The 60,948-nt window shown below is 48.6% G+C and overlaps 3 protein-coding genes across 9 annotated transcripts in view; 1 reads left to right on the top strand and 2 right to left on the bottom strand.

Annotated features, from left to right (window-relative positions):
• The window catches only part of Rsrp1 (arginine and serine rich protein 1), a 3,762-nt gene extending 3,246 nt beyond the window's left edge, over nt 1-516 (bottom strand). For 4 of the 6 annotated variants that reach the window (XR_004387031.1, XR_004387030.1, XR_004387029.1 and 1 more), the window contains exons 1-2: nt 344-502; nt 1-227 (exon numbers count right to left, since the gene is read on the bottom strand). The exon at nt 1-227 is cut by the window's left edge and continues 374 nt beyond it. Coding sequence is in view for 2 of the 6 variants with exons in the window: in XM_032896321.1 (XP_032752212.1) it covers nt 1-182 (182 nt within the window). In the remaining 4 variants the exon portion in view is untranslated. Of the gene's footprint in view, nt 235-343 lie in introns of all 6 variants that reach the window. The other 2 variants (XM_032896321.1, XM_032896315.1) reach the window with 2 other exon arrangements.
• An 8,653-nt stretch (nt 517-9,169) lies between these two features.
• On the top strand, nt 9,170-24,141 carry Tmem50a (transmembrane protein 50A). Its single transcript, XM_032896355.1, has 7 exons — nt 9,170-9,286; nt 10,952-11,056; nt 14,049-14,161; nt 16,908-16,975; nt 18,626-18,718; nt 21,069-21,129; nt 23,672-24,141. The coding sequence occupies exons 2-7, from the start codon at nt 10,964-10,966 to the stop codon at nt 23,715-23,717; spliced, it is 474 nt and encodes a 157-aa protein (XP_032752246.1). The 5' UTR covers nt 9,170-9,286; nt 10,952-10,963; the 3' UTR covers nt 23,718-24,141.
• Nucleotides 24,142-25,644: 1,503 nt separating this feature from the next.
• Rhce (Rh blood group CcEe antigens) lies at nt 25,645-59,419 on the bottom strand. 2 transcript variants are annotated; one of them, XM_032896343.1, is made up of 10 exons: nt 59,246-59,419; nt 49,218-49,404; nt 46,016-46,178; nt 40,617-40,779; nt 39,056-39,219; nt 36,284-36,421; nt 31,072-31,199; nt 29,138-29,217; nt 27,187-27,260; nt 25,645-25,858 (listed from the first exon to the last, which is right to left on the bottom strand). In XM_032896343.1, the coding sequence occupies exons 1-10, from the start codon at nt 59,388-59,390 to the stop codon at nt 25,832-25,834; spliced, it is 1,269 nt and encodes a 422-aa protein (XP_032752234.1). In that variant the 5' UTR covers nt 59,391-59,419; the 3' UTR covers nt 25,645-25,831. The 2 variants fall into 2 exon arrangements, with proteins under 2 accessions (XP_032752234.1, XP_032752240.1); XM_032896349.1 differs by having other exon boundaries at nt 46,016-46,166; nt 59,246-59,390.
• Between the last annotated feature and the right edge of the window lie 1,529 nt (nt 59,420-60,948).

The following is a 60,948-nucleotide window of genomic DNA, read 5'->3' on the forward strand; positions in this document are numbered from 1 at the left end:
CGCGAGGACGAGCGGCTGGAGCTGCGGGAGTGGGGTCTGGAGCTGCGGGACGAAGAGCGGCTGCGGGAGCGCGAAGACAGGCGGCTGGAGCGGCCCGAGCCCGAGGTGGACGGCGAGGCTTTCTCCTGAGGAGAGCCGGGCCACATGTCGTTCACGTACTTGGACACGGCGGCCGAAGACATGACTTCCTTCTCAGATCGGGGTTCCGTCCGCGAACGCAAAGACGTCTAGGGACTACAGCAAAAAGAAAGGTCAGTCGCAGAGGCGGATGTGCGCAGTGCCCGGTGCGCATGCGCGAAAAAAACAAGCGCAAGCCCAGGCCCGACCGCGCGGCCTCACTCACCTTAAACTGATGAAGCGCTCGCAAGGGCGAGAGAGGCCTAGCGAGCACCTTTCTCAGTGACCAGGACCCTAAGCGGGCGAGGTTCCCGTTCCAACCGACAAAAGAGCAGAGGAACCTTCCCTGACGAAGTCCGGATGCGAACTGAAGTCCGCAGCGACGTCACTCTCGAAAATACTAGAAGCTGGCGCGGAGCATGCGCACATGCATCAGCGCGAAGGGGCGGGTCTTCCTCTCGTCCAATCGCCACGCGATGTTGACTACTTCTTCTAAATACGCATGCGCATCGAGGCCATCACTCCACCAACAGCCACACCTCCCCCTTCCTCTTCCCTCCCTCCTCCCCTTCCCCGCCGCCACTTTATACATCCGGGTATTTTGAGCATTTGTTTACTTCAGGGTTTTTTTTATTTGTTTGTGGGGTCTTTGGCTGGTTTTGGATTTTGTTTTTTTGGGGGTTCTTTTTGAGACAGGAACTAGCTGTGTACGGCTGACAAGCCTCGGGCTTGCGGCAATCCCCATCTCTGCCTCTCAGATACGGGTATTCCGGTGCTACGCCACCACACCCAACTTTGTTTTTCTTTGTTGATTTTTTGGTTTGGTTTGGTTTGGCTTCCTTCACTTTCCTGTTTTCGATTTTGAAATTCGGGGAAAGGCGAGGTTGCAAACAATTTAGCGGTCTCAACAGCTGGATCAAGGACAGGGAGGACCAGTCTACCGCGGTGCTGTCGTCGCCAGGTCGTGTGTGTTGTTCCCTCCCCTCCCCCAGCCGCAGCCTGACTTCCCTTGGCTCCCCTGGGAAGGGTACCCCTGGACCCCGAAGATACAGTTCAATTTAGAAAGGCTGCTTTAACGTCCTTGTTTGAGCTAATAAAGGTAATTGGGGTCGAGACAGGAATTCCAAGGACCACGGTTGACCTTTGAGGAGTAACAATGACCATTGGACAGATGTGTATGTATGTATGAATGATTCGTGCAGGAGGCCACCAGTGTCAGATCACTTGCAAATAGAGTCACAGGCCGTTGTAGGCCGCCAAGTTTGGGGGTGCTGGGAACCCGCGTTCTCGGTAATGCCGCAAGTGCTCTTACTAGTAAGCCATTTCCCCAGTGGGATAGGTCTGTTCTAAGAAAAGTGTGATTAGCACAGGACGTTTAAACTTATTGCCAGATCAAATTCCAAACACTCTTTGGTGTAAAGCATATCAGACCTTGAAAACTGTGGGTAAGTGAACACTATTGAACGAAATGCCTGTTTCAATATGGGGAGTTGATGTTCTCTAGAAATAAGGCAGGGTTTACAGAAGCTCTGGAATTTGGAGGGAGATGAAAGAAATAAGACTCCTCCCCTTGTTCGTGTCTCTTTCCCACTTCCCCCAATATACATGGAAACTGAAGAAAAAAAACCTTACAGGAGCCACCAAGATCCCTCAGCAGTAAAAAAAAAAAAAAAAAATGTTTGTAGTACACAACTGGCAGCTTGAGCTCCGTGTCTCCCACCATGGAAGGAGAGAACTGATGGCCAAAAGTTGCCCTCTGACCTCCAGAAACCCTCAGACACATTCCATACATACACCAATAGTAAAAACTCTCAAACTCCAGGAGCCAGAGAAACCCATCAGCAGCAAAGAACACTGATCCCCAGTACCCACAGCACAGAAGCTCACACCCATCTGAAACCTGCAGTCCCAGAATGAGCCCTACTTAGCAACACATACACACGATGCAGACATGGGTGTAGGCAAAATGTAGCGAGACCCCAGATCTTAGCCCAACTGACTCCATAATGGAAGTGCCACTCAGGCCATAAAATTCAGCATGGAGACAGGGGTTCTACCTGCAAAAACACAACAAAGTCCACAAGGTCTGGGAAAGTTTGTAAATGTACCGACTGCTTTTTGGCTTCTGTAGTTCTGCTTCTGGCTAACTGTTCTTGTTAACTGAAGTATAGTGTGTGTGTGTGTGTGTGTGTGTGTGTGTGTGTGTGTGTGTGTGTGTGTGTGTGTCTAAAAGATGACCCTGAGAAAGGCTCAGGGCTACCCTGGGATCCCAAACACCCAGTATAGTTAATTGACAGCTAATAAAGATTTTCCTTTGACTTAAATTGTCTTCTCTGGTGGATACTCCATAACACAAAACACTCGTACCCGTAAATTAAACCCTTTACAGAGACTGTGGGTAGCAGTGGTGAGAGAGCAGCGTAAACCCCATGTGTCTCCATTTAAGGACCCCATGTCTCCATTTAAGGACAAGGCCCGGTATCAAAAAAGGCCATAAGGCACAAACTCCAGGAATAGACCTTAAGACCCAGAAACTAAGTCATAAAACACAGGCTCTAAGAACAGACCATAAAATCCAGAACAGATCATAAAACCCATCCCAAAGAACAGCCTGGGGATAATCACAAGAATGGGGAAATGTCTTATCTCAGGATGGGCCATCTGTGCTGGACAGCCCTATCTCATCTCATCCTATGGGTAAACATTCATGACACAGGAATGTAGATCACTGACTGCCTATGACACACACACACACACCAGCGCCAGCACCCATCAATGAAATTTTAGATTACCTAATCCTAGAGAGTGTCCTGGGATCCCTATATGAAGGTCTTCATGCCTTTGGGGGTCACCATTTTAGAGAAGGGCTGACCCCCACATGTTGGTTGTTTCTGCAGAATAAATGCTCTCTGTTTTTGCACAGAGTCTGGGGTCTTCCCTCAGCAATTTTCAGACCCTAACAGTGGGAGTATAATCCCAGTAGCTGAGTTCTTAAGCAATGTCTTTTACCTGTAATCCCAGCTGAGGCAGAAGCAGGAGGATTCTCTGGATGCTCCTTAGTAGGCTCCCAGCAGGGACTTTTGCTGACTGTTCTCAGGAAGCAGTGTGGGAAGACAGAAACCCAAGTTTCACCATTTACAAATGGGGAAGCAGCACTGTAGGGACAATTAGTGAGCCTGCTCACGATGCAGTCCTAGGCTTCTGTGTATGAGTGGAAGAGGCTGTGGGATCTTTGCAGACAATTCGTGATATCTGGCAAGTTGTATTCCTGAAAAAAAAAATGGTGGTGAGAACTCCTGAGGATGGTGGTATACACCCATAGTCCCAGAGTATAGGAGGTGGAAATAGAAGAATCAGAAGTTCAAGGACATAGCTCAAAGGCAGCCTGGGTGCCGTTAGACTACGTCTCAAACAAAGGAATTATTAGAAGAATTCTGGATGTCAACAGACTCTTGAAACAGTGGGAAACAGGACATAGAGAAGGCTTTGTGTTTCTGACATAATTGACTGGAGTTAAAGCTGCAGATGGTCCCATCCCCGGGGCGTCAGGAGGAGCCAGAGATGATGCGGACTGACTAGATCTATTGGGTGACCTCCACACAGGATACTTGACTTTACCATAGGAAAGAGCTTTTCTCAGAGGAGTCCATTGGAAGGGGAGGTGGAGCTTAAGAAAGGGAATTTAACATATTTACATAGGAGAGATGCTAGGTGCTCTGGAAAAGGATGCGACAGACCTAAGAGGAGCACCACACTGCCTTTACCAAGGACAAAATGGAGGTGGAGGGTCGGAGGTAATGCTAACCAGAGATGGCGCAGCAAGTTAAGAGCACTTGCTGCGGTTGGGAGACGTCTGTGTGTTCAAGGCCAGCCCGGTCTACAAAGTGAGTTTCAGGACAGTCAGGGCTACACAAAGAAACCCAGTCTTGAAAACATAAAATCACTTGTTGCTCTTCCAAACAACCCAAGCTCAGTTTCCAGCACCCATAGGGAGGCTCAGAACCATCGGTAACTCCAGTCTCAGGGGATCAGACACCTTCTGGCCTCTGAGGGCACTAAACACACATTTTTTCTTTATTCTTCTTTTTTTCCTCCTTGGGTTTTTCAGAACAGTTTCTCCGTGTAGTGCTGGTTGTCCTGCAGCTTGCTCTTTGGGCCAGGATAGTCTTGAACTCACAGACATCAGTCTGCCTCTGCCTCCTGAGTGCTGGGATTAGAGGCATGTGCCACCATGCCTGGGTCAGACACATTTCTAATTAGAAAAAGAGAGATCCAAGACCTCACACTGAAGCTGCTTTTTTTTTTTTTAAACAAAAATCTCAATCATTCAACTTTACCAATGAAGAACAGGAGCCCAGTGCTGGGGCGAAAGCCTTCTAGCTCAGAGAGGCAGAGAAAGCACCCAGCTAACCTTCCTCCTCTGTGGACGTCCCAGAAAGACTCCCCTCTCTCACCCAAAAAACTACTTTCGAACTCAATGTCCTTCCCATCTACTTGTGTGTGCAATCCTGTCTGTCACCCTTCCCTCTTACTCTCTAGTTTTTTTTTTTTTTTTTTAAGATTTATTATGTATACAGCATTCCGCCTGCATATATGCCTGCAGGCCAGAAAAGGGCATCAGATCTCATTACCGATGGTTGTGAGCCACCCTGTGGTTGCTGGGAATTGAACTCAGGACCTCTGGAAGAGCAGTCGGGGCTCTTAACCACTGAGCCATCTTCCAGCCCCTAGTTTTGTTTGTTTGTTTGTTTGTTTGTTTCTTAATATCCCATGTTCACTTTCTGTCAACTGGTGACTTGCTCTGCCTTTTGAACTAAAGTTGACTTTATTTAATTCTGTTACAAGAGCCAATCAGAAAAGTCTTGGATTAAAGGTATGTACTAAGGCTGGGCCACTCCAAACCTAAAAGCAAGTTGTTCCAGCATGTAGGGCAGTAAGAGAAACTTTAGTTCCAGGTTATGGAGGTTTGAAACCCTGGTGACCCTGAAAGGGACGGTAGGTGTTTCACATGACTCCTAGGAAACCAGGCCAGTCACTAGCCCACAGCCCTCCATAGATTTGTGATCATCAGTCATGTAAGGGCAATACCCCAAGCCCCTTCACAGGTAGAGGATGTGACCACAGCTCATGTAGGCTGAAGACAGATCTTCATTACAATGGGATACCTAAAGGCCTGGAGGCTTAGCCAATCACTTTTTCTTCCCAGACACTCCTCCCTGCAAAAGGTATTTCATCTCAGGCCCACCCTGAGAAGCGAGGTACGGTTTTATTCATCCACTTTCCACCATGACAATAAACATCTTGAAACCATGGACTGCCTCTTTTCACTGGAATTGACCTTCGCCTCCAGAGCCACCATCCAATCTGCAGAAGGCCTCCCTGGGCTCCCAGCAGAGCCACCACCAAACTCAAGCCCACCACCATCCAGCCAAAGACTCTTCCTAGCTAGACCTGGAGCTCCCCACTCCTTTTCCCCTCAGACTCCAGGCTAGCTCCATCCCTGCGGGGGGCCCCACTCCGTTCTCAGCTCTTCCCCAGTATCCCAGCATGCCTGGATACCCAAGAGTCTAAGAACTGACAGCCCAAGCCTCCTTGCAGGCCCTGGGACCCCTGGAGCCAGTTCTGCCTGTGTCCTGCTGCTCAGACTGCAGCTTCCTCACCTCCCAGAGCACTGTCTTGAAGCTTCCCACCCCTGACACCTGCCAGGTGAAAGCCGCCCAAGCCCTGTGGCGAAGCAGAGGTGCCGCCCCCGCTCCCCCACACACACCTATACCAGTAAATAACACAACCTCAGGGGTCACAGTGTGCTCAAATAACCAACAACCGAAACGCAGGCTGTTCTGAAAGGGGTTGTAGTCCAGGCTGATGTCACACTCAGATGAACACACTGGCCATCACAAGTGCATTCTGGGGGTTGGGGATTTAGCTCAGTGGTAGAGCGCTTGCCTAGCAAGCGCAAGGCCCTGGGTTCGGTCCCCAGCTCCGGAAAAAAAAAAAGAAAAGAAAAGAAAAAAAAAAAAAAAACAAGTGCATTCTGTCAGAAGCAGAGAGAGACACATTCCGGTCTTTCAGAACTTGTTGAATGATATAAAAGTCAAAAGCTTTGAGTTTCACTGGCAGCAATTTACCAACTGCCAACCACCCACTGACTGAGCAAGCTCTCCAGCCCTAAACACGGGCTCCTTTAGGCCAAGTTTCTCTTTTCTTCTTTAAAGGTTTATTCATTTACTTTATGTATGTGAGTACTTAGCAGAAGAGGGCATCAGATCCCAGTATAGATGGTTGTGAGCCACCAAGTGGTTGCTGGGAATTGAACTCAGGACCTCTGGAAGAGCAGTCAGTGCTCTTAACCGCTGAGCCATCTCCCTGCCCACTTCATGACAGTGTTAACTACTAATATTAACTCTCAGACGTGCAACACACGGAACACAGTAAATCTATGTATGTCTCTGTGTAGGTTAGAGAATGCCTCTCAAGAGGGTTAAAGAGGTCAGAGCTGAGTCTAAGGCCTTTGAGAGACGCTGAAGAAGAGACAAGCGGAAGGCTGATAGTGGGCAGAGAACACCTCTGTGGGAATAAGATAATAAGGCCCTGCTGGAGGCCTACTGAAGCTCAGAAGGCGGGCAGAGCTCCCAAGTCAAGATACAGGACTACTGTATTGAGGTCACTGGGGCTGTGGAGGTGAAGGGCAGGACATGGTCCAGATGGACAAACAGCCAGGTGGATGCATGGCAGAGCCACACAGACAGAAGGCAATTCTAATAGTCTTCCTCGGCAACATGGGGGAACAGGGGGACCTGAAACTAGTGTTTGTATATTAAAGAGGATTTTAACTTCTCGTTCCAAGAATGCCAATCAAACAGAGATGGGCAGTAAGTGACTATTTAGCCCAGAGTACTTTGGCCCTGGACCTGCCACATTCCAGCTTGCCAGTCAGGCTTGTGGGATGTTTGACCTAGGTACAGCTCTCCTTTTGGGTACTGCAGATCAAAGCTTCCTCCCTAGCCTCATGGAATAGCATGCACAGGGCCTGAACCCATTCAATTACACCGGTCTGCATAACAGAATGAGAAATGTTCCCCCGTCCTCTTGGACGTTTGGATATTTGGTTCCCAGATGGCGGCACAGCTTCAGAAGGCTTAGGCAGTGCAGCCTTGCTGAATGAAGTATGTGACTGGGGGTAGGGCATGGGATTACAAATCCTTGCCCCCCATTCCTCGTTCTGCGATTCTGCCTCATGCTTGGGATTGAAGAGGTAAGCCCCACGCTTCCTGCTCAAGGCACTGTGCCTGTCACTTGCTGTCACATCTCCAGCTCCACGATGGACTCTTCGCTCTAGAACTATAATCCAAATAACCTCCTCTAAGTTGCTTTGATGTTGGCATTTTATCATAAAAACAGCAAAGTGTAGCCAGTAAAGAATTAGAGACAGCTCGAAGAGGAAGAGGCCTCACCTGTTTGTCCATGCGCTTCACCGCCACCGCCCCGGTGGCTCCAGTAGTTCCGCATCTTAACTTAGGAGCCTCACCGGGCCCTGAGCTATGCCCAGCCAGGGCCAAGTAGCTCCAACAGATTGCCAGTGGGGTTTCATTATAGAACTTAGCTTCATAGAAGCTTTAGTAAGAGCAGGTTAAAAATGTTAATAGCCATTTAAAAGTTTTCATTAAGAAATCTGCCTTTAATCCTGGCACTTGAGAAGCAGAGGCAGGCAGATCTCTGAGTTCAAGACCAGCCTGGCCCACAGAACAAGTTCCAGGAAAACCAAGGCTACGCCATGTCTGGAAAACCAAAAACAGACAATAAAGATCTGTCTTTGAACCTGGAGATATGGCTCAGTGGTAGAATGTCTACTTAGCATGTTGATGTCCAGAATAGTAACGTCCTCAGCTGGGACATGGATAGAATTAAAGAAATAGATGCCCTCGTTTGACAGACACACACACACACACACACACACACACACACACACACACACACACACACACACACACGGTTGCAGGAGGGGAGGGTTTAGGTGTGAGACACTGCCTGACCTTGACTCTCCTGTGTGAGACATTAACCAGTCTTTAGCCAATCACAATAAACCTTTAATCTCTAGGTTTGTGACTATTTAAAACCAGGTCACGGAGGGGCCACGAAGGGGCTGGAAAGATGGCTCAGTGATTACGAGCATCAGCTGCTCTCTCCACCTACTCAGGTTCGGTTCTCAACACCCACAGGGTAGCTCTCAATGGCTGTAATTCCAGTTCCAGGCACCAGTTCTGGCCTCTAGCAGAACCGTGTGGTGGCGCACAGCTGTACGTGTAGGCAGAAGGCAGAATGCTCATCATATAAGAATTTTAAAAATTAAATAGGTTATAGGTCTAGGTCCAGGGCTGAGTAGTAGAGCCCTGAGTTTAGGCACAGCATGTGTGTGTGTGTGTGTGTGTGTGTGTGTGTGTGTGTGTGTGTGTTGTGTAGTTTAAAATACTAATCGGCTAATTCCCCCTCCCAACAAAAGTTACCTAGATTTAAAGCATCAAAGGACAACGCAGGGGGCTGGAGATATATTTATATTCCCTAGTGCCTAGTTCTGCAAGGCAGTGAGCCACCCACCCACCTTCTGTGACACAGGCTCCCGACTACTTGCCACCCACATGGACCCGAGATTACAGCGTGGCCAATCCCAGTCCAATTAAGATCACCATCGGGCTGGGAAAATGGCTCAGCAGATAAAGCAGGTACTTGCTGCTAAATCGAATAACCTGAATTTGATTCCTGGGACCCATATGGTGGAAAGAAAGAACGGACTCCTGGAGGTTGACCTGTCGGACCTCTACACAATGACACCAAAATAAATAAAAGTGTAACGACAAAACCAAATAAAAGGTGGATGTTGCTTCCTTCCTCGATTCCATCCCAGACAGGCTCAACTCTAGTGTTTCCCACAGTGACAAGAAGGGACTAGAAAAAGGAATCCGGGCGCCAGCAGACTTGTCGGGCGGTGGGCGTGGCCCATAAGCTGCACCCTCGGGATCCGCCCTTCGCTCTAGATCCGCATGCGCACTGACTCGGGGGGCCGGACCGGCACATCCACATCCGGGAGTCTGGTTGCCTGTGGCTGTTTTGTTTTCTTGCAGAACTGGAGTGAACAGAGGCTGCCAAACGCGCCGCGACATCGGACTTGGACGTGAGTGCGGACGGGAGGGCGAAGCAGCGGGCCGGGTTCGAACTCGCGGCGATGGCCGCGTCCCAGCTCCTGGACGCCGCTGCCGCGGCTGAGATCGCGCGACCTGCGGGGCCACTTCCTGTCTCGGGGACAATTCCCCAGAACTGCGGGCACGCTCATCCGACGGCGGAGCATCGGGGTCAGCCCACGCGTGACCGCGCCCTGTTCCTCCAGTCTGCAGGGCGGGTCTGCCTTTGAACACGTCAAGTAATTGTGCAGCGAAAAATGGACTCGGGTGGGGCCATTGGGTGAACCGACAATTACACATAGTGGGTTGCTTTTCTTTCCAATCAATAGATATAAACGAGTGAATCTTCAGACCCGAACTCATCATGAACGTATATCAGTTTTTCCCTTTAGCTTGTTTCGAGGCGGCTAAAACTGAAGTCGTCTTCCTTAGGGAGTCATGTGAGAGCTGGGGTGTTCGCTGTGAGCGACTTGTGTATAGTTCAGGTTTTCCCATTATCCGTGAAATGATGCGTGATGTTTCTCGGACTGGATCTGCACAGTTGAGCCTGAAGGAAGAGGGTTTTATGTGATTTAAGACAATTTCGGCTGGCCGTGGTAATTTGACAGCGCACTCTTTAAGTCCGAATTAATTTCAGGCCTGCACTTTGTGTGGGGGATGTTGAAACAGCATCCGTCGCAGAGTTAGAGATAGGAAATGAAATAAGATGGGTGCCCTTTACATAGTAATGACATCCGAAGGCAAGCCTGGAGAAGGGACAAATAACATAGAAGAAATGAAATCGAAAGAAAGCCCGTAGTTCAGCGGTTCTTTCCTTTATCTGGGCATGAAAAACATATTCAGGATAAAATGTGCAGATTCCTAGGGGACATATCTTTCATCCAAGTCTATGTCTTTAACTTAAAACCAACGTTTGTTACTCACTTAGCAAAATCAAACAGGAACCTTAACCCGGAGCTTAAGTTTTAGAAAGCAGTTGTGGTGGGCTAAGCATCGTGGCGCACACTTAAAGGACTGCTTAAATTAATAGTGGACTTGCAATGATAAAATGCGACATCTTTGAGGAGATGAGTACGTTTTTGTTAAAGTTAGGGTAATCACCTCCATGAATATGCTAAAACCATCCTAATTTTGTTTCCTTATTTTTATCATTTTTGTCTTTTAAAATTTCAATGAGTACTCTGTTGCTTATACATCCTCAGGCCAGAAGGGGGCATCAGATCCCCTTAAAGATAGTTGTGAACCACCAGGGGGTTGCTGAGAATTGAACTATAGGACCTCTGGAAGAACAGCCATCTTAACTTAACATCTTAACTGCTGAGCCATCTCTATAGCCCCTTGTTTTGTCTTTTAAGACAGACTGGCCTGGAACTCACCCTGTAGCTCTGGCTGGCAGTCCTCCTGCCTCAGCCTGCCAAATGCTAGGATTGCCGGCAGGAGCCACCACACCAGTCCCAGCTAAAATCACTTCTTAAATTAAGAGTACGTAGGCTCCACCCCCCAGTCCTTCCCTGCCCACCAAGGCAGCGTCAGATATTCTGAAGTAAGTTTGTAACCTGTATTAGATTGTTATCCAGCTGTTATTTTGTGGAAACTCAGCTGGCTTTGAAGCACCGTCAACCAAAGGGCCTTATTTAACTGCCTTGGTTCTGCTTTAGTGACCTGAAAAGATGTCTGGATTTCTAGAAGGTTCCAGGTGCTCGGAGTGCATGGACTGGGGGGAGAAGCGGAACACAATTGCCTCCATCGCCGCTGGCGTTCTCGTAAGTCCCTGTGGTACCATCGCCCTCCGTATGTTGATGTGTGGCCGTATAGACGTTTGAGGTTGTGTGTGATGCTTTCCAGTGTGTCCTTTTAAAAAAAAATAATTGATCAGCAAACCTGTTTTACTCCGTAATGTTTTACTTGTGAGGTTGGTGAGTAGTGAGGTACTGGGGCCAGGTCTGATTCACGCCTTTGATCCCAGCACTCTAGACGCAGAGGCAGGTGGATCTCTGTGAGTTTGAGGCCAGCCTGGTCTACACAGTGAATTCCAGGACAACCAGAGCAAAAAAAAAAAAAGGAAAAAGCAAGAAAGAGTTAAAGAGACAATCAGGTTTAAACCAGTTAAGATAGATATTCCCCCGACCCTGTCTCAGGTTAAAAGTTCATATTCCCTTAATCTTGTAGAGAGTAGTATTGGGAAGCTCACAAAAAAGTTTTTTTGGAAAGGAAAAAAAAAGAAAAAGTCATGGTGGCTTAAACTCAGGTTTAAACCAGTCAAGTAGCTAGGGAATTCCTTTCTCACCATCCTCCTGCCTTCTACTTCCCAAGTGCTGGGGTTGTTGGGGATTTAGCTCAATGGTAGAGCGCTTGCCTAGCAAGCACAAGGCCCTGGGTTCGGTCCCCAGCTCCAAAAAAAAAGAAAAAGAAAGAAAAAAAAAAGAATAAGACCCAAGTGCTGGAGTCCTTGAGCTGCAAAATAACGTGCTCAGAGGGGATTCGAAGGTAAAGCAATTTACACCCCACATTCCTCATGCTGTCCGACCTTATGACTTAAGATCTCACTTACTGCCTATTCTCTTGTCTTTGTTTTATTTTTTATTTTATTTTATGTGCTTTGGTGTGAGGGTGTCAGGTCCCTTGGAATTGGAGTTACAGGCAGTTGGGAGCTGTCATGTGGGTGCTTAGAATTGAACCTGGGTCCTTTGGTAACCACTGAGCCATCTTGCCAGCCCCTGCTGCCTGTTCTAGAGAGAAATACGTTTACTGGACACTGAACTCAGGATCTCACACAGAGTAGATAAGTTCTCTGTCACTGAACTCTAGCCTGGAAGGAAGAAACTTTAAGCAAATGAATGACTAGAAACCCAAGTTTAAATATCTTTTCTGTACCTCATCTTTAAATATTACTGTTATTTTTTAAATAATTTACTTAGTGTGTCTGTGTGAGGGTCTCAAATCCCCAGTAATGAGCTGCATGTGGTTGCTGGGAATTGAACTCAGGACCCCTGGAAGAGCAGTCAGTGCTCTTAACCACTGAGCCATCTCTCCAGCCCCGATTTTCATCATATTTTATAAAAATTATCATTCTTTTTCAAAAGACACAACAAAATTTAATACCACTTTAGAAACTTGTGTTTTGGAAAGCTTTACATTTTGGTCTTTGAAGAAATATCTTAAATGTAAGGCTCACAACCATCTGTGATGGGATTTGGTGCCCTCTCCTGGTGTGTCTGAAGACAGCAACAGTGTATTCCTCATAAATAAAATTTTTAAAAAACCTTGAACACACTAAACAGAGGAAAAATCCAGGCCACTATGTATTCTAGCCTATCAAAGCATCATTAGTGAACGTACAGATCTGCCTTTACCTGGTAAAGACAATTCGATGGCTTAGAATACCTGGCTCCTTGCAGGGAGGGTGGGAAAGGGGGTTCCTTTCATATCCTGTAAGCTATTGGTCGGGATTTGGTTAATGGCTCCTTGTGTGTGATACTGGGGATGGAATTGAGTGCCTGTGCACACAGGCAATACTCAGCCACCAGGCTACATCTGCTCTCCGTAAGTAATGCCAACCTGTAGATTCCTCTTCAGGTGAGGGAAGTTTTTTACATAGAATTTTAATATTTCTTTTTTTTTTTTTTCTTTTTCTTTTTTTCAGAGCTGGGGACTAAACCCAGGGCCTTGTGTTTGCTAGGCAAGCACTCTACCACTGAGCTAAATCCCCAACCCCGAATTTCAATATTTCTATTTTATCCATTTTCCTTTAATAAATAACCAGAAGAAAATTTGGTTAGTTAATATATAATTTCATGTTCAAATTAAAAATCAGATATCAGAAGGGCCGGAGAGATGACTCAGCGGGTAAGAGCACTGGCTGCTCTTCCAGAGGACTCAGGTTCAATTCCCAGCATCCACATGACAGCTCACACCTATCTGTAACCCTAGTTCCAGGAGATCTGACACCTTCACACTAATGCACATAAAATAAAATTCAGTAAATTAAAAAAAAAAGAAATCATATCCAAAACCATCAAATGGCCATACTGTAACCATCAAAAGGAATAAATATTGCAGACGTGTTGTTTCATGACTCCGAGATGTAGTTAAGATTCTTCCGGTGGTAACTGCTCTTCCCTTGACCCATGCTACCACACCCCACATTAGCTGTCCAGAGCCCCATGGGAGAACTGCAGCAGGCAGCGGGGCGTTCCTTCCCTCTGTCAGCTAGGATTTGAGGTTGACCTTGAACTCAGTGCAGTCCCACTTGAGCTGTCTGGGCACAGTGGTTGACAGGTATGAACAATGCCTCCAGATTCCACTTTCCCCTTCTCCATGAAGTGTCAGAACTTTGGATTGTAAAGTCTACACTAGTGGGAACAGGCTTAGGGTACCTACTACATACTTTTTTTAAACATTCATTTATTTTTTTTATGTGCATGGATGTTTTACTTGCCCGTACAATTGTACACCACGTACATGTGAGTGACCACGGAGGAAGGTGTTGGATCCTGTAGGGGTTACAGGCAGCTGTGAGCCACCATGTGGTTGCTGGGAATTGAACTCAGGACCTCTGGAAGAGCAGTCAGTGCTCTGAACCGCTGAGCCATCTCTCCAGCCCTGGGTACCTAATATTTAATCGGCTGGTGAACCACCCACAAATCGCAAGCGTAAAGCTTTGAAGGGGTTCCTTGGTTCAAACACCCTGTAGTCACACGTGCTGTTGCTGTTGGGTCTCACGGACATCACCTCATTCTGTCTGTCTGTTTTCAGTTTTTCACAGGATGGTGGATCATCATAGACGCGGCTGTAATGTACCCCAATATGGAGCAATTCAACCACTCATACCATGCCTGTGGCGTCATAGCAACCATAGCCTTCCTCATGTAAGTGATAGCGGTCGCCCCCCCTGCCTAGAGTGTCACAAACTAAAAGGATCCTAGACCCAATTTAAAATTCTGGTAGGTAAGAAGGACCCCTGGGTATGGTGACACTCTTGGAACCTATAATCCCAGTACTTGGAACAGAGACAGCACTTGGAAGATTGTCTGCAAGCTTCAGGCCAGCCTACGCTACTTGTGAAGTCCGATGCCAGCCAAGGGATTTGGTCTCAAGAAATTATACAAAGGGTCTGGAGAGATGGCTCAGTGGTTAAGAGTGTATTGCTCTGGCAGAAGACCTGGGTTTGGTTCCCAACATCCTCATGGTGGCTCATAGCCTCCTGTAACTGCGGCTCCAGGGGAATCTTATGGCCACTCTACAGACACCAGAACTCGTGTACACATGCAGGTAAAACACCACATGCATATAAATAAGTCCAAAAGAGAGAAACAAGACAAAAATCCCAGCTGTTGTGTAGGCTGAGACAGGAGGATTGCTGTGAATTCAAGGCCAGCAAGGACACTGTCATGAGGAGAGCTGACGGATAGTTCTGTTTTTCTCTTTCCCTCTCTTCTGCCCTTTCCCATAGCATCTCCCTGCTCTCCTCAGCTCCACTTGCTTTCTTCTGTCCTAGCAAAGTTGAAAGTTCCCCATGAGTCCGGGATGCCATGTGCACTTTCCTGTAGGTTTTTAACCACCCGAGGTACTTACTAAGCTCACAGCCCAGCCTCTGCTCTCAGTATGAGAATCAGTGGTGGCTAAAACAGGAGCAGTCCGGAGGTGAATCAGGTGCACGGTAACTCAGCGAGATTCCCTTACAGTGTGTTAAATGACTGCAAGCACAGAAGTGGGAAAACAAGATGGGGGGGGGGAGTGGGGAGCAGGGAGGGGGGCAGGAGCTGGAGGGTTAGGAACAGGGTGGGGGCCAGGCAGGACCCAGGGAGAGGGAAGGGAGGACTCAGAAGGGGTTAGGATGTCAGAGAGGGGGTCAAGAGCCAGAGGGGGGATCAGGAGCTGTAGGGGGGGCTAGGAGTTGGGGGGAGCTGGGGGGAGGGAGTCAGGAATCAGGAGCCAGGGGAGGTTAAGACAGCAGAAGTGGAGTCAGGAGCTAGGGGATGGGGAGCCAGGAGTTGGGAGGGGAAGGAACCTGAGAGAGAGGGGAAGACAGTCACTCCGGAGCCTGAGGGGGATCAGGAACGGAGTGGGGGGTAGGGGGAGTGTCAGGAGCCAGAGGTGGTTGTAAGGAGTCAGAGGGGGTCAGGAGTTAGAGGGAGAGGTAGAGACAATCACTGGAGTCAGAGGGGGTGTTATCAGGAGCCTGAGAGGGAGGCGGAGACAGACATCTGGAGGAGGGGGGGGCATCAGGAGCCAGAGGGGTCAAGAGTTTTGTCAGGAGCCTGGTGGGGAGGGGGAGATAGTGATGGAGAGCAAAGACGGGCTCACCAAAGCTGTGGCTGTGGCTCTGACGTTTTCCTTTTGGTTTTGGCCTTCTAGCTGTGCAATGATAATTCTGTCACTGTTCTTGGCATTCCTATCTGAAGTCCTCCCCCTTTGATAAGTTGTCATGTAACTTTGTCCCCTTGAGCCACGGGCCAGATCACCTCAGGTTCATCCTCCATTGCAGGGGCTCTTCTGCCTTGCTCCTCTGTGGGGGAGGAGGTGCCACGCACAGGCACGTGAGGCCGGTGTTCTGCAGGGCTCTCCACAGCGTTTCCGGTGCCTGAGGGCCGCAGACCCACCTTGGGCTCTTTAGCTTTTACTCTTTGGCTTCAACTCACGTTTTCGTCATTGTGCTAGATGCTGTCACAGTGAAACCTAGCAAGCCTCTTAAGCTAAAAAAGAAACTTCTTTAAAACGAAGAAGTATGCATGTATGTATTTATTCATTTATCGTTTTCTTCAAGGTGGGTTTCTCTGTGTAGCCTTGGATGTCCCAGAACTCCCTCTGTAGACCAGGCTGGCCTCGAACTCATGGAGATCCATCTGCCTCAGCCTCCCAAGTGCTAGGACTAAAGGTGTGCAGCACCACAGCCCAGCCTTTAAGATTAATTTTTAAAAACTAGGTGTGTGGATGTGCGTATGTAAGCGTAGGTTCCCTTGGAGGCCCAGGAGCTCCAGTACAGACAGTTGGTTGGTTAGGGTCAGAACTGGCTCCTCTGTGTATGCGATTAGTGCTCTTAACCCCTAATCTGTCTCTCTAGCCCTATATTTAGCTTTTCTAAAGATTTATTTATTTATTATATGTGAGTACACTGTAGCTGTCTTCAGACACACCAGAAGAGGGCATCGGATCCCATTACAGATGGCTGTGAACCACCATGTGGTTGCTGGGATTTGAACTCAGGACCTCTGGAAGAGCAGTCAGTGCTCTTAACCACTGAGCCATCTCTCCAGCCCCTATATTTAGCTTTTCAATAAGCATTCAAATCACCTGAAAAACTTGTTAGAACTAGGCTTTGGAGCTCCATGCTGGACATTCTACTCCAGTAGGTTTAGGGTAAGTCCAAGAGTTTCCTAACAACTTGCCAGGCGATGCCATTTCTCCTGTTGGCATGACAACTTCCATCCCGGGGCCTGTCTCACTCGAAGGGACTTCCTTAGGTGACTTGTCATGTGGACCCATGGCTCAAGGCTCTCGAGGCCTCACCTTGAATTTAGGCAACCATAGCTTCTTGAGTTTAATGATCTGATGCTGTTGACAGCTTCTCTTTGAGGGCAAGCCCCTGATTTCTTGCTTTCCTTCCTCCTGCAGGATTAATGCAGTATCGAATGGACAAGTACGAGGTGACAGCTACAGCGAAGGCTGTCTGGGCCAGACAGGTAAATAGGCGTCGACATCTTACTACAGAGCTTTCTTCCCCAAACCGAGACTACTTCGCATCCAGCTTTTTGGGTTCCTGCGTGGGACAGGGAGATGCTGGTTTCCAAGGCATACGTCACAGCAGGCTGTGAGCACAAAACCCACGAGGCGTGAGTGTCTGACCTCAGCAACAGTGGGTAGTCTTAAAGTGTCTGCAGGCTGCCACAGAGAGCAGGAGCTGACAGTGTGCAAAGCAGAGCCCCATGACATGAGGCTACTCTAGACATGACTGTCGGTTCTGACAGGTATATTTGGTTGTATTCATATTTTTTTGTTTGTTTCTTTTTCTAGATAGGATCTTACTACGTAGCCCTGGCTAGCCTGGAACTCGATATGTAGTCCAGGCTTAAGCTCATAGAGAGTCACCAGTGTCTGTTTCCCAAGCACTAGGCTTATAGAGGTGCACCACTGCTCTTAGCCCACATTAGCATTTTGAATTTTTTTTTTCTCTTTTTTCTTTTTTTCGGAGCTGGGGACCGAACCCAGGGCCTTGCGCTTGCTAGGCAAGCGCTCTACCACTGAGTTAAATCCCCAACCCCAGCATTTTGAATTTATAATCTTAGACCTTTTTTTTGAATGTGTGTGGATGATTTACCTGCATGAATGTTTATGCACCACATGTGTGCCTGGTGACCGCAGAAGCCAGAAAAGGTATTAGATCATCTACCATCTCTCCTGCCCCGCATCTAGCTATTTAAGAAAGTTAAAGGGCTGGGGGCTGGAGAGTTGGCTCAGTGGTTAAGAGCACCGACTGCTCTTCCAGAGGTCCTGAGTTCAAATCCCAGCAACCTCATGGTGGCTCACAACCATGTGATCTGATGCTCTCTTCTGTTGTGTCTGAAGACAGCTACAGTGTACTTATATATGTAAAATAAATCTTAAAAAAAAAAAAATGGTTCAAGGGATGGCACCCCTGGCCACAGGCTTGCATAGCAAGCACGTTTACCCACCAAGCCATCTCACTGGCCCCTAGCTTTATCTGAGACAGGATCCCAGATAGCCCAGGCTAACTTCAAATATAGCCAAGGATAGCCTTGAATTAGAATAGATTCTTCTGCTTCAACCCTTGAAGTGTACAGACACAGGCATGTGCCACCTCGCCTAGCCCAATGGTTTTTATATTTATTTTTCGTGTGCATGTATGTTACATCTGTGAGTACACGTGTGTGCAGTAGGTGATTTTTGGAACAAGATCTCTGTAGTATTTCCTGGCCTACACCTCACTGTGTAGATCAGACTGGCATTCCTTGTACACCAGCCTCCATATCTGGGTGAGGTGGGGGTTATGAGTGTGGACGCACACATGCGGAGGTGCCTGTGTGGAGGTCAGAGGACAGCTTGTTGCAGTTAGGTCTCTCCGGGGAATCAAACCAAGCCGTCTGTCTTGGCAACAAGGGCCTCTACTTGGTGGCTCTTTACCAACCCTTTGGCTTTATTTTGAGGCAAGGTCTTAGGTAACACAGGCCAGCCTTGAACTTCAGACCTTCCTGCCTCTACCTCCAGTTGTCGGGATCACAGACCTGGACACACATTCAGCTGGGATTTTGCTGGAGGTGGGAAGTCAATTGCCCTATCTGCGGCCCAGCTGGGGTAACATTGTATTTTTTCAGGAGCTCGCATCTGGCTCTTCATCGGCTTCATGTTGGCTTTTGGATCCCTGATTGCATCCATGTGGATTCTCTTCGGGGGTTATGTTGCTAAGGGTAAGGATACATTGTACTTTAACCTCATACTGGGATTTTACATCTAAACTGGCTATTTTAAGATGAATCATGGGTTGGGGATTTAGCTCAGCGGTAGAGCGCTTTTTGCCTAGCGAGCGCAAGGCCCTGTGTTCGGTCCCCAGCTCCGAAAAAAAGATGAATCATTATTTTTATGTATTTATATATATATATACACACATATATATACACACATATATTTTATATATGTATTTATATATTTATGTATTATATATGCATGTATTTATATATTTATGTGTGTTTATATTTAATATATTTTACATATCATATATGTATGTATTTATATTTATATATAGTTTATGTATGTATTTATATATTTTTATATATTTATATATATATTATATATGTGATCTGAGAGGAGCCCCGGAACAAGAGAGGCTTTGTTTTGGCTCAGCCCTGGGCTTGTAGTTCAGGGGCAGCCGCCCCCACATCTCTGGCGTTGATAGAAGCAGAAGGGATGGATGGCTCAGCAGTGCCCACCTCCTGACATCCAGGGAACAGAGAAGACCAATAGGAATGAGGCAGGGCCAAGATAGGCATGTCCCCAGCAGCCCCACCCCCACCTCTAGGGATGGCTTGCTCACCCAGTCCCACCACTCCCACTGGTCTCAGAGTTTGAGTCTATGGTTGGATTAGCTCATGGGTGAGGTCAGAGCACTTAGTGACCTTTCCTGAGAGATGTATGCCCTTGGTACTCTGCAGTCTAGTTGTCTGTCAGGACTGTCCCGTCATATAAATTGTTGCCATGTAGCCTAGGGTGGCCGGGAATCGGGGATTTCCCTTTCCCACCTCCTGAGTGCCGCAGATACACAGGTTTGCCACATTGCTCCGGCTTGGTCCACATTTATTCAGTTGCACCTCCTTGATAAGATGGTGTTACCTGTTTTTACAGAGAAATAGTTAAAAATTGCATGTGCTGTGTAAGACCAACTTAAGGTGTAAGACCAATTTAAGGCCTTGTGTCCCTGCCTGAAATTCCAACTTGAGGGAGCCTAGAAAAATGGGAGACATATTTAAGTATTCCAGATAAAATAGACCATAGCTATCACAGGAAAAACATAGCGCTGGTGCTTGGCAAACCTGGACTTGGCCTAGTCTGATTTGGTTGGCTGGCTGGCTGGTTGGCTGGCTGGCTGGCTGGCTGGCTGGCTGGCTGGCTGGCTGGTTGGCTGGCTGGCTGGCTGGCTGGTTGGCTGGTTGGCTGATTTAGGTTAGTTGTTTCTGTTACTGTTGTCATGAGACTCATTCTTACTCTGTAGACCAGGCTAACCTCACAGAGATCCGCCTGCCTCTGCCTCCCAAGTGCTGGGACTAATGAGTGAGCCACTAGACCTGGGGGCAGTAACATTTGTTAGTAGAGATAACAGAGGCCTAGACAAAAACCTCAGGCTATTTTGGGATGAGGAAAAGCTGACAGTCATCTGAGCCTCCGGGCTCTGAGTTGTCCGATAACAAGTGCTCCTGACAGCCAGGGGCAGACACACGGCAAGGAGAGCCCAGCTCTGTGCTCAGAGCTCCTGCTGGGACTGCAGTGTCTACCTCTCAGCTAAGGTAACTGTGTCCTTCCAGATGTGTAAGCCGGTCACTGCTGCCTTCAGCCAAGGCCTGTCAAGGGAGGCACCTTCTTGCCCCTAAGCACAGTGTATCCTGTGTCTACCCACCTCACAGCCACCTCTTAGCAACTCCATGGCTGTCGCCTGCTTCAGCCCACCAGTCTCTTCCCCGCTCTCCTGAAAGGACTTCCTAGCCGGTTTCCTGCCTCTCCCTTTCAGTGAGATCCCTCAGGACAGGTCAGCTCCAGTCGCAATTCCTGACCTGCAGGACTTCCTCTCCCCTCCTCGCTCTTCCTTCTCATACCCAGCAGCCATTTCTCTACTGTGCCAGCTGCTCCTGCCTCAGCGCCTTTGTCCTCTGTAGTTCTGCTTGTGCCCTGCTCTTGCTTGCTCCTGGGTCTGCCTTTCCTGGGGTCTGCCTGACCTCTGGGTCTAATGGCTCCATGCCCCGAGCTGCTCTGTCTTCTCCCCCGGAGTTGTTCCAGCATCAACCGCCTCTGCTCCCGAGGACCAGACAATTGCCAGTTCTGTTTCCCAGCACCTTCTGCTCTGTTCTTCAGGTATACTGTGCATTGCCCCCGGAAGTAGCATTACCTGAACAGCAGGGGCTGTCACTTACTAAGCCAGTGCTGTCGGCCATGTATCACGGCTGCCAGAATGGTCAGTTAGGGTAGGCAAGGAAGCTGATGTCTGCTGGTGTATCTGGACCTAACTGTTTGGAGATCTTAGACCTCTAAAAATTACAATTGTTTTTACAGAAAAGGCCATAGTGTATCCTGGAATTGCTGTATTTTTCCAGAATGCCTTCATCTTTTTTGGGTATGTTCTGATTTTCATTCTTTACATCTGTGTGTCTGTGTCTGTGTCTGTGTGTCTGCGTGTGTGTTTTAGTTTTGTTTTGAAGAGTGTCACTGTTTAACCTAGACTGGTTTTGAACTCATGATCCTCCCACTCCAGCGTGTCTTAAACTCTGAGCACAGCTATGCATGCATGTTTCTCTGTGTGTTTGTATGTGTGTTGTTTTGTTTGGTGGGGGCACTGATCTTTGTGTGTTTATGGTCTTATTCTGTGTGTATGTATTTTGTTCTATATGCATGTAGTTTTGTTTTTGTTTTAACATTTATTTATTTTATGTATGTGAGTACACTGTCGCTGTCTTCAGACACACCAGAAGAGGGCATCAGATCCCATTACAGATGGTTGTGAGCCACCATGTGGTTACTGGGATTTGAACTCAGGACCTCTGGATGAGCAGTCAGTGCTCTTAACCATTGAGCCATCTCTCCAGTTCCATGCATGTAGTTTTGTTCTCTGTATGCGTGGTTTTGATGTTTGTGTGTGTAGTTTTGAGCGCTCCCTCTGTGTGTGTGTGTGTGTGTGTGTGTGTGTGTGTGTGTGTGTGTGTGTGTGTTTTCTTTAAAGGAAGGAATTGCTTTCTGTAGCTAAGGCTGGACTCAGACTCCTGGGCTCAGACAGTCCTTCAGCTTCCTAAGTAGCTGGGACTACAAGTGTGTGTGTGCTCCCAGGCCTGGCAGGACTTTACCCCTCGTGCATTCTGGGCATTAGCACTACCGTGGACCTCCATCCCCAGTCCTTACCCCTTGGCTTCTTGGCATTCAAATTTTGAGGTACTGTTTCTACAACCAAAACACCTTGGTTGTCCCTCTCCGCCAGCCCCCGATCCTCGTTCCTGCTGCCTCAGTCATGAAACACCTGCACCAATAGCAGCTTAGGGAGGGCAGGGTTTATTCAGCTCACACTTTCACATCACAGTTGATCATCAAAGGAAGTCAGGTCAAGAACTCACACAGGGCAGGAACCTGAAGGCAGGAGCTGATGCAGAGGCTATGAAGGATGCTACTTACTGGCTTGCTTCCCCTGGCTTGCTCAATCTGGTTTCTTATAGAACCCAGGAATGGCCCTGCCCACAATGGGCTAGGCCCTTCCCAATCAATCACTAATTAAGAAAATGCCCTACAGACTTGCTTACAACCCGGATTTTATGGGGAGGCATTTTCTTTTTTTCTTTTTTTTCTTTTCTTTCCGGAGCTGGGGACTGAACCCAGGGCTTTGTGCTTGCTAGGCAAGCGCTCTACCACAGCTAAATCCCCAATCCGGGAGGCATTTTCTTAACTGAAGCTCTGCCCTCTCTGACGACTTGAATTTGTGTTTACATAAAACCAGCTGTCTCATCCCACCTCATTTGAACTCCTTAAAGCCCATTTCAAATATCACCATCCTTTGGAGCCTTTTTTAGTTTTTTTAGTATTATTGAATTTGTGTGTGGCTGTGAGTGTGCACATGTGCACATGTCCGGGAAGTCAGAGGAGCCACCATGTGGTTGCTGGGAATTGAACTCAGGACCTCTGGAAGAGCAGTCAGTGCTCTTAACCGCTGAGCCATCTCTCCAGCCCCCGTAACTCTTTTATTATATATGAGTACACTGTAGCTGTCTTCAGACACACTGGAAGAGGGCATCGGATCCCACTACAGATGGTTGTGAGCCACCATGTGGTTGCTGGGAATTGAACTCATGACCTCTGGAAGAGCAGTCAGTGCTCTTAACCACTGAGCCATCTCTCCAGCCCCAGTTGGTTCCCTCTTTCCACCTTTGTGCAGGTTCCAGGGAACTCCGGTTGTCAGGGTTCCCAGCAAATGCTTTACCTGTAGCGCCCCTGCCCTGATCCTGTCTGAATCATTCGAATTCAGAAATTGACAGCAGGGCATAGTGACTTATGCCTGGAACCTCTGGCGGCACCGGAAGGCAGAGGCAGACAGATTGCCACAAGGTGCCTGGTTTATATCATTGGCACCTTGCCAGCGCAGCCTTCGCAGTAAGACCCCCATCTCATCAAAACAAAAAATTGCACCCATTCATGGAGAATGAGCTTGTGGATTGGGATTCCTTGGTGTGTTGCGTGTGTGCCCACCACCGGCTAAAGTAAGTGACAGGGTGATCGGATGCCAGCAGGGTAAGGACAGTCTTACTTGTCTGTTTGGGTCTTGCACTCCAAGACAACCCATAAGGTGCGTGGATGGGGGTGGAGTTGCAGCTCCAGGCTAGCGTGCCTACCTCCAGATCTTGGGTTCCACCCCCGACTCACCCCCAAAAAGCCTTGTCGGGTTCCCAAACGCTGGATGACTTTTCAGAAGCCTCAGCGGTAAGAGCTCAGGTCTGGGGACAGTGACAGTGACAGCAGTCAAACATTATGAACAATTCATGTCCCTAGGGCAGTCGGTGTGTGTGTGTATCTCGGGAGCTTTTTCTGCAGCTGTGCGTGTTTCCCTGTCACATGGTTCCTACCGTTCTAGAAGTTTCCCAACCCAGGCCATCATGCTGTAATTCCTGCTCTGTCCACAGGGGGCTGGTTTTTAAGTTTGGCCGCACAGAAGACTTGTGGCAATGAGGACCCCCACTTCTGCAGCACAACTGCCCCGCCCCCACTTCTGCAGCATGGCCGCCCTGCGTGGGATGTTTTTTCTCTGCTCGCCCAATCTTTTGTAATACTGTTTTCTAAACTTACTTCTGAGTATAATCTCAGCTTAAAATCGTACAACGCTAGAATCATTGAGAACTCCTACGTAAACTGCAACGGCCTCGTGTGGCGTGAGCCCCATCAGCTTCTACCACAGGCAAGGAAACTGCTGGCGGGAGACACTCCGCCAGCTTCTGTCATGGTCTGAAGAGTTGGTTATGGAGAAATGGTGGAGTCTTTGGGGTGAGGATTCGCTCTGGGGTCCAAAGTGTTTACTAACGCGGCCTCTCCCGTGTCTGGTGTTGAATAATGTGTAAACATTTTCTTGTTATTAAAAAACTATTTGGTGGTGAGAGTTTTTTCTCGTTATATTTTGTATTTGGTTCATATGGTTCTCCTAGAAAATCTGCATCTTCCTTTTCGTGTAATGGCCTAAGATAAGATAACCGATGACCACAGTTTACGGCTCTCTTGACCAGAAAACCGTTCAAGGGGTTGGGGATTTAGCTCAGTTTAGCTAAAAGCAGGCCTGTTCGGTCCCTCGGAAAAAAAAAAAAGAAAAGAAAAAAAAGAAAACCGCTTGCCTAAATCTCCGTAGTGTTCACCATAAGAATACCTGCAACTAGGCCTGAAAGTTCAGGATCCCCAGCTCGGGCCAAACAGTGGACAAACAAACCAAAAAAACAGTACTGTGGAACTGAAGGGTTCGAGTATAGCTCCTTCAGTTGTTGGAGATTTCCGGGAGAACTGAGGACCCAAGATGCACCAGACTTAGATGTCTGAGCGGCACACCAGCTCCTCAGATGATGTGTGGAGATGCTCCTTGCTGAGAAGGAACAAACTTCCTGAAGCCAGCGGGCAAGGCAGCATAGAGAACACCAGCCCGGAAGAGACAGAACAAAATAAAACGCAAGCAAAGGTAAAAGAGAAACTGGGAAACCTTTCGGTGTGAGTAGTGCTTCCAAGGCCTCCAAGAGAAAGTAAGAACATGCTAGAGAAGCCGGGGCTACGCCAAGCTCTATCCCTAATGTGGATGTCAGGAGCAGGAACACAACACGTGACCGGCTGTGGCACAGGGTCCTGGTAGGTACAGGTTCACTCCACACTTGGCCATGAATAGAAAGAGGAGAGGCCACACACTTGACAGTATCTTAGGTGACAATTTCTAGGACTTGAGTCAGACTCGGGTGATAATTTGTTTGATAATGGCCTGAATTTTGTGTTCCCTCTGCCCCGCCCCGCCCCGCCCCGCCCCGCCCCGCCCCGCGGACCGAACCCAGGACCTTGTGCTTGCTAGGCAAGCACTCTACCACTGAGCTAAATCCCCAACCCTGCTGAGCTAAATCCCCAACCCTTCTTTCACTTCTAAACGGCTAGCCAACCTAAACTCTGCACACCACAGGGTCTGTTAGCACAGAGCAGCAGTTGGGGACTCTCAGAGTCCCAGTAGAGGGAGCGCTTGTGCCACCCCCAGGCTCCCACCTCACACAATACTACAAACTTCATGAAGCCTTGGCCTTCTGCATTTGCCCTCTGGGAGCCACGATCGGTGTCCATATCCACTGTCTGTGGCTTTGAATAATGTTGGCTCTTCAGGACATGGAAACGACTGCTTTGCTGTTCCTCCATGACATGACAGAGGGTGGAACCTAGCAGGCATCTCGGGTGAGTCTACCTCTTAGGAACTCGGTACTGCTCCCTCGCTCCCCAGCCAGCCCTACTCTTGTCCACAGCACAGTCTGAGGAAGGATGAGGACCTCGCTGGATCCAAACCTGTGTGCGGGTTCTTAATTTCCCTGTTAAGGAGTCAGCCACCTGGGCTGCGGCTTTATCCAGTGTGAGAAGAACGAGACCGTTGTGCATAGAATTAGACCAGAACTTTAATGAGGTGTCTTCAGCCAAAAGTATTGATCGTATCTGTCATGAAATCGAACATATTTAAACTTCGACCATCACTCGGAAGCCTTTCTTGTAACACATGATGCAGACAATGGAAGGTGAAGGAAGGGCTCTCCTTGCTCAGCCTCGTTCTCAGATGGTTTTGCTTAAAATTCGACAGCCAAGTGAGGGAACTGTGAAGGCAAGACTTGTTTATTTTATTTTATTATTATTTTTTTTTGAAACAAGAGTTTCTCTATGTAGCTCTGGTTGTCCTGGAACTCACTATGTAGACTGGGTTGGGATTAAAGAGAAGCACCACCTCACCTGGCTGTCACTATCCAAATCTTAAATTAGGAGAGATCTTACCTGTATATTTCTCTGGGTTTTTTAATTATTTTTACTTTTTGTTTTTTTTTTTTTTTTTTGAGACAGGGTTTTATTTACTGTGATCCTGGCTGCCCTGAATTCACTCTGTAGACCAGGCTGGCCTCAAACTCAGAGAGGTTCACCTGCCTCTGCCTCCCCAATGCTAGGACTAAAGATGTGCGCAAATGCACCCAGCTTTAATTACTTTTAATTAAAAAAAAATGTTGTGTGTGGAGGATTTGCTTGCGTATATTTCTGTGCACTGTGCACGTGCATGGTTCCTGCTGTGGCTATAAGAGGACGTGCAGAGGGGTTGGGGATTTAGCTCAGTGGTAGAGCGCTGCCTAGCAAGCGCAAGGCCCTGGGTTGGGTCCCCAGCTCTGGAAAAAAAAAAAAAAAAAAAAAAAAAAAAAAAAAAAGAAAGAAAAAAGAGGACATGCAGAACCTAGAAACTTAGTTGCAAATGGTGAGCTGCCAGGCGGGGTCTAGGAATCCAAACCAGGTCCTGTGGGAAAACACCAGGACTCTTGACCACTGGGCCATCCCTCCATCCTACACTTGTTTTCACATTTGTATAGTCCTGTGTGCATGCCTGTCCGTGCGCAGTGTCAGAAGAGGTCAGCGGTGACACTGAAACCCCTGGAACTGAAGTTAGAGGGTAGGAGTCCCAGGAACCAGTAACCACTGGTAACACTGAAGCCAGGTTCTCCGTTTAGAGAAGCGAATGCTCTTAACCAGTGCTGCCCCTGCCCCAACCTGCCGTCCTGGGAGTACAGGCCGGGGCCAGCTCGCCCAGCTTCCCGTGGATCGTGGATTCACACGGATCGTTTATTTGAATACCTTCAGTGTCAAGGACTCACTGCTTCATAAGCAACAACCCATTCCGTTTGGTGTTTTCTGTATGGTGCTTATGACACTGAGTGGGTCACAGCAGCCCCTTGGCTCTGGTGCTTACGTGACTGGGAGCGTTGGCAGCCCCTGGTCTGTTCTCCTACACCACAGTGACAAGAAATAGGTAAGATGGCTGCATGGTAGCATCCAGGTCTTGCAGACTGTTGTCTTTATGCAAGTGAAGGCATGCGCGCGTGCACAGGCACACCACACACACACACACACACACCTACCTATCATGTTAATAGCTTAAAAATCTTACCTCCCAGAAAGCCTGATCATCAAAGTACTTGACTGCATGGGGAGCCCTCCACACTTTGACACTTAGGAGACAACCTTAAACAAATAATTAAACATTACAATATGCAGAGCTCTTTTGCTACCTCAAGAAAGAACCTGGGCAGGGGTGGTGTACCCCTTTAATTCCAACACTTGGGAAGCAGAAGCAGGGCGAGTTCAAGGCCAGCCTAATCTACAGAGTGAGTTTCAGGACAGCCAGGGCTAGCTATACATAGAGGAACCACGTCTTGAAAAAAAAAAAAACGAAAATAATAATAAAATAAGGAGAGATCACTGAAAGACTCTATGTAAATGACAATATCTCAAGAGAAATCTGCCCTCCCCATAATTTTGAGACGGAGAAACCAAAGCTCAGTGGGTTCTGGTAGCTTTGTTCATTATATAGACTTTGGTAAGGAAGCATGAAGGCAAAACTGGTCTTGGATCTGACACCCTTCCCTAACATAAACTAGAGGGGCCCTAGCAAACCAGGGAAGGTGGCACACGCCTGCCACCCAGCACTCAAGAGGCAGAGGCAGGAGGATCACCCTTCACTTTTCCGCTGTGCTCTTTTGACTCCAGCAAAACAGAAAGTCAGGTATGGTGACATTTGTAATCCCAACATCCCAACAAGGGATGCCAGAGGGAGGCAGGAGAGTGGAGATTTTAAGACCTGCCCTGGCTACTGAGTGTGGCACTGTCTCAGAAAAACAGAAGAGAAACGGGGAGAGAAGGGAGAAGGGACCTCCTGTGTCAAATTGGATGCTTAGAGGGCGCTTGCTGACTATCATGTCTGCTCTGGGAGGTTGGAGAATGTTCTATCCTGTTGAACAGAGAGACTGGTTCAGAGTAGAGCCCGGATGTGCATCTGCTGAGTAACGTAGTACAAAGATGCTATCAGGGAATGGAAGCCAAGCTCGAGGCCTGAAGGTTCCTCGGGCTTCTCTGCAAAGCTGGGCACAGTTACTCCCCCCTGGGCTTAAGGATAACACCGGCCCCAGTTAGAACTCCAGGGAGGTTCTTGTCTTCTCTGGCCTGGCTGGCAGCAGTTGACCTCTGGAGGCCTTTCTAGTTCTGAAATTAAGTGTTCCTTGGATTTTGCGTTGGGTCTTTTGTAGTGGAGGAGGTAGTGGTGATAGGGTCTCACTGGATAGCTCTGGTTTGCCTGCAACTCACCTTGTAGACCAGGCTGTCCTTGAACTCCTAGAGATCTGCTGCACACATGCCCCACTACTCTTAAAGGTTGATTCTTTGATTTTTTAAAAATAATTTCTAATAAATATTTATTCAGTGTATGTATGTGAGTACATTGTCACTGTCTTCAGACACACCAGAAGACGGCATCGGATCCCTTTACAAATGGTTGTGAACCCCCATGTGGGGGCTGGGATTTGAACTCAGGACCTCTGGAAAAGCAGTCAGTGCTCTTAACCAGGGCTGAGCCATCTCTCCAGCCCTGATTGTTTTGATTTTTAAAATCAGCATTTGAGGGGCTGAAGGGATGGCTCAACAGTTCAGAGTACTTATTCTTCCAGAGGACTCAGGTTCAACTCTCAGCACCAACAAGGTGGCTCACAACTGTTCGTAGCTCCTGTTTCAGAGATTCATCTTCCTCTCTGGCCTCCACAGGTAGCAAACATACAAGTGTTACATAAGCATACATGCAGGCGAAACACCCATACACATAAAATAAAATAACTTTAAAAAATCATCGGGGTTGGGGATTTAGCTCAGTGGTAGAGCGCTTGCCTAGGGAAGCGAGGCCCTGGGTTCGGTCCCCAGCTCGAAAAAAAAACCAAAAAAAAAAAAAAAAAAAAAAAAACATCATTTGAGCAATCTGCTTTGCTGAGCTGACAGTGAGTTCAGGAAGGGGCCAGGCCTCAACATGTGTACCAGGGCACACTCTAGTGGTTGGAAACTGGTACTGCACTCACCTGTCAGCAGTCCAGTCACCATTCCCATCGCCATAGCAAAGCTCAGAGCCCCGATGTCAGTGATCGTTTGGGTGACAATCCTAGAATCCACAAAGCAGAGAAGCCACTCAGGTATCAGGCCACAGGCATCACGGACAAACATGACAAATGGCATTCATTAGTGGTGACATTGCCAACAAGGGCTGTAGAGAAACAAAGGGGCCTTCTCCCAGCTGACACCTGACTGCCATGTTCCAGTAGAGCTCTGCAGACTAAAAATTCCCAGGCTGGGGCTGGAGAGATGGCTCAGCCATTAAGAGCACTGACTGCTCTTCCAGAGGTCCTGAGTTCAAATCCCAGAAACTATATAGTGGCTCACAACCATCTGTCATGGGATCTGATGCCCTCTTCTGGTGTGTCTGAAGACAGCTACAGTGTTACTTATGAACATTTATTATTATTATTATTATTATTATTATTATTATTATTATTATTATTATTATTATTATTATTTCCCAGGCTCTGTGTATCGCTGGAACCCGACCATGGCTGGGATCAGACTCAGCAGGACCGCCGCTGGCTTTTCAGAGGGTTTACTAGTCAGAGGCGTTAATCAACCCTGCTTTTTTTTTCTCCTCACATCTCATTGAGTCCAGGTTGGCCTCAAACATACTATGTGGTAGACTCTACCTTTACTAGGCAGAGAATGACTTTGAATTCCTGATCCTCTTGGCTCCTACACCCGTTCTGGGACTCCTGTACACCACAACACCCAGCTTGTGTGGTGCTAAAGGACAGGGAAGCACTCTCTGGGCTGAGCCACTCCCCTTCCCCTAAGCAAGCCTCATTGGAAACTTCTCTTTCTCATCTACCACTCCACGGGCAAGTAGGAATACAAGAAAAGAGGAGACAGATCTCACAGCCTACTGGGGCATCGCCCTTGCCCGACGAGTACTTCCATTTCTAATAAAACTGCGTTCCTGGCTTAGCCCCCTCTCTGAACTCTATGACAATTACGAGAACTTGGAAACACTGGGTACGGTTTTCAACAACTCCACCCCCAAAGCCTTCACAACCATCCAAAAAAATGGCTCCGTGACCACTCTCTGTTTGGGTCGGTTGGTTTTTGTTTTTTCGAGACAGGGTTTTCTCCATGTAGCCCTGGTTGTCTTGGAACTCACTCCATAGACCAAGCTGACCTTGAACTCCTGGAGATCCTCCTGCCTCTGGCCTGCTCTGTCTAGATTTGTGGGACCTCCAAACTTGTGTACCTGGGTCCCACTCCTAAGCTGCACCTTTCTCAGATGTGCACAGAACTCGTCGCTCCAAACAAGATAAAGGCTAGGAACGTTTCTGAAGCCGGGTATGGTAACTCATATCCGAGCTGAGGCATGAGTGAGTTCCAGGCCAGTCTGAGCTTCAGTGTAAGACCCTGTTTATATTTTAAAAAGAAGAAGAAGAGGGGTTGGGGATTTAGCTCAGTGGTAGAGCACTTGCCTAGCAAGCACAAGGCCCTTGGTTCAGTCCCCAGCTCCGAAAAAAAGAATTAAAAAAAAGAAAGAAAGAAAGAAAGAAAGGAGAAGAAGAAGAAGAAGAAGAAGAAGAAGAAGAAGAAGAAGAAGAAGAAGAAGAAGAAGAAGAAGAAGAAGAAGAAGAAGAAGAAGAAGAAGAAGAAGAAGAAGAAGAAAAAGAAAGCCGGGCAGTGGTGGTGCGCACCTTTAATCCCAGCACTTGGGAAGCAGAGGCAGGTGGATCGATCTCTGAGTTCAAGACTAGCCTGGTCTACAGAGCGAGTTCCAGGACAGTCAGGGCTACACAGAAAAAAAGTCTTGAAAAACAAACAAACAAACAAACAAAAACACCACCAACAACAACAAACAAAAGGTTCTCTGAATAAATTGCTACATTTCCTCCCAAGTTGCATGAAGGTTAAGAGACGATGCCAAGCAGCCTACCAGAGATCGGAGGGCCTGGACTCGGCTAGTATATGAAGGCAGTAGTAGGTGAGTGCTCCGAGCAGGCCGGGCAAGCCGAAGGTGTAGTGGATCCCACTGGGGTTCTGCAGCAAGTTGCTCAAACACACCTGGGACCAAAATGGCATTATAAGTAAACCCGGAAGTAAGACCCACAGTCCCTCCCAACTCTTCTACGGTTCCTTGACCTCAGGGGCACCAAAGGGAGTGGACGCAGAGGCTCACCTAAACGTGTCTTAAAGGTACATTTCACATCTCCCCAGGAAACATTTAAAACGCCAAGAAGAGGGGCCTGGACAGATGGCTCAGCAGTTAGGACCTTCTAGAGAAGGGCCTCCTGAACTCCAGGCTCGGCTCCCAGGACTCACGTGGTGGCACGCTCTCTGGACTCAGTGTCCTACATGTGGTGCACACAAATACTGTACTGGCTGGTTTTGTGTGTCAACCGGACACAAGCTGGAGTTATCCCAGAGAAAGGAGCCTCCCGTGAGGAAATGCCTCCACAAGATCCGGCTGTAAGGCATTTTCTCAATTAGTGAGCAAGGATGGGAGGACCCCTTGTGGGTGGTGCCGTCCCTGGCCTGGTCTATGAAAAAGCAAGCTGGGCAAGCCAGGGGAAGCAATACAGTAAGCAGCATCCCTCCATGGCTTCTGCGACAGCTCCTGCCTCCAGGTTCCTACCCTGTGTGAGTTCCAGTCCTGACTTCCTTTGGTGATGAACAGCAATGTGGGAGTGTAAGCTGAATAAACCCTTTCCTCTCCAACTTGCTTCTTGGTCATGGTGTTTTGTGCAAGAAAAGCTGAGGATGTAGGTCAATGGGAGAATGCCTGCCTACAAGATACAAGACTCTGGGTTCCATCCACAGGCATGAGTAGATGTGCACACACACACACACACACACACACACACACACACACACACGCAGATGATTTAGTGGCTGTGGCTATGGGATGAGGACTGGGATTCTGCTATTCTGACAAACTCTCAGGTGATGTTGTTACAGTTGGAATGTGACACGGCCTCCACGGGCTTATGGGGTTGAATATCTGCCCCCTCCCCGATGGTCCTGGTCTAGGAAATTGTAGACCCTTTTAGGAGGAGCCATCTGCTAGAAGTAAGTTCCTAGGAGTTAGGTCTTATACGTTCCAAGCTAGCTCCATTTCCAAGCTTCCGACTTCATGGTCCACTGACATGTGAACAGGCAGCCGCTACGGACTCCGGCCGCCGGAGAGCCACTGCCGACCACGCTTTTCCCACCGTGGTGGATGGTATCCCTGAAAACCAGGAGCCAAAACAAAAACATTTCCCCCTTAAGTTGCTTCTGGGTGATACTCAGTGACAGAGCCAAGGAAAACAGCCGACACACTTAGTTGCCAGTACTAACTGTCGTGTCCCATTTCGAGTAGAAGAAGGTCTGACACAGATGCCATTCATCTTTGAGGCTGACAATTCTATACCGGGACAGGGGACCAATACTGTAGAGTGTTAGGTGACACCCCTGGCTTCTAGTTTCTACAGTTCAGCAGCATGCCAACCAAGAATGTCTCTTGTTCTTGCCAAATGTTTCCCATCCACAGGACAACAGGAGAGGAGGGGTCAGGATGACAGCATCTGTCTGAATGGCCGTCTGTCCCACCATCCCCCCATTTCTGCCCTCAGCAGGTCTGAGGAGACACGAATTTCCTTAGGCTTCTTCTCTCCTTATTGTCCCCTCTGTCTCTAGAGGAAACATCCAGGCCCCTGGTTATTCCGAGAGACATCCCAGCAATTCCTACCTCTTGGGATGCTGGTCTCACCAAAGTCCTGGCTAACACAAACCTCCTGCTGTGATCATACCCAATTCTCTGGGCTGGGTCATACACTCTTCCCACTGAGCATTTGAAGGCACTGTCCCCGCATGGAATGCCTTTCCCCCTTTGCCTGGCTAAGCCCACTTCCTGCCCACTGCTCATCCAAGGCCACCTCCCCTCTGGAAGTACTAGCTTCTACTCCAACCTGTCCTAGGCTAGCTTCTGGTGTTTATCGGTGCATCGTGTCTATCTGGGGTAGAAGGAAGATTAAAGTGTGCACGGCGAAGGGCTGACAGGATGAATAAGCAAATGACTCATCTTCAAAGTGACAAAGCCACCCCGACCGGGCGAAACAGTCAAGGGAACTGCGGCACCAGGACACCGAGCGACTGGTGCTGGCTTGTCTTATGTCGACTTGACACAGCTAGAGTTGTTTTGGAGGTGAGAACCTCAGCTGAGAAAATGCTTGTGGGGGCATTGTCTTGATTGGTGATTGATGTGAGAGGGCCTGGCTTACTGTGGATGGTGCCGCCTCTCCGTGGTCATGGGCTTTAAAAGAATGAAAGCTGAGACAGCCATGGGGAGCCAGCCATGGGAGCCAGCCAGTGAGCAGCACTGTCTATACTCCAGGTCCTGCCTCCCATCCCTGACTGCTTCTGTGGCTGTCTGTCTTCTTGTGTTAATGTGGCTTCCCAAAATAGATTGTACAGGAATCCACATGTCCACCTATAAGACATAGAGGGACCCTGTCCCCAGTTGGTTTTCTTTGGTAAATAAAAATGTCAATGGCCAATGGCTGAGCAGGGTAGATAGAGGTGAAACCTTAGGATTTTCTCGGCTGTGGGACCAAGAGGAGGAGGAGGAAGGAGGGATCCGCCATGCTGGGAGAAAGAGAGGAAAGATGTCATGTCTGAGAAAGTGGGGGACAGAGAACATAGCAGCCATGTAAGAGCTGGGGGAAGGGGAGATAATGGTCCCAGAGGGCTCCCCGACTGGATCCAGAGCAGCAAAGATAGAATATTGGATTTAGTAAGTAATGACTTGGAAATATTGGAGGCAGGTGGATTAGCCACGTGAAGGTTAGAAAGTAGGCCAGCCACTGAGCTGTTCTAGCCATATCAAAATATAATAAGGCTCATGTGTGTGTGTGTGTGTGTGTGTATGTGTATGTGTGTGTGTGTGTGTGTGTGTGTGTGTGTGTGTGTGTGCTTATGTGTGTGTGTGTATGTGTGTATGTGTATGTGCATGTATGTGTGTATGTGTGTGTGTGTGCGTGTATGTATGTATGTGTGTGTATGCTTACTGTGTGTGTATGTATGTGTGTATGTGCATGTGTGTGTATGTGCATGTATGTATGTGTGTGTGTGTGTGTGTGTGTGTGTGTGTGTGTGTGTGTGTGCCTGTGTGTCTTTCATTCCAAAACCCAGAACACGGGGTTGGGGATTTAGCTCAGTGGGCTTGCCCTAGCAGGCAGGTCCCCAGCTCCAAAAAAAAAAAAAAAAAAAAGAAACCCAGAACACTGGGGCAGGTAGCAAGGAGCACACCACCATCAGTTTGTATCTATTCAAATAATTAATTAGGCGCTGCCACAGTTTACCAACTGTAAGGAAATAAACCCTTTTCTCCCCGGGTTGCTCTTGGTCATGGTATTCTATCACAGCAATGGAAACAATAACTATGACAGGACCCAAGCCCAATGGTGTCTGTCGCCTTCTGAGCCATCTCTACTATGTGACAACTGCTCTCATCTCAGGGTATCACAGTCAGAAGAGATAAGAGACATTTGTTCCCACTGCAGATGAAAAGCAGACAGGCAGGAGAGATGGGTCAGTGGTTAGAGCACTGGCTGCCATTCCAGAGGACCCAGGTTCAATTCCCAGCACCCACATGGTGGCTCACAACTGTCTGTAACTCCAGTTTCAATGTATCTGACGCCCTCACACCGATGAAAGAAGCTGTTAACAAGAAAGAAAAGGGGGTTGGGGATTTAGCTCAGTGGTAGAGCGCTTGCCTAGCAAGCGCAAGGCCCTGGGTTCAGTCCCCAGCTCTGAAAAAAAAAATTAAAAAAAAAAAAGAAAGAAAAGGCCGGGCTGTGGTGATGCACAGCTTTAGTTACTCCCAGCACCCAGGAGGCTGAGGCAGGTGGACCTCTGTGAGTTTGAGGCTAGCCTGGTCTACAGAGTGAGTTCCAGGACAGCCACAGCTACACAGAGAAACCTCTTTAAAAGAAAAAAAAAAAAAGAAGAAGAAAGAAAAAGAAAAAAGAAAAGCAGAGGAATATAGCTTTGATCAAATCAAACTGTTGGTAAATCCTTCTTTGAATAGAAACATTTTCTAGATTCAGTCTTCAAAAACCTACACCTAGGGGGCTCAGAGGTTGAGAGCACAGACTGCTCTTCCACAGGTCCTGAGTTCAATTCCCAGAAACTATATGGTGGCTCACAACCATCTGTGATGGGATCTGGTGCCCTCTTCTTGTATGCAGGCATATATGCAGGCAGCACTGTGTACATAATGATTAAATCTTAAAAAAAAAAAAAAAGCCTACACCTAGATTGGAAGGTGGCTCAGTGGGAAGGGCGCTTGCTTGCTCCCTAACCTGAGGTCCTGAGTTCAAATCCGAGGACCCACATAGTAGAAGTAGAGGACAGACTTATACAAGTTATCCTCTGACTTCTACTGGTACTTACAATAAATAAATAATAAAAATGAACAAATAAATATAATTTAGTTGTTTATTTTTTTTTTTTGTTTGTGTGAGACAGGGTTTTTCTGTATAGCCCAGGCTATAATGGAACTCTCACTGTAGACCAGGCTGGCCTCAAACTTAGACATACACCTGCCTCTGCCTCCCAAGTACAGGGATTAAAGGTGTGTGCCACCACTGCCCAGCTACAATTTAATTTATTTAAAAATTAAAATGAGGGCTGGAGAGAGGGCTCGGTGGTTGAGAGCACTGACTGCTCTTCCAGAGGTCCTGAGTTCAAATCCCACAACCACATGGTGGCTCACAACCATCTGCAATGGGATCTGATGCCCTCTTCTGGTGTGCCTGAAGACAACATAATATGTATATATATATATATATATATATAATATATATATATGTATATATATATACCTGTAAAATAAATAAATCTTTAAAAAGTAAAATGAGGGGTTGGGGATTTAGCTCAGTGGTAGAGCGCTTGCCTAGCAAGCGCAAGGCCCTGGGTTCGGTCCCCAGCTCTGAAAAAAAGAAAAAAAAAGAAAAAAAAAAAAGTAAAATGAGTAAAAGTAAAATCATAGATAGAAATGTCTCTGGGCATGGCCAGCCTTGTATCTGCCCTAAGAAAGTGTCCATAGTTGCTGCATACCACTGGATTGAGGCCGAGCAGAGAGTGGTACCTTCTCCGTTCCTTACCTGTGGACACTTGGCTCCCCAGATGGAGATCAACCCAGCTGTGAGGCCCAGCACCATGGCAATCCAAGGAGAAGAAATCAGGCAACTCGGGGCACCGACAGCCACACCCCCAGACAGCACTGCGTTGTGGATGTGAACCTGCAGAGCAAGAGCTTATGCGTGGGAGAAGCAGAGTTCCGAGAGGGCGCTGCCTCACTCACAGCCTTGCAGCGCACTGGTCAGCCTCCTAGTAACCCAGGCTCCCGGATCCGGAAGTCATCCCTTCCTGTCCATCGCCCCAATGACCTGCATCCACAGGCTCCCTCGAGCTCAGGGAGTCGCCCTCTGACTGGGCACCCTTGAGCACTTAAAAGACCAGGGCGTGATATAATGAGCTATGACCTAATCTCAACACTCTGGAGGCCAGGACAGCCTAGGCTGTACGGTAAGATCCTAACTTTTCTTTTTTGTTTGTTTGGTTTTTGTTTGTTTGCTTTGGGGGTGTTTTGTTTTGTTTTGTTGTTTAAGAAGGGGTTCCTCTATGTCCTCCTGTATGCCATGCAACTCACTCTGTAGACCAGGCTGGCCTCAGATTTAGCAATCCACCTGCCTCTGCTCCCTAGTGCTGAGATTAAACTCTCTGAGCCATCTCTCCAGCCCATCGTTTTTTGAACTTTAAAAAGATGTATTTATTTTTATTTTTTTGGATAGGTGTTTTACTGCATGTCTGTGCACTATATGCATAAATTGCGCCTGCAGAGGCCAGAAGAGGGCGTCAGATTTCTAACAACGGAGTTCGCCACCACTGCCTGGTGCCTCAAGAGTTCTTATAATGGCTGGATAAGAGCCCCAACTGTTCTTCCAGAGGTCCCAAGTTCAATTCCCAGCAACCACATGGTGGCTCACAACCATCTGTAATGAGATCTGATGCCCCCTTCTGGTGTGTCTGAAGACAGCTACAGTGTACTTATATAAATAAAATAAATAAATTGATCTTTTAAAAAATAGAGGGCTGGGGCTGGAGAGATGGCTCAGCGGTTAAGAGCACCTGACTGCTCTTTTTAAGGGGTCCCGAGTTTAATTCCCAGCAACCACATGGTGGCTCACAACCATCTGTAATGAGATCTGATGTCCTCGTCTGGTGTGTCTGTGTATAATAAATAAATAAACGCTGACTTAGCCCTAGATCTGGCTCAGATCTCCAAAGCCACTGTTACTATCTTCATTGGTAATAGCTACTGCTGCTTGGGTCCCTGTGCCCACGCTCAGCTCCAGGATGCTGTCCCTGGCTCCTGGGTCACACCTCCATTGTCATCTGTGCCCCTCAGATCTCGCCGCCTTAGAGCTCTGGGCTTTTACCTGACACCTACTTCTTAGCCTTCCTCAGCAACCCTGCCTTGTCTGCTAGAATTCCTGTCACCACCACGTTCACTTGTGGGCACACCAACCTCCCTATGGTTGGATTGTGCTGGGAGCCTGTCATTGTGGCCAGGTTCCCTCAACCCCATCCCTCCCCCACTCCTACTCCATCTGTCAGCTCTTAGTGCCTCTGGGTAGCTGAGCCTGCCTTTCTCCTCTCATCCATCCCTCTCCACAAGCTGTCTCCCAATGTATCAGTACCCATACCAGGACCCACTACACATTAGGTACTGTTCTCTATATTCTCCTGTCTCTCTCTCTCTCTCTCTCTCTCCTCTCTTCTTCTCTCTTTCTTCCTGCTTTCCTTTTTTTTGTTTGTTTTTTTTTTTTTTGAGACAGGCTTTTCTCTATGTAGCACTGGCTGTCCTGGAACGCACTCTGTAGACCAGGCTGACCTCGAACTCACAGAGATCCACCTGCCTCTGCCTCCCCAGTGCTGGGATTAAAGGCATTCTCCACCACCTCCCAGTGAAATTTCTTGAGGGGAGAAAGAAAGGCTGGCTAATCTTTTTTTATTTAATTTTTTTAAAGATTTATTTATTTAATTCATGTATGTGGGTACATTGTCACTGTCTTCAGACACCAGAAGAGGGCATCGGATCCCCAGGACAGATGGTTGTGAGTCACCATGTGGTTGCTGGGAATTGAACTCAGGACCTCTGGAAGAGCAGTCAGAGCTCTTAACCGCTGAGCCATCTCTCCAGCCCTTTATTTAATTTTTTAAAGATTTATTTACTATGTATAGAGTTCTGCCTGCATGTACACTTACTTGCACACCCAAAGAGGGCATCAGATCTCATTACAGATGGTTGTGAGCCACCATGTGGTTGCTGGGATTTGAACTCAGGACCTCTGGAAGAGCAGACAGTGCTCTTAACCACTGAGCCATCTCTCCAACTCCAAGACCAGCTAATCTTATTCCAGCCCGCTCTGCTGGCTCTTACTCCTGGTGGTTGGCTTCAACAACTAGCAGAAATGGGGTCTACAATCAGGTCTATAGGATTAATATTGATTTTTTGTATGTGTAGTGGTGTTTTGCCTGCATGTATGTCTGTGAGAGGGTGTAGGACCCCTGGAACAGTTATAGACAGTTGTGAGCTACCATGTGGGTGCTGGGAATTGAACCCAGATCCTCTGGAAAAGCAGCCAGGGCTCTTAACTCCAGCCCCAATATTGATTGATTTAAACACACACACCAACCCCCAGATGGCCTGTCCCATCTCTGGTACCTTGATGGTCCCTGCATGACGAACATGGAAGGGCCTATTACTGGAGCATTCTCGCCCATAGCCTGGCCCTTTGGGTAAGGGCCATAAACATAGGTGTTATGCCCAGAGATATACAAGCTGCCCAAGAGGCAGCCTCCCTTCTTACCATGTTGATCTTCCCTTTGGGGTGACTCAGGGCAGACATGGAGGTGGCCGTCACCGTGCTGACTGCCAGGGCGTAATAGGTGTTGAACACAGCGTTCTTTTTCTTTGTCCCTTCCAGGAGAGCAGAGTTGATACTTGGCCAGAATATCCACAAGAAGAGGGTGCCTGGAGGGCAGAGGGCCATTAGCTAGAACCAAGCCCCGACTCTGAAATCACAGTCTTCCAGGGTAACAGAGGAATGGCCGGAAGCTAGCAAGTGAAGCCGGTCACTCTCCAGTTTGGTGACTAGTCACCTCCCCCTGGCCCCTTGAAGTCCCAGGTTGGTGGGAAGCAGACAACGCATTTTTCAGACCAGAGATCTAAGGCCCAGAAAGCTGAAATCTTACAAACGCCGGCTCTCACTCTAGTCTTTGAAGGCCAAGTGCTTTCTTTTACCATGCAGTGCTGGAGGCTAGAGACAGCTCAGTGATTAAGAGCACTGGCTGCTCTTACAGAGGTCCTGGGGTTTTTCTCCCAGCAACCACGTGGTGACTCACAACCATCTGTCACCCCAGCTCTGGGGGATTCAAAAGCCACACACATGGGGCACATGCATGCATGCAGGCAAAACAGTCATACACAAGTCTATTTTTTATAAAAATATGTGTGGTCACCCATACCTGTTACCTCAGTTCTTAGGACATAAAGGAAGGAAATCACAGTGAGTTCAAAGCCAGCCTGAGCTACATAGTAAGGTACAGGCTAGCCTAGGCAGCTAGGTGAGATTGTCTCAAAACAAAAATCTTCCTCCTGGGCTGGAGAGATGGCTCAGTGGTTAAGAGCACTGATTGCTCTTCCAGAGGTCCTGAGTTCAATACCCAGCAATCACATGGTGGCTCACAACCATCTGTAATGAGATCCGATGTCCTCTTCTGGTGTATCTGAAGACAGCTACAGTGTACTCATATATAATAAATAAATAAATCTTTAAAAAAAAGGGGGGGTTGGGGATTTAGCTCAGTGGTATACACATGCATATACATACTAGAAGAAGGCATAGAACCATCTGGAAACGGAGTTATAGGCAGTTGTGAGCCACCTTGTGGGTGCAGGGAGCAGAATCCAGTTCACCTGCAAGAGCAGCCAGGGCTCTAATCATTGTGCCATCTCCCCAGCTCCCCCACACTTGCATTTCTTATTCTCAATTCTTGCTTTTCTTCACAATGTTAACTTGTCAATAGGCTTCCTTATTGTTAGAGACAAAAATGTTAGATGAACACTTAGAAGTCCAATGGAACAAGCCTCACTGAACTTTCAATCCTCCTGCCTCAGCTTCCCGAGTATTGTAGTCCAGGGGTGCATCACCACACCCAAGTCTCTGCTGAATGTTATTGGAGAGAGGTTCCCTAAAAGGAAAGGCTTAACCCAAAGCTATGGAGTCAGCAACATTATTAGACACTAAGGGACTTTATGGGAGGCAAAGGGACATCCGGGGTCAGAGGCCAAGGGACGTTTTCTCAGCAGGGCTTGTGTAGAGCATCTGGACTCTGTTCAGGTGGACTACCCAGCCCTCTGGTCCTTACCCAGCATGGCAAACAGACTGGAGCTCGTGGTCATTCGAACCTTTTCTGTCTGGGCGTTCTCATGCCTTCTCCTGGGCAGAAACCTGGAAAGCCTCCACGCCACAGTCAGCCCAAAATAGGCCCCAAACACGTGCCCGTACATCATGATTGTGTGGTCTTCCATCTGCAACAGAGTGCAGCAGTGTGGTAAGTGTCCACGTTCTAGGCAAAGAGGCTGCTGCCTACCTGAGACAGTCCTGAGTTTCCTGAGGGAGGTATGACTTGAGCTTATCCAGCCCAGCCCCGCTTCCACCTCAGCAGAGCCAGTGGGCAGCTAAGCCTGGAGTGACAAGTAACACAGCCTGCCCTGTAACAGCATGCCACACAGCTGGCTAGACTCTGGGTGCACCCTAATCAGGCCTCATACACAGTAAGTTTTATAAGCCTTGGGCCTCATTCTTAGTGGATTTCCAGTAAAGGCTGTTTTCAGGGTCTTCCAAAAAACCCACTCAGGACTGATGGACTCTTCACTCCCTACTGCTGCTGCTGCCTTGGCCAAAGCCACCTTCATTCAGGGCTACTTCAAATTTCTGCCATAACCTTCCAACAGAGCTTCCTGTTTCCACCCTTGTCCCTGTGAAATGTTCTCCAAACATCTGTAGAAACCTGCCACTTGCCTTCTCAGAATCCTCCAGGGGTTTCTGCTCCCCTCAAAGTCTCCTCTCCATGACCCGCAGGGAGACCCTGTGAGCTCTGCTTTTGCTCCTGCCTCACCTCTCCCCCCTCCACACCTCCACTCTGCCTGATTCCAACTCCTCACACCTCCCCCTGCCGGCTCTCACTACACCAGCTTGAAATGTTTGATGGGCAGAGGGGGGATGGGCAGGGAGGAAGCAGTGGTCAGCTCTTAGGGATAAGCAACAAGCAGGTACATCTCCATCTGCTTTCTAGGATGACCAAAGAGTAAGATGGGTGAGGGCCTCTGGATAGACACAATCTCCATACACGCTCCCAGGGCCAGCTGCTGCTGCCAGACACCCTCCAGGGCTGGCTTTGAAAACTGCTTAGTGGAGCTTCCCAACTGGTGTCTGCTGTCTTACCCGCCCCTCATAGTTCTGGACCATTCTATGATTTTCTTTTCTTTTCTTTTTAAGATTTATTTATTTTATGTATATGAGTTCAGTGTAGCTGTCTTCAGACACACTAGAAAATGGCATCAGATCCCATTACAGATGGTTGTGAGCCACCATGTGGTTGCTGGGATTTGAACTCAGGACCTCTGGAAGAGCAGCAAGTGCTCTAACCACTGAGCCATCTCTGTAGCCCTCCAGCAGTTTCCAAGGTTTAAACTCAGGTCATCAGGCTTGTACGGCAAACACTTTAATGTACTGAGCCATTTCCCTAGCTCTGGTTTCCCTTTGTTTGTTTGTTTGTTTGTTTGTTTGCTACATGTTTTGGGGTTGGGGGTTTGTTTTGTTTTTGTTTTTTCAAGATAGGGTTTCTTTGTGTCATCCTGGCTGTCCTGGAACTCACTCTGTAGACCAGGCTGGCCTTGAGCTCAGAGATCCGCCTGCCTCTGCCTCCCGAGTGCTGGCACTAAAGGCTGGTACCAGCACAGCCGGGTTTGTTGTGTTTCTGAGACGAGGTCCCTGTAGCTCAGGTTAGCTTCATATTTGCTGCCTAGCCAAAGATGACCTTGAACCTCTGATCCTTTCGTCTCCACTGCCCTAGTCCTGGGATTACAGGTGTGTGGCCCAACCTCTGGTCTTACCCTGTCCTGATGACCACGATTTACTGTGAGGACTGTGTTCTGTCAGTTGCAGCTGGCTGGATCCGAGGCTACCATAACACATGCCCTGCCCCACAACTCTAGAACGGAAACTGAGGGAAAAGAGGAATATACCCAACCGATGAGGACACCTGGGGCCTCGGAGGCTTCTAGTCACTTTCTGAGTCCAGTTAAACGTTATGGACCTGAAGGTTCTTGTACTAAGTCCCCTCCTTCTGCCTAGGAACCAACAGGGATTCAGCTGGTGCAGGCTGAGCCGAGGTTAGACCCAAGCTGACGGCTGCTGACTCTGAAGGGCTCTCCTTCCTTCGACATCTTCAGTCTACGGCTCCCTGTTACGCTCTTGGCCCTGCAGACAGCTCCATCTGTCATTGCTCTTGGACCCTGAGTTCTCTCTTGGCAGCACCCCAACCCTCTCCTTCTTCCACACATGCCCCAGAGAAGCGGCACATGGCCTCCGCTCTGACTACCAGTCCCTCCGGGGCCACAGAAGGTGACCTGCCGTCTCAGGGCACCTCTCCAGCCAGCTCGTCCATACTTGTGGAGGACTGCTCCCCCTCCTCCCCACCCTCCTCACCCTGGAGCTGCCTTGACCTGCGTCTCCCTGAGGACATCCAAGTGAGCTGGCAGACCACCCTGTGTCCCCTGTTACCCTGCCCATGAAAGAACGCTTTTCCCTCTCTGCCTCAGAGCTGTGACGCTTACGGGGTTTGTCTTTCTGTGTTGTCAGTTTTTCCAGATTGTTCTAACTGCTATGCAGGCATCGCCCATCCTAAGTAAGTGGAGTTTCCCTCATTCTACATCCCAACATCTGCTCCATTTCTCTTCCCCTCTTCTCTTTTCCCCTCCCCCCACATCACCCTCCTCTCTCCCTAGACAAGGCCACCAACATTCTCATTCTCTCTCTTTCTCATTGTCTGTCTTTCTGTCTCTGTCTGTCTCTGTCTCTGTCTCTCTCTGTCTCTCTCTGTCTCTCTCTCTCTCTCTCTCTCTCTCTGTGTGTGTGTGTGTGTGTGTGTGTGTGTGTGTGTGTGTGTGTGTGTGAACTGACTTTAGCCTGGGTCAAGTTGAAAGCAGGGAACCTCAACTAAGAAAATGCCATGCCCCATGCCCTGCCACCCCCGCTAGATTGTTCTGCACACTCTCTTGATGAATGAGAGCCACAGAAGCCTTCTCCACTAAGCACACTCTGCGCGTCGTAAGCTTCCTATTGATTCTTCTCAGTAGATATTACTTCCGATTCGTTGGACTCAACTGTGCCACTAGCACGAATGGCTAAATGCATAGATATGGTTTGGTGGGGGTGCACCCCTTTTAATCCCAGCACTTGAGAAGCAAAAACAAGAGGATCTCTTGGCTACAAAGTGAGTTCTAGGACAGCCAGGGCTACACAGAGAAACCTTTTCTCAAACGAAAAAGGAAGGAAGGAAGGAAGGAAGGAAGGAAGGGAAAGTGCATAAATATTGTGCATAAATATTCTACGGGGGAGGTTTAATGTACATTTTCAATGTTAACTCTTTTAAAGGAGTGTTATCGGAATTAATTCTTTTCTTTGAAATCTAATTTTCCTGTTATGGTATATTTTTAATAATATGTAACCACCTATGCAAAAGCATATTAACTCCATGTCTATAGAACTGTGAATTTGAACAACAGATAGCAGTAATGTCTCGCCAGTCTCTTCTGCTGGAGGACACCTCAATGCTTCAGGCAGTCGATAAAAGTTCAAAGGTTGGGGTTGGGGATTTAGCTCAGTGGTAGGGCACTTGCCTAGCAAGCGCAAGGCCCTGAGTTCGGTTCCCAGCTCCGAAAAAAAAGAAAAGAAAAGAGAAATAAAAAGTTCAAAGGTTGTCAATGGAATTTTGTGGCATTCCCTACTTGCCTTTGCCATGTTTAATGTCTGTGAATTACAGGCAAGGCTCATGGTGTGCAAACTAAGAAAGTATAAAGAACCCTGCGGGGGGAGGGAAGTTGAGGTGTGCCTAGGGACCACAGCTGCTGTGAATTGATGTGGGAGGGGCCATCCCACTGTGGGTGGTGCTACACCTAGGCAGGGTTACATAGGAAAGCAAGCTAAACAAGCCAGTAAGCATCCAGTCTCCATGGCTTCTGCCTTAGTTCCTGCCTTGGGTTCTTGTCCTAATTTGCCTTCCTGATGAACTGCAGTCTGTAAACTGAAACAAGCCCCTCCCTGTTGCTTTGCTTATGGTGTTTATCCAGCAATGGAACCATAACTAAGATACTCTTTTTTTTTTCTTTCTTTCTTTCTTTCTTTTTAAATTTTATTTAATGTATGAGTGCTCTGTTGCACATACATTTGCTTTCCTGAAGAGGGCATCAGATCCCATTACAGGTGGTTGTGATCCACCATGTGGTTGCTGGGAATTGAACTCAGGACCTCTGGAAGAGCAGCCAGTGTTCTTAACCTCTGAGCCATCTCACCAGCCTCTCTCTCTCTCTCTCTCTCTCTCTCTCTCTCTCTCTCTCTCTCTCTCTCCTCTCTCTTGATGTGTGCGTGCATGTGTGTGTGTGTCTATGTGTGTGTCTGGCATATACATATATGTGTTCAGGTTAATGCAAGCGGGCCATTTGTGTCCTGCTCAGTTTCTCTACCTTACTTCCTTGAGACGGGGTCTACATAGCAAGTTCCAGGCTGGTCAGGGCTACAGAATGAGATCCTGTCTCAGTAAAACAACAATAACAACAACAACAACAACAAAAACAACAAAAACCCATCAACATAAAATAAAACCTGTAACTCGCTGGACCACTGCCAGGTGACTGTGTATGACGGCTATTCTTGGTTGTCCACTATTTCTAGAATGAACTGAAACCCAAGAGACTGGGTACTCCCATGGGCAATTTTTCTTGATTGAATCTTTTGAAATGGAAAGACCCACCTTAAGTCCCAATCTTTTGAGGTGGGAAGATCCACCTTAAGTCTGGGTCACGCCTTCTAGATGTGGAAGAAAAAAGCATTTGCTCTTTGCCTGCGACCCTCACTTGCTGGCGAGTTTGTCCTTCACAGGCCCTAGAGCCTATTCCTTTGGGATCAATCACAGTGTCTACTGAAGACCACCTGAGACATCCCGCCTCATGGACTGCTCAGCTACTGGATGCTTGGACTGTCCACTGGGAGACAGACATTGTCAGACTAGTCAGACTCCAACCTGTTAGTCACTCTGATAAATCATACACATGCACATACACGCGCGCGCGCACACACACACACACACACACACACATTTCATCAGTTCTTTCTCTAGAGAACCCTGACTAGTGCATTCTGGGAATTCATCTTATGCATCCCATAATATAACCTTATGAAGTGGCTGAAGAGATGGCTCAGCGGTTAAGAGCACTGACTGCTCTTCCAGAGGTCCTGAGTTCAATTCCCAGTAACCACATGGTGGCTCACAACCATCTGTAATGAGATCTGATGCCCTCTTCTGGTGTGTCTGAAGACAGCTAATAAATAAATCTTTAAAAAAACAAAACAAAAAACCTTGTGAGGCTCCAGGCCCTCACTGTGTTTGACCTTCAGTGGAGTCTAACTACTTGTAGCTCCAGTTGGGATGCTATCCTACCTCCCACCTTCTCCAAGGTCCCTCTCACAGCCCCAGGAACTCACTCTGAAGACCTTCTTGTCAGCGACTCTGATGGCACCAAAGGTCATGGCTTCCACCAGCACCATCACGGCCAGCTGCACCAAGTTGACCTTCCCCAAGACAGCGCCCGCTGAGATCAGCAGCGGTAAGGTGCTTATGGTAGCTCTCTGGATGCTGAGAAACGGACTGGGGAGGGAAGTAGGAAATGGAGGGAGAGGGAAAGGGAGAGGAAGAAGGAAAGGGGTTTGGGGGAGAGAGAGAGAGACTGAGGAAGAGTATACTCTCATCAGGCCCCGCCCACAGAAGGGCTATTGCGCACAAGCGGGGCTCTCGTGCCCACCAGGGCGGCACGTGTGGTCTGAGTTTTCTTTGCCCACACCCATGGTACAGGGAGGTTTGGAGTCTCTGAGCCTCTCCTACAAAGGTCACTGTGACTCAAAGTGACTTTTTCCTCCCCAGGGACACAGCTGCCTGGACTCCACGGCAACCTCACACTAACTTTCTGCTGTGGCCACTCAGACGCTCGGTAGAGGGCGCTGTGAGCCTGCTGGCCCACACCCAGGCAGCTAGTTAATCTCAAGGAGCCTCCAACCATAAAATAAGGATGACCACATTTGTTTCCCGGGGCCCTGGCAGGGAAGGAAGACATTGTACGTGGGTATATAATACCAAAAGACTGGCAAGCACTTGAAGAGGGAACTCGTAAATGGAGGCTGGCATTATGAAGACTGTCAAATCTTTCCTCCCTTGCACAAATGTGCATGCTCAGTGTGGGGATTCCGGTAGAGAAAAACTTTTTTTTTTTTTTTTTAATTTTGTTTTCAAAGTGATTTTGATTGGCTGGGGAGACACGGGGTTTCCTGAGACAGCTGTGCCAACTGGGCTTATCATGGTGGGCTTCCTGGGAGAGGTGGCACTGAGCTTTCCTCTGAAGCCTAGGGATTTAAGGAAGCTGGCATCCATTCGGATGCTGTTGAAAGGCTACCCAGATGCCCAAGGTTAAAGGTCAGCCCTCCATCGGCAGAGGTTGCTAGGTTACCACTGTGTTCCCCATAGAGTACGAAAGACCAGGAAGTTGGAAGGAAGGCCACTACCCACTGATTACAAACCTGAGATTCAGGTCCCAGCCAGCCTAGATCTAAAGCCAGAGTCCACCAGTCGGCCTGCAGCCTCCCCAGCGCTCACGGTTGTTCATGAGGCTCAAAGGTGTGAGGGGAAGGTAAGAGAAGGACATGGGGAAGGAAGGGGTCCTGTGTGGACCAGGAGTGACTCAGTATATGGAGTGACTCGGTGGTCACTGCAACCACACGGGCTATGTTTAGTGAATGGGTGCTTACTGCTCCACCAAGTACAGAAATCACCGGGCAGTGTGGGATTTCAGACCTTGCAGCGGGTTACAGCAAGAGGTGGCAAGACCCTGACATAGGATGGTTAAAGAGCTTGATTCAACCTGGCAGTGGTGGCACAAGCCTTTAGTCCCAGCACCGGGGAAACAGGGGCAGGGGATCTCTGTGAGTTCAAGGCCAGCCTGGTCTACAGAGTGAGTTCCCGAATAGCCAGGGCTACACAGCAAATGAAACTGTCTCAAAAAAAGGAAGGGGATTTGGGGGGAAGGCTGATTAAGCAATGTTGGGACTATGGGATTGTGGGACTGTGGGACCTTGGATGACTCCGCCTGGGTGACTTCCTATGTAGTATGGAGGCAACACCTGGGGAGTTACGGTGAGAACAGAATTCATGGACACACATCAGACACAAGAGGAAATCAATCATTGCCGGGACTTTTGAGGGAGAGCCTTCTAGAAGCTTTCAGAGAACACTATCAAAATTACACTTGCGGAGTGGGTGTAGCTTAGTTGACACAGTGCTTGCCTGGTGTGCACAAGGCCCTGAGTCTGATCCCCAATACCTCACTCTGCACTTGTAGTCTCCACCCTCAGAAGGCTGAGGCAGGAGGATCATGAGATCATCTTGTAAGAGGAGATCCTCAATTAGGAATTGTCCCCATTCAGATGGACCTGTGGGTGTGTCCGTGGGGCATTTTCTTAGTTGTTAATTGATGTGGGAAGACCCGCCACTGAGTGTGGCGCCTCCTGCTGGAATTAACCCAGATAAGAAGGGAAAAGGCGGGAAGAAGCTTGCTAGCATCCTGCCCACCAGGCCTGCTTCTGCTAAGTCATTTGCTGAGAGAAGAACCAGCATTCCCAGTCTTCCACTGTGGACTAAGGACCAGTCACCCCACCCTATCCCACCCCACCCCCCAGGACTGAGCAAGGTCATCGGCCTCGAGTGTGATAGCTACTGTGGGGCTGTGCCACCTGCTGAAGTACACAGCCTCGAGGCCAAGTACCTGCAGTGGTCTCTGCTGTCAGGTGTGAGGTGTCCGTTATCACTATTTTAATGTAACCTAATTCGATAAATTCTTTTTAAAAATTTTCTGAGACTAGGTTTCTCTGTGTGGCCCCAGATGGCCTGGAACTCGGTCTGTAGACCAGGCTGACCTTGAACTCAGATATCCACCTCGCCTCCTGAGTGCTGGGATTAAAGGCGTGCGCATCACACTCAGCTCGATAAAGTCCTCTAATATAGAAATACATGTCCTGTTGGTTCTGTTCCTCTAGAGAAGCCCGACTAAGCTATATTTATTAATTAATCTGATATTCCCTTATATAAGTATCACCCAGGTGACCCTCCTCCCCACCTCCAGGGTTCCTCAGTGTAGCCCTGGATGTCCTGGAACTCACTCTGTAGACCAGGCTGACTTCCTACCTAGGGCTCCAGAGTGCTGTGATGAAAGGCGTGCATAATGGTCACCCAGTGCTGGTCTTTGTCTTTAAAATGGTGCCTCTCTGGGTGACAGTTCTGTTTCCTTTTGCTCTGTTGTTTGTTTACTCTTCTTCTTCTTACTTTCCCTTCTAACCTCTTTCCATTGTTCATGACAATCCAAGTCATTAATAACAAAATAGGGAGAACCCAGGGAGGGCTACAGCTCCAGATCCCTCGGGTACCACAGGGTTGGCATAACCATACCCAGTAGGGCCAATTAAGTCAAATTTTTGTATAAGCAATGAAAATCTTGTAAAAACAAAAAACAAAAAACGAAAAAAACAATGTATCCTTCGTATTTCATATGCCAGAGAGAAGAGGGGTCAAGAGGTCATGATCCTCTAGAACCTTCCACCTCCACATTCAAAGTGCCCATGTGACCCAGTTCCTTTCAGTTACCTGGATGGATTGTTGATCATGTTCCAATCGAGGACCCAATTCAGGAAATAGTCCAGCAAGATTGTCCCCTGTACCCCAAGGGCCAACATGAAGAAGCTGAAGGCCACACTGCTCCAGCCGTGTCTCCGAAAGGATGAGGACAGGAAGCCGAAACCCAAGGCTGCCACAAGGGTCAAATCCTGGATGACTGTGAGTGGGGAGGGGTAGAGTAGGTGGGGACAAAGGGAGAAAGGGTGAGACACAGTGACCACTGAAAGGGACTTCTGAGATCATTTAAGAGAACTTGGCCAAATTGCCCCTCCTCTTTGGGCCTCAACTTTCCCATCTGAATAATGGGATAATGACTACTGAGCAGGCAGGGCCGTGGTGTGGGTAGATGAGTGAGAGCTGGTGAAGTGGTTCCAGTAGGTATGAGTGCACAGGACATGGTCAACCGTTATGAGAAATAAACAGCATGGCGTGGGCAAGCTCAGACTCAGGGTCCTTGTGTCATTGGCATTCAGTGAAGGTAAAATTGCTCTGGGATTGTGGGCAGGGATCCACCATGGTCATACATGCTAAGGCTTCTGCAGTTGATCAGTCCAGGTGTGACAGAAAAGAGAAGGCAGAGGTGGCTCAGAGTTCCTGTGGCAGGAGCCAAATCATCTTCATAAGAAGCAGGTCAGGGGGCTGGAGAGATGGCTCAGTGGTTAAGAGCACTGGCTGCTCTTCCAGAGGTCCTGAGTTCAAATCCCAGCAACCACATGGTGGCTCATGACCATCTGTAATGAGACCTGATGCTCTCTTCTGGTGTGTCTGAAGACAGCTACAGTGTACTCATATGAATAACATTTACATCTTTTTTTTTTTTTTAAAAAGAAGCAGGTCAGAAAGAAATTATAAAACAAGACAAAACAACGCTGGGTGCTGGCAACTCATGAGAGGCAGCAGGAAGGGCTGGTAAGGTGGGTCAGTAGGAAAAGGTACTTAGCTCATGATCCTGGGGACTGCCTGGGCCCTCCTGAGTCCATGGTGGAAGGAATGAGTGGCCTCTTGCTCTCTTGCTCCTCTCTTTCTCCTGCCTTCCTGACCCCATTCTCTCCCCATTCCCTGACCCCTCCACGTGCTCATGGCCAGTCTCTACTCCTCTACTCCTCTTCTTCTCTACTCCTCTCTCTCTGCCTTTCTCTGTCCCTACTACCCTCTTAATTCCCCTCCCCATGCCCTGAATAAACTCTGAATGAATGAATGAATGAATGAATGAACGCCTGAAAGTTGTCCTCTGACCTCCACATGGGTTGGCACTCACAGGCCTATATGCACATAGGTGCATCTGTAGGCACACATGCATACAAATGATCAAAGTTTAAAATAAGAAAAAAGCTGGATGGTGGTAGCACAGGCCTCTAATCCCAGCACTCGGGAGGCAGAGGCAGGCAGATCTCTGAGTTGGAGGCTAGTCTACAGATCGAGTTCCAGGACAGCCAGAGGTACAAAGAGAAACCCTGTCTCAGAGGGAAGGAAGGAAGGGAAAAAGGGAGGATGGAAAAAAGAAAGGAAGGAAGGAAGGATCAGGAGGGAGGGAAGTGAATTGGCTCTTTCTCAGTTCTTGTGAAGGACCTGGTGGGCCAGCAGAAAATGCCTTTTCTAGCCTGGGAGGATCTGCTGAAACTGTGAGTCCAAAAGTCACCCTGAGGCCCCAGCAGAGGATGACGAGGATACTTTAATGTGATTCCAGTTTTTAATAATTAGCACATGTATGCCAGAACCAGATAAACATGGCTTCGGTGAGACTGTGTACTTTCCAGCCGTGTGGTCTTGGGGAGCCCATGCTAAGAGTTTAACATTCGCTAACAGCCAGTGCTGGCTGATCTTGACCATCAAGCTGACAGGACTGAGAGGTGTCCAGGAGACCAGCAAAATGTCTCTGGACAATGAACAATGTATCTTGGCTCAGTGCCCCATCTAGCCAGCTGCTCCTCTTTCCTTCCTAGCTGCCGTGACGTATCCCTCCCCACTCTAGTGCACCTTCCCACCACAGCCTGAAAAGCAACAGAAGCCAGTTGCTCACAAACTCAAAAACGATCTTTTTCGGGGTTGGAGATTTAGCTCAGTGGTAGAGCGCTTGCCTAGCAAGTGAAAGGCCCTGGGTTCGGTCCCCAGCTCTGAAAAAAACAAACAAACAACCGATCTTTTTCCACTTTTTTTCGGAGCTGGAGACCGAACCCAGGGCCTTGCGCTTGCTAGGCAAGCACTCTACCACTGAGCTAAATCCCCAACCCCCTTTTTCCACTTTAAACTGTTCCTTTTAGGTATTGGCCACGGCAGTGAAAAAGTCCAACCGGAAGTAGAAGCTCAACCGGAAGTAAAAGTGGAGCTGGGTCCTAACATCCCATTGGTTGAGCCTTCACCCCTAGCTTTAACACTACCCTCTTCCGGTGCGATAGCAACAATAATTCCAGCCTTTCATCGGACGCCTGTGATGAGATGGTCCCATGCATGGAAAGGCAGTTTTACCGTCAGATGTTGACCATTCTCCATATTCATGACACCTGCACAGATTTGTTCCCGCTTTGCAACTTGGTGAGGTTTATTAGGAAATACTAACAACTCAGTTTTTTGCCATCTTCTTTTATCAGTATGAATTCGTGCCCACAGTTTACAATTGCCTCTAGTTGCGTACTCATTTCCCTACCATAAAAGAACTCATGCCTAGTGTGGGAGAGATGGCTCAGCGGTTAAGAGCACTGACTGCTCTTCCAGAGGTCCTGAGTTCAATTCCCAGCAACCACATGGTGGCTCACAACCATCTGTAATGAGATCTGATGCCCTCTTCTGGTGTGTCTGAGGATAGTGACAGTGAACCCATATACATAAAATAAATAAATCTTGAAAAAAGATTGATCCTCCCACCTGCCACTAGTCTACTTTAAAATAATAAATGGGTGTGAGCTTTTTTCCCCCAAGATTTATTTCATGCATATGAGTACACTGTAGCTGTCTTCAGACACACCAGAAGAGCCCATCGAATCCCATTACAGATGGTTGTGAGTCTGGTGGTCCCCCACAGATCCACTGGACAGTCCCAGCGTGGCTCTGAACACTCCTCCTCTTCCTTGGTCTTAGTGACAGAGCCAATCATGCTCAGTGCAGTCACGCTCAGTGCAGCTACGCAGACAAGCCCTCCAGGATCCAAGCTGTCAGTCCCAGGGAAACCGTGGAGTGTTAACCCAGGTGCCTATTAGCACACCAAAGTGCACACAGGCCTCCAGGATCACTCAGTACCTGTGTCATCTCTGGTCTTCTCAGACCTGCCCCTTTTCCTAAACTGCTCCAGCTTAGTGGGTTTCCCTCAGCTTCTCTTTCCTATATAACCCTGACATATTGGCCACGGGTTCTCTTGGTTCTCCCTCCCATCCAGGCCTGTGGAATGAATTCCAGGACATCCAGAGCTACACGGAGAGACTCTGCCTCAAAAAAGCCCAAATACCTGCCCCCCAGAGGTTCTTCCCCATATAATCCAGACATTTTGGTTTTTCTCTTTCTTCTTCCTCCTCCCTCTCTTTCTGTGCACACCCTCCCCCCATTCTCTCTCCCCATGGTGACTTCCCTGGCCTCCATCTTTGGGGGCCAGTGATCTCACCCAAGAGCAGCTTCCCAATAAACCTGCCTTTAATATATTCTAATCTGGCTTGAATCGGTTCGTTTCACCGGCCTAGAAATAACCTATCAGTTATTACTAGGATAACCACCGTGTAAAGGGTGTGTGGGCCACTCCAGCCTTGTGTACAGGCAGAGCCCCGGAGGTACTCAGACACACGACAACCTGCTTAACTGAGCTTTTGGCAGTTTCTTTCCCAAATCCTAGCCAGCAGAATGCCAACAAATGGGATTTGTGGTGAGACATATTTTTCCACCTTCTGTGTGCCTCGAATCTCTGAGGGAATTTGGGCCAGTGTAATGAAGGTGTTTCTGACCAGGAACTGGCCCGTGGAGAGAGCTATTTACCAATCGATCACCACAGGAAGAAATCACCTGGTCTCAGTCCTGGCTCTGCACACAAGGTGGACAACTCTTATGACTGGAAAGTTCCTTTGGTGTCGGAAACCATGGAAACTCACTGACACTGGAGAACGCACCTATGTAGTGTCTCTCCTATGATGTATGCCGTCAGTGGTCGATGACAGCCCTGGGATGCAGGAGGGGGCCCTGGGATGCATTCAGGAGACCCTACCTTCTCCACTGATGTGGGAGGGAGGGTGCAGTGTGGGATCCCTTTTCCCCTGTCCATCTTCTTGGCAGTCCTACTGGGTGAGTCGAGGAACAAGGCTCAAAATCTTCCGGAGCCAAGCCTGAAAAGTGTTGTGTGAAGTCTGATGTCCATTTGGGACTGAGAACTGTGGCCAACAGAAAACCATTTCCCTGGAAATATGTCCAGCCTTTGGTTGCACCGTGCTTTGAAACACAACCTGTCTGTCCCTTTGCATCATGCAGTGCCACTGCAGGTTGGAGGGGGACTAGCAGCGAGTGCCTTCCTGACTTTCTTGGGGCCACACAGATCACCCTGTACTGAACTCCGCTCTGGGCTGTTACAGTGAGGGCTTTTCTGCCAGGTGGGCAGGCTCTCGCTCTGGTGTGGGCCTCATTAGGCAAAAGGATCTCCGGCTTTCTGAGCCTCAGTTCCTCTCTGGAAATCATAGGATTGGGCTTGATAGTCTCCGAGCCCTTACAGCCCAGGAACATTCTGAAGAAGGGGTTAGGGGAGGGTAGAGAGGAAGAGGGTAGAGTTGAGCCTGAAGGCTGGAAAATGAGAGAGTGGGGGTAGGGCGAAGCATTTCCTGGCTCAGCTGCCATCGCCGCTTTCTTCCCCGCCCCCGCCCCCCCCCCCCCCCTATAGGCCCCACAGGGTCCCAAGGCAGAAAAGGGTGCCTTAGGCTGGAAGAAGAGACTGAGGGAAACAGTTCCCAGACGCTCTGTCGCTGTTTCTGGAACCTGTGCAGTCAGTCCAGTTCTTTAGCAATGACAATCTGGCCTCAGGCGCCCTCCCTGCCCCCCAACCCCCCAAGCCCAGCTTTTCCTATTTCCTCTCCAGAGGCTCCAGGCTCGCACTCACTCTTTTCAGGGCTCACATCCCCCCGTCCCCCCCTCACCCCAGGGCTGAGCCCTGCTCAGAGGCTTGGGCACCCACATGGGCGGTAGCCTCAGCCCCTCACACCGCCACACCAGTTGGGGCTGATAAACTGGTGGGCTGCAAGGTGTTTGGGGTTTGATAAGGAGCGGAGAGGACTGGGCGGGGGAGGGATTTCACTGCGTTCTGGGAGTGAAATTTCAGGCCTACTGGGAGGTAAAAAAAGTACGTCTGAGCACAGCGGCAAAGCAGTGGAGGTAGTCTCCAGCATCCTCACGATGGCTGGCAGGACCCACAACTCCACCTCGCAGTCTCAGATAATCACGGGTTATCTTTCCGATTTTACAGAGGGAGAAAGGGAGGCACAGAGGGCTGCTGTGACTAGCACAGGTGACACAGCGGCTGAATGATGACAAAGAGATTCGAACCTCATATACCCTCTTGCCTCTTCCTGTGCAGTGAGTTAGCATGTCAGGGTTAAGGCCCCGGTTCTCTCAGTCTCCCTAATCTGTAAAATGGGTGGCGACACCTACTCACTGGCTCCTGAAAGGTCTGGTGCTATAACAGGAGCACACACGCCTGTCGTACATTAGATGACAAGTCCCTCTCTACGAAGACCCCTTTGGATCACAGCAGATCAGCTCTTGAGTGTGTCCACGCAGACTTCTTCCCTTTTCCCCTTCGGGGACCTGCCCACCCATTCTAGCCCCTCCTCCTGATAGTTCAAGGAAACAAAGCATGGGGGAGGAGCTCTTCAGCCTTGGGGGCCACGCCCCTCTGCACTGTCTCCTTCCCCAAAGCCTCTGAGCCCTCCCATCCTTCCATTCCAGGAGCAGTCTGGGAATAGAAACATCTTTTCCTGAGATGGAGGTACCAGGTGTGGGGTGCTGACTCATCACAGGAGAACCCCTCTTGTTTCCCCATTACGCTGCCCCTTAGGAGAGCAGGGGCCAATGATGGCTAACTAAGCAAAGATCCCAAGAGATAGTTCCCCAGTTTGGCAGTCACAGGAGGGGCTGTCTCTGGCAAACTATTCCAGATGGCCCCCAACGGAGCATGCCTCTGGGCATAGGTTGCTCCCCCGGGAGTTCAACCTTGTAATTAGTCTTAGACAATGGGGTATCAGTAGACATTGTATAAATACTTCCCTCCACTCTGTTCTCACTTGCTGCCGTTGCCAGGTGAAGCCCGAGATGGCCTGACGTGCCCAGCTGGCACCAGCCATCTTGGCCCAGCTAAACTCCTAGGTTTTTAGATAGATGAGTGATCCTCGGTGAAGCTGCCAACTGAATGATACCCACTTGCTGAGCCACAGAACCATGGGGGTGGGTAAATGACGTGGTTGCTCCCTCCCGCCCCTCCCCCTCCCCTGCCTAGCCTAGAACTCACTCTGTAGACCAGGCTGGCCTCGAACTCAGAGATCCACCTGCCTCTGCCTCCCAAGTGCTGGGATGAGAGGGATAGAGCACCCTACCATCACCCGGCTCGATGACATGGTTGCTTTTTTAAAGCACTAAAGTTGGAGATGTTTGTTACACAGCTGTAGGTGACTGATAGATTCTGCTTCCCTTAAGCATCTCACGGACATACCCACCCTTAGCCCAGAATGAACAAAACACAGTTGGCTTAGACATCGGGTCGCTGTTTTTGTGTTTCTTTAAGAACTGGTGGAGTGGGTTGGGGATTTAGCTCAGTGGTAGAGTGCTTGCCTAGCAAGCACAAGGCCCTGGGTTTGGTCCTCAGCTCAAAAAAAAAAAAAAAAAAAAAAAAAAAAAAAAAAAAAACTGGTGGAGTGTGGTGGTTTGAATGAGAAGAGCCTCTGTTGGGGTTGGGGATTTAGCTACATTTGAGTCTTCCGTCCTTCATTGGTGGACTGCAGGAGAATGCTTAGGGGGTGTGGCCTTGTTGGAGGAGGTGTGTTTAGCGGCAGACTTTGAGGCTTCAAAAGTCTCTTGCCCGGGTTGGGGATTTAAGCTCAGTGGCAGAGCGCTTGCCTAGGAAACGCAAGGCCCGGGGGTCCGTCCCCAACCCAAAAAAAAAGAAACAAAAAAAAAAAAAAAAAAAAAAAAAGTCTCTTGCCAACCCTAACCTACTCTTGGCCTCCTGCTTGAGGTCTGAGACTCATCCCACCAACGTGGACTCTAACCATCTGGAACGGTAGCCCGGTCTAAGTTGCCTCCAGCATGGTGTTTCATCACCGTAATAGGAACTGATGTGCATAGCTATCACCCAATCACCTGTCTGCCATCATCCCCGCCCCTTTTTCACCAAGTGTAGGTGATTTTATCTCCTAGATGGGTCTTGAATCTGACTCCTTACTCCTGCTCCCCCTCCCCCGCCTCCCCCTCCCCCCATTTGGCTCCATTACAGATGACTCAGACGTAGTCAGCAGAGTAAGGCACACAGAGCTTGGAAGATGCCCAGGGCAGTTCTTAGAAGTTGCTGGAAGAAAGCATCAGCACCTCCAGTTCATTTTTTATCTAAAAGCTGATGGGCTTATCTATCTATACATGCTAATTCTTTCCTTCCTTCTTCCTCTTCTTCCTCTTTTTATTTATTTTATTTTATTTTACTTTATATGAGTACACTGTCACTGTCTTCAGACACATCAGAAGAGGAGGGCATCGGATCCCATTACAGAGGGTCGTGAGCCACCATGTGGTTGCTGGGAATTGAACTCAGGACCTCTGGAAGAGCAGTCAGTGCTCTTAACCACTGAGCCATCTCTCCAGCCCTTCTTCTTCTTTAAATAGTGTTTTTCTGTATAATAGCCCTGACTATCTGGGAACTCTCTTTGTAGACCAGGCTGGCCTTGAACTCACAGAGATCCTGCCTCTGCCTCCTGAGGGCTGGTATTAAAGGGATGAACCATTCTGTCCTGCTTTGATTTTTTTTAACGTGATAATTCTTTCAATCCTTTTTATTTATTCATTTATGAACACTGTCATCATTATTACTTGTGGGGGTGGGGCACACGGGTTTAGAAGGAGACCATCAGAGGGTTTAAATGCCCTAGAGCTGGAGTTAAAAATGTCCGTGGTAGGAACTGAACTTGGCTCCTCTGGCTTTTAACCCCGGTGCCACCTCTGCTTCCCTACTTGCTAATTTTTAACCATTTCCGTTGCATTACAGAACTTTTAGGAATTACACTCATTCGTTCGTTCATTTGTTCGTTCGTTCGTTTGGAACATACAGAGATTGGCTTGGCCTAGGTGGTTTCCACAACCATACCTACTGGTTAGGGGCTAAATGTGACAGGGGCCAGGAGACACCATGGTAGGTCCATGCAATTAAAACCAGTGTGCCCGACTGTCAGCCTGATGTGCTGCTAGGTGACACTGGGCCAGTGACAACCTCAGAGCACCTAGTTCCTCAATGAGGAACAGAGGACAAAGCAGCCTGTCCCACTGGGTTGTTGTGATGGACCAACAGGAAGCTGGTTGGATAGTGGCGTATACAGCAAGTGCTCAATAAAGACCAGCTGCAGGCTCCACCACGTGTCCAGACCTCACCGTGCACACAATACTCAGCTTAGTGGAGAAACCGGAAGGAACGAAGTTAAAACGAACATCCGGTTGGATGTAAAAGATGGGAATGAACCTGATGATAGGGGCACCCACCTTTAATCCCAGCACCGAGGGGACAGAAGCAAGTAGATCTCTGAGTTCAAAGCCTGCCTGGTGCACAGAATGAGTTCTAGGACAGCCAGAGCAGCACAGAGAAACCCTGTCTCGAAAAATATGCACACACAAAGGAAAGGAATTAGAACTGTGCAGGAGGGTTGGGGATTTAGCTCAGTGGTAGAGCGCTTGCCTAGGAAGCGCAAGGCCCTGGGTTCGGTCCCCCAGCTCCGGGGGAAAAAAAAAAGAACTGTGCAGGAGCCACCTCTGATGATGATGAGCTCCTCTGCTTCCCGCTAGCTAACTGGCTCAACCCGCAGTTCTGTCTCGGGGACATCTCTCGGGGAAGCCCCTCAGGGACACCCATCTATTTAGCATGCGCATTCTGTCAGCCTGGGAGAGGAGAGGCTACAGACACGTTGGGATGTTTTCTACAGGAGCAAACACACTCCACTGTGGACACGAGACTTGTTTGGTTGTTCTCACCACAGCCACACAGAATAATCCATCATCCCACAGTCCCCGGCAGCCAGCCATTCTTTGGCTCTGGATTTGAACCCAAAGCAGGCTCTCCAGCCCTGGAGAGGAGGCAGGAAAGAGGGGACATGGAGTATGGAAAAGAGTCAGCTAGCGGGGTGGGACGGGGTGGGAGCGGGCAGGGGAAGGGCTTTTTTCTTGTCGGGGACCAGTGTTTGGTTTCCAGTATCCCACCATTGTAACATCAGTTCTCAGGGGATGCAGGGCCTCTGAGAGGGACCCCTCCCCTGGGGGCCTACATTTATATTCACCCACACACGGACACATATATCTAATTATTACATAAAAATAGGGATTGGGGATTTAGCTCAGTGGTAGAGCGCTTGCCTAGCAAGCGCAAGGCCCTGGGTTCTGTCCCCAGCTCCGAAAGAAAGAAAGAAAGAAAAAAAAAAAAAAAAAAAAAGGAAGGCATAACAGAGACACAATGTAATACAACACAACATGACAGTCATTGCCACAAAGGAGAGAGCAAGGGGCAGAGAAATAGAACACTGTAAAGACCATTTGCACAGGGAATTCAGGACCACAGACAAGCAGATCCTCCGTTCTGTGCCCGCAAATCCAGGTGGGGCTCTTGGAGGAGAGAAATCCCAGGCCACTCCTAAAGCTCTCCCACCCGCACTGTCTCAGTGCAACCAGTGGAAAGGCTGGAACCAACCTCTTTCCTTGGGAATACCTTCGAAAGGAGTGTCTGTGCCTCACAGGGGGAGTGGGGAGCGGCAGACCTCCCCTACCCCTGGACCATCTCCCCCCATGCCTCTCACCTTGATAGATCGCCATGAACTTGTGATCTGCCTGGACAGGGTCTTGGCCCATGAGAAAATAGAAGAGGAGGATAAAAGTCACCTGTAGCCCGAAGGCCCACAGGGGCAGGCAGCAGCGGAGGGACCTTGGGTACTTAGAGCCCATCTTGTGTCTGCTGCTGTGCCCAAGTTCTGTCAGCTGCAGGCTTCACCGGTGTCCCCCACACCCACTTGAAGGAGTGATAGGAGAGACACCCGCCAAAGGCCTTATCTGAGGCAGCAGGGCTGGCCTTGCACAGAGGGATGTCACTGGAGGAAGAGCAACACTTATTCAATATGGTGGTTCATTCAGCCAGTCTTGGCTGGATTCCTGTTAAGAGCTCCTACTGGGCTTGGTTTTATTCAGTTTATTTCCCGAGTTAGGGTATCTCTATATAGCGCTGGCTTGGAACTCACTGTGTAGACCAGACTGATTTTGGCCTTACAGCAATTCTCCTGCTTCTGTGTCCTGAGTGCTAGGAATACAGGCAAGCACCTGGCTTTGTGCTCAGTTTGAAGGAAAGCACTCTCTTTGTTTGACATCCATCCATCTTTAGTCTTGTTCCTTTGGCCTACCCTGTAAGAAAGGCAGGTCTCGGGTTAGAGCTGATTCTGGAGTTCTGTGGTAGAGCATGAACCAGGCACAGAAAGGGTGAAGGGGTGTTGGTTTCCTCTCTCTCTCTCTCTCTCTCTCTCTCTCTCTCTCTCTCTCTCTCTCTCTCTTCTCTCTCTCCCTTTCTCCCTTCCTTCCTTTCTTCCTCTTCCTCTTCCTCCTCCTCCTTCCTCCTCCTCTTCTTCTTCTCTCTTCTCTCTTGTTTTTTAAATCTATATCTTTTTTTTTTTTTTTTGAGCTGGGAACCAACCTTAGGGCCTTAAACACTTTGCTAGGGCAAGCACTCTACCACTGAGCTAAATCCCAACCCTTGTTTTTTTGTTTTTTAAGACAGGGTTTTTCTGTGTAGCCCTGGCTGTCCTTGAACTCACTCTGTAGACCAGGCTGGCCTCAAACTCACAGAGATCCAGCCACCTGCCTCTGCCTCTCAAGTGCTAATATTAAAGGCTTGCCCTACCACCACCTGGCTGTGTCTTGGTTTCTATAATTGTTGCTGTGGTAAAATTCTCTGCCAAAGGCAACTTAGGGGAGAGAGGAAGTTTTGGCGCCCAGTTCGTGACCAGGAAGGCAAGGCAGCTTCGAGCAGCTGGTCACATCGTGTGGGCTAGTGTTCAGCTCATGCTCTTTCCTTACACAGCCTACTCCGCCCACAATCAAGACAATGGAGACCTGTCTTCTCACGCTAAGTTACATTATCAGGATAATCCCCCACAGGCAAGGTTCCAGCCCATGAGATTCTAGATTTTTGTCAAGTTGACATCTCTATCACAGAAGGGATGGACCAATGTCCTGATTTCTCAAAATGAGAAACTGGGGCTCAGAAGTGACTTTAGATTCACAAAACTTATCTTTAAAATTTACCCCATTGTGGGTTCGGCATTCAGACCAGAGTTCAAATCCCCACCATCCACACAAAAAGCCAGGCAGGGCCTCTTGGACTCATACTAGTTGTGCTATAGGCAGGAGAATCCCTGGAGTTTGCTGGCTGCCAACGAAGTTCTGGGTTCATTGAGAGACCCCGTCTCCAGGGAAAAATACAAAGACTGGTAAATCGGGACATCCCACATCCTCC

The sequence above is a fragment of the Rattus rattus genome, chromosome 1 (genome assembly GCF_011064425.1).
Source record: "Rattus rattus isolate New Zealand chromosome 1, Rrattus_CSIRO_v1, whole genome shotgun sequence".
Taxonomy (NCBI): Eukaryota; Metazoa; Chordata; class Mammalia; order Rodentia; family Muridae; genus Rattus; species Rattus rattus.

Bases quoted from the DNA above. Each gene is read 5' to 3' on its own strand.
- Tmem50a (XM_032896355.1), top strand. From the start codon at position 10,964: ATGTCTGGATTTCTAGAAGGTTCCAGGTGCTCGGAGTGCATGGACTGG. The intron at 14,162-16,907 runs GTAAGTGATAGC...TTCCTCCTGCAG, and splicing joins GCAACCATAGCCTTCCTCAT to GATTAATGCAGTATCGAATG. The intron at 21,130-23,671 runs GTATGTTCTGAT...CTCTGTCCACAG, and splicing joins AATGCCTTCATCTTTTTTGG to GGGGCTGGTTTTTAAGTTTG.
- Rhce (XM_032896343.1), bottom strand. From the start codon at position 59,390: ATGGGCTCTAAGTACCCAAGGTCCCTCCGCTGCTGCCTGCCCCTGTGG. The intron at 39,220-40,616 runs GTAAGGACCAGA...TCTGCCCTCCAG, and splicing joins CAGTCTGTTTGCCATGCTGG to GCACCCTCTTCTTGTGGATA. The intron at 31,200-36,283 runs GTAAGGAACGGA...TTTTGGTCCCAG, and splicing joins GGGGAGCCAAGTGTCCACAG to GTGTGTTTGAGCAACTTGCT.